Source organism: Salvelinus sp. IW2-2015, linkage group LG14 (genome assembly GCF_002910315.2).
Source record: "Salvelinus sp. IW2-2015 linkage group LG14, ASM291031v2, whole genome shotgun sequence".
NCBI lineage: Eukaryota > Metazoa > Chordata > Actinopteri > Salmoniformes > Salmonidae > Salvelinus > Salvelinus sp. IW2-2015.
This window is the reverse complement of record NC_036854.1, coordinates 30,312,223-30,378,166: the sequence shown is the minus strand read 5'-3', so window position 1 is coordinate 30,378,166 and position 65,944 is coordinate 30,312,223. Positions and strand designations below refer to the sequence as shown.

General features: G+C 43.5%; 3 protein-coding genes and 1 long non-coding RNA gene across 5 annotated transcripts in view; 2 read left to right on the top strand and 2 right to left on the bottom strand.

The window, feature by feature from the left end:
• Positions 1 to 28,157: 28,157 nt before the first annotated feature.
• Positions 28,158 to 40,497, top strand: LOC111972816 (armadillo repeat-containing protein 1). Of its 2 annotated transcripts, none has more exons than XM_023999913.2 (7): positions 28,158 to 28,618; positions 29,700 to 29,908; positions 31,227 to 31,318; positions 35,053 to 35,236; positions 35,858 to 35,974; positions 36,106 to 36,180; positions 37,226 to 40,497. In XM_023999913.2, the coding sequence occupies exons 2-7, from the start codon at positions 29,747 to 29,749 to the stop codon at positions 37,418 to 37,420; spliced, it is 825 nt and encodes a 274-aa protein (XP_023855681.1). In that variant the 5' UTR covers positions 28,158 to 28,618; positions 29,700 to 29,746; the 3' UTR covers positions 37,421 to 40,497. The 2 variants fall into 2 exon arrangements, with proteins under 2 accessions (XP_023855681.1, XP_023855682.1); XM_023999914.2 differs by having other exon boundaries at positions 28,164 to 28,269.
• Positions 40,498 to 44,138: 3,641 nt separating this feature from the next.
• LOC111973261 (uncharacterized) lies at positions 44,139 to 54,557 on the bottom strand. The gene is made up of 3 exons (XR_002878538.2): positions 54,470 to 54,557; positions 47,695 to 47,792; positions 44,139 to 46,519 (listed from the first exon to the last, which is right to left on the bottom strand). It is a non-coding gene; the product is annotated as an uncharacterized lncRNA (long non-coding RNA).
• Positions 54,558 to 58,650: 4,093 nt separating this feature from the next.
• LOC111973193 (mitochondrial fission regulator 1) lies at positions 58,651 to 60,649 on the bottom strand (the record flags this gene model as incomplete). The annotated part of the gene is made up of 6 exons (XM_024000470.2): positions 58,651 to 58,945; positions 59,055 to 59,117; positions 59,276 to 59,474; positions 59,591 to 59,837; positions 60,046 to 60,284; positions 60,495 to 60,649. Coding segments are annotated over 6 exons (951 nt in total), but the record flags the coding sequence as incomplete, so codon positions are not given.
• Positions 60,650 to 60,996: 347 nt separating this feature from the next.
• Positions 60,997 to 65,944, top strand: part of LOC111973519 (high affinity 3',5'-cyclic-AMP phosphodiesterase 7A) — a 7,216-nt gene continuing 2,268 nt past the window's right edge. Inside the window, exons 1-6 of the mRNA XM_070446796.1 lie at positions 60,997 to 61,120; positions 61,870 to 62,078; positions 62,187 to 62,250; positions 62,872 to 63,068; positions 64,838 to 64,969; positions 65,193 to 65,284. Coding sequence (XP_070302897.1) covers positions 60,997 to 61,120; positions 61,870 to 62,078; positions 62,187 to 62,250; positions 62,872 to 63,068; positions 64,838 to 64,969; positions 65,193 to 65,284 — 818 coding nt within the window. The remainder of the gene's footprint in view (positions 61,121 to 61,869; positions 62,079 to 62,186; positions 62,251 to 62,871; positions 63,069 to 64,837; positions 64,970 to 65,192; positions 65,285 to 65,944) is intronic.

Sequence of the window (65,944 nt, the reverse complement as noted above, 5' to 3'; positions counted from 1 at the left end):
ATTAGGGTCACTGCCACCCGGGTAAAGCAGCCGTCTCATTAGGGTCACTGCCACCCGGGTAAAGCAGCCGTCTCATTAGGGTCACTGCCACCTGGGTAAAGAAGCCGTCTCATTGGGGTCGCGACGCCCCTGTGCGATGTGAGTGGAAGGTAAATGGGCCTGAACATTGCCACAGTATCGCTGGCTGCATGGGTTCCATTAAACCAGCCAAGCCAGACCTGGGATGAATGTAGATTATTAAAGTGAGGACCAGCACCATTCATTCTGTCATAACATAACACCATAACACAGCCATGATTAAAGTAAGGCACAGGGAAGGGTTGCCCACATTGAAATAGACAAGATAGAATTGTCACGTGGGGATTTACACTGAACAAGAATATGGACGCAACATTCAACGATTTTACTAGTTAGAATTCATATAAAGAAAATCAGTCAATTGAAATAAATTCATTGGGCCCTAATCTATGGATTTCACATGACTGGGCAGGGGCACAGACAATCCCACTTGGGAGGCAGCCCCAGCCAGTCAGAATGAGTTTTTCCCCACAAAAGGGCTTTACTACAGACAGAAATACTCCTCAGTTTCATCAGCTGTCAGGGTGGCTGGTCTCAGACGATCCAGGTAAAGAAGCTGGAAGTGGAGGTCCTGGGCTGGCATCGTTACACGTGGTCTGCTGTTGTGAGGCCGGTTGGGCGTACTGCCAAATTCTCTAATACGACTTTGGAGGCAGCTTATGGTAGAGAACTTAACATTCAATTCTCTGGCAACAGCTCTGGTGGACATTCCTGCAGTCAGCATACCAATTGCACGCTCCCTCAAAACTTCAGACATCTGTGGCATTGTATTGTGTGACAAAACTGAACATTTTAGTGGCCTTGTATTGTACCCAGCACAAGGTACACCTGTCTATGATCACTCTGTTTAATCAGCTTTATGATATGCCACACCTGTCAAGTGGATGGATTATCTTGGCAAAGGAGAAATGTTCACTAAGAGCGATGTAAGCAAATTTGTGCACAACATTTAAGAGAAATAAGCTTTTTGTGCCTATGTAAAAATTCTGGGATCTTTTATTTCAGCTCATGAAACATGGGACCAACACTTTATATGTTGTGTTTATATTTTTGTTCAGTGTAGTAATCCAAACAATGAGGTGGATTCATATTCTGAAATTGAACATCCTGAAAAATGTCTGTCTGTCTGTCTGTCTGCTGTTCTGTCTGTCTGTCTGTCTGTCTGTCTGTCTGCTGTTCTGTCTCTTGTTCTATAGCTGCCCATGGCACAGCCAGTCTGGCATGGCAGGGTACCCTGCCGAGAGGAACTAGAGAAAACAGGCTGTGAGTCAGGAGGGGTCTCAGAACATGTGGCACCCCTCTCCACCCAACTGAGGGGGCCCTCACACTATAGAGGAACCTATCATGCACACCTGATTACATTACTGGCAAATGGTCTTCAGGAATGAGTGTAATTGTGTGTCATTACAGCCTGTGAAGTGTGACAGGAGGACCCTAAAACAGAGATTGGCTTTTGTAGCGAGGGGAAAGAGAGGGAGAAAGAGAAGAGGAAAAAGAGAGGAAGAGAGGGGAAAAGAGAGAGAAATACAGAGAGAGAGAGGGAGAAAGAGCAGAGAGGAAAAGAGAGGAAGAGAGGAGAGAAGAGAGAGAGAGAAGAGAGAGAGAGAGAGGAGAAAAGAGAGAGAGGAAGAGAGAGGAAGAGAGAGAAGAGAGAAGAAAAAAGAGAGAGGAAGAGAGGGAGAAAGAGAGAGGAAATACAGAGGAAGAGAGAGGAAAGAAGAGAAGAAGAGAGAGCCAGCCACTGAGCTGGCAGTAATTCCATCTTTCCAGATGATTGTCATTCTCTCTCCTGTTGAACCTGGAAATAGACCTGTCATTCCAAGCCCAATATTGCTTGTGTCAAATTTTCCTTAAAGCGGGCTGGAGCCCTGAGGTGTGAGCAAGGGGCACTAGTGACTGACTGGGTGTGTGTGTGTAAGATGTGGTGTGTGTCTGCTTCAGTGTTTGCAGTGTTTTTCCAGTTCTCTCCCATTTGGTGGAAGGGGGCCCCCTCGCTTCCTGCCTCTGGGACCAAGGGGGATAGCAGGGGGGGAGTAGAGGGGTCTGGGGGGCATCGCTCACTGCCATCCGGGTAAACAGCCGTCTCATTAGGGTCAGCTGCCACCCGGGTAAAGCAGCCGTCTCAAATAGGGTCACTGCCACCGGGTAAAGCAGCCGTCTCATTAGGGTCACTGCCACCCGGGTAAAGAGCCGTCTCATTAGGGTCACTGCCACCGGGTAAAGCAGCCGTCTCATTAGGGTCACTGCACCTGGGTAAGAAGCCGTCTCATTAGGTCACTGCCATCCGGGTAAAGCAGCCGTCTCATTAGGTGTCCGCCACCCGGGTAAAGCAGCCGTCTCATTAGGGTCACTGCACCCGGAAAGCAGCCGTCTCATTAGGGTCAACTGCCACCCGGGTAAAGCAGCCGTCTCATTAGGGTCACTGCACTGGTAAACGCAGCCGTTCTCATTAGGGTCATCTGCCACCCGGGTAAAGCAGCCGTCTCATTAGGGTCCACTGCCACCGGGCTAAGCACAGCCGTCTCATTAGGGTCACTGCCACCCGGGTAAAGCAGCCGTCTCAATTAGGGTCACTGCCATCCGGGTAAAGCAGCCGTCTCTTAGGGTCACTGCCACCCGGGTAAAAACAGCCGTCTCATTAGGGTCACTGCACCCGCGGTAAAGCAGCCGTCTCATTAGGGTCACTGCACCCGGGTAAAACAGCCGTCATCATTAGGGTCCACTGCCACCGGGTAAAGCAGCCCGTCTCATTAGGGTCACTGCCACCCGGGTAAAACAGCCGTCTCATTAGGTCACTGCACCTGGGTAAAGAAAGCCGTCTCAATTAGGGTCACTGCCACCCGGGAAAACAGCCGTCTCATTAGGGTCACTGCCACCTGGGTAACGAAGCCGTCTCATTAGGGTCACTGCACCCGGGTAAGCAAGCCGTCTCATTAGGGTCACTGCCACCCGGGTAAAGCAGCCGTCTCATTAGGGTCACTGCCACCCGGGTAAAGCAGCCGTCTCATTAGGGTACTGCCACCCGGGTAAAGCAGCCGTCTCATTAGGGTCACTGCCACCGGTAAAGCAGCCGTCTCATCACGCTGTAGTGTTGACCTGTAGCTGTCATCTCCCTGATTACCTCCCTGATTCACTCTCCTTGTTTAGTAATGTGCAATCAATCATAATCAATTAGCCAAAATGTTGAATCATTAAAACCATTATCATTAATTAAAATAATTATCACTTTCTGCCAATGCTTCATTACCAGTGTTGTGTAACGTGTCTGCCACACACCAGACTTTCTCCCCCTGTTCTTTATTTATTTCTTCTTCACTAAAGTGAAAGATTTTTTAACGGGGCGAAGAATTCCACCAACAGCTTTCTGAATGATATTTGGAGATATTTTTGAGATAGTCTTTATTTTGGAAATTGTATTTATGAATAAATTGAATAAATTAACCATTTAACAACCACAATAAATATCAAAGGATATTTTTATATAAATAAAAGTACTTAAAAAAAGTATACATATGTTGATGTACACAAAATCTTCTCCCAAATAGTTTAATGGAGTTTAAAAAAAGGAACACACAAATTACATTTTCCACGACCCAACGTAGTCTAATTTAAAGATCAAACATGCATCCTAGAACGTCAAGTCTAAAATGCCCCAGGGACATCTACCACCCCTCTGACATAAACTATCCTTTTGTCTCATTCCTCTGTAAAATAATCATCCAAAGCTACTGCACTGGCACCTCTCTTTCACGCTTGACCAGGAACTGTCTATTGGTATGCCTTAGATTCACATCCCTTCTTCTTAAAGCAGTAAAGAGAGGAGAGATGGAGGAGTGGAGAGATGATACACATCTGGGGGAAGGCCTGATTGGGTGCACTTGTTTGAGAAGCCTGGAGGGAGAAAGAGAGGAAGACAGAGAAAGAGAGAGGAAGAGAGAAAAAGAGAGAGGAAGAGAGAGGAAGAGAGAGGAAGAGAGAGAAAGAGAGAGAAAGAGAGAAAAAGAGAGAGGAAGAGAGGGAGAAAGAGAGAGAAATACAGAGGAAGAGAGGGAGAAAGAGAGAGGAAAAGAGAGGAAGAGAGAGAGGGAGAAAGAGAGAGGAAAAGAGAGGAAGAAAGAGAGAGAGGAAGAGAGAGGAAGAGAGGGAGAAAGAGAGGGAGATCTTCCATCCCTCTGTCTCTACATCTCTCCTCCCTTCCCTCCCTCCTCCCTCCCTCCCTCTCCCTCTCCTCCTCCCTCCCTCCCTCCCTCCCTCCCTCCCTCCCTCCAGACTGATTAGTATGTATACTGTATGTTTCCATACAATTTATTTCACCTTTATTTAACCAGGTAGACCAAGTGGACCAACAGGTAGACCAACAAGTTCTCATTTACAACTGCGACCTGGCCAAAATAAAGCAAAGCAGTCCGACACAAACAACACAGAGTTACACATGGGATAAACAAACGTACAGTCAATAACACAATAGAGAAATATATATACAGTGTGTGCAAATATAGTAAGATTAGGTAGGTAAGGCAATAAATAGGCCGTAGTGGCGAAATAAGCAAAAAAATAAATAACAATATGGGGATGAGGTAGTTGGGTGGGCTATTTACAGATGGGCTGTGTACAGGTGCATTGATTGGTAGGCTGCTCTGACAGCTGATGCTTAAAGCTAGTAAGGGACATATACGACTCCAGCTTCAGTGATTTTTGCAATTCGTTCCAGTCATTGGCAGCAGAGAACTGGAAGGAAAGGAGGCCAAAGGAGGAGTTGGCTTTGGGGATGACCAGTGAGATATACCTGCTGGAGCGCATGCTACGGATGAGTGCTGCTATGGTGACCAGTGAGCTGAGATAAGGCGGGGCTTTACCTAGCAAAGACTTACAGATGACCTGGAGCCAGTGGGTTTGGCGACGAATATGAAGCGAGGGACAGCCAACGAGAGCATTCAGGTAGCAGTGGTGGGTAGTGTATGCGGCTTTGGTGACAAAACGGATGGCACTGTGATAGACTGCATCCAATTTGCTGAGTAGAGTGTTGGAGGCTATTTTGTAAATGACATCACCCAATCACCCAAGTCAGTTTTAGTGAAGGGAGTGAAGGATGCTTTTTTGCGAAATAGGAAGCYRATTCTAGATTTCATTTTGGATTGGAGATACTTAATGTGAGTCTGGAAGGAGAGTTTACCAGACACCTAGGTATTTGTAGTTGTCCACATATTCTAAGTCAGAACCGTCTAAAGTAGTGATGCTAGATGGGTGGCGGGTTCGGGCAGTGATCGGTTGAAGAGCATGCATTTAGTTTTACTTGGATTTAAGAGCAGTTGGAGGCCACAGAAGGAGTGTTGTATGGCATTGAAGCTCGTCTGGAGGTTTGTTAACACAGTGTCCAACGAAGGGCCAGAAGTATACAGAATGGTGTCGTCTGCGTAGAGGTGGATCAGAGATTCACCAGCAGCAAGCGCGACATCATTGATGCATACAGAGAAAAGAGTCGGCCCGAGACTTGAACCCTGTGGCACCTCCATAGAGACTGCCAGAGGTCCGGACAACAGGCCTTCCGATTTGACACACTGAACTCAATATCAGAAGTAGTTGGTGAACCAGGCAAGACAGTCATTTGAGAAACCAAGGCTGTTGAGTGCCGATAAGAATGCGGTGATTGATGGAGTCGAAAGCCTTGGCCAGGTCGATGAAGACGTCTGCACAGTATTGTCTTTTATCGATGGTGGTTACGATATTGTTTAGGACCTTGAGTGTGGCTGAGGTGCACCCATGACCCGCTCGGAAACCAGATTGCACAGCGGAGAATGTACGATGGGATTCAAAATGGTCGGTGATCTGTTTGTTAACTTGGCTTTCGAAGACCTTAGAAAGGCAGGGTAGGATGGATATAGGTCTGTAACAGTTTGCGTCTAGAGTGTCTCCCCCTTTGAAGAGGGGGATGACCGTGGCAGCTTTCCAATCTTTAGGGATCTCAGATGATACGAAAGAGAGGTTGAACAGGCTAGTAATAGGGGTTGCAACAATTGCGGTGGATAATTTTAGAAAGAGAGGGTCCAGATTGTCTAGCCCATGCTGATTTATTTAAGGGGTTCAGATTTTGCAGCTCATTCAGAACATCAGCTATCTGGATTTGGGTGAACGAGAAATTTGTGACGCTTGGGCAAGTTGCTGTGGGGGGTTCAGAGCTGTTGACCGGGGTAGGGGTAGCCAGGTGGAAAGCATGACCAGCCGTAGAAAAATGCTTATTGAAATTCTCGATTATCGTAGATTTATCGGTGGTGACCGTGTTTCCTAGCCTCAGTGCAGTGGGCAGCTGGGAGGAGGTGCTATTTTTCTCCATGGACTTTACAGTGTTCCAGAACTTTTTGGAGTTAGTACTACAGGATGCAAATTTCTGTTTGAGAAAGCTAGCCTTTGCTTTCCTAACTGCCTGTGTATATTGGTTCCTGACTTCCCTGAAAAGTTGCATATTGCGGGGGGCTATTTGATGCTAATGCAGTACGCCACAGGATGTTTTTGTGTCAAGTTTGGAGTGAACCAAGGGCTATATCTGTTCTTAGTTAAAAATAATAATAATTGGAGCATGCTTATTTAAAATGGTGAGGAAAGCACTTTTAAAGAATAACCAGGCATCCTCTGCTGACGGAATGAGGTCAATATCCTTCCAGGATACCCGGGCCAGGTCGATTAGAAAGGCCTGCTTGCTGAAGTGTTTTAGGGAGCTTTTGACAGTGATGAGGAGTGGTCGTTTGACCGCGGACCCATTACAGGCAATGAGGCAGTGATCGCTGAGATCCTGGTTGAAGACAGCAGAGGTGTATTTAGAGGGCAGGTTGGTCAGGATGTTATCTATGAGGGTGCCCGTGTTTACGGATTTAGGGTTGTACCTGGTAGGTCACTTGATAATTTGTGTGAGATTGAGGGCATCTAGCTTAGATTGTAGGACGGCCGGGGTGTTAAGCATATCCCAGTTTAGGTCACCTAAAGGTACAAACTCTGAAGATAAATGGTTGGCAATTAATTCTCATATGGTGTCCAGGGCACAGCTGGGGGCTGAGAGGGGTCTATAACAAGCGGCAAAGTGAGAGACTTATTTCTGGAAAGGTGGATTTTTAAAAGTAGAAGCTTGAACTGTTTGGGAACAGACCTGGATAGCATGACAGAACTCTGCAGGCTATCTCTGATACATGATTTAGTTTTAATTGTATTGTTTTAGTCTTGCACTTTTCTTTTGTCTCTGTTACACTCACTCTCGTTTCTCTCTATCTTTCTCCCTCTGTTACTCACTTTCTCTCTCCATCACTCCATCTCTCCTCCTCTAATGTTTCAGATGGCCACTATAATACAACCACACACACACCACACACACACACACACACACACCACACACACACACACACACCACCACACACACACACCACCACACCACACACACACACACACACACACACACACACACAACACACACACACATACAATTGTAAAGGCTATTACATGCAAAACATTGATACTTTTAAATGTTTCAGCTCTCTCTCTCTCTGCCTCTATAGCCAGTACTGGACACAGAGGGGTCCTGGAACTCACACACTCATCAACCACCCACAGTCACCCAAGTTCTCATCTCCCTATGAAAGTCCTTTAAATATTATGGGCATTGATAGAGAAACGTGTGCAGTGTGCACGTGTGTGTGAGATAGTATTTGTTAGTACATCTGTGTTAGTAAACAGACCAATTTGGACTTTTTAATTTCTTCCTGATAAACTTTTTGTTGATTCATAAATTATTCATGAATAAAACTGAAGATCTCTCATTAACATAAAATAACAATTTGCAAATTTATGGAAACTACTAATTACTCGCTTATTTGCCATGACTATGATATTAAATATTCATAAATGTATGATTATTTCTTTGATTTGACTGCGGATTGGTTTAATCTACTATTATCATTAAACAATAGCAGTGTACTGGAGTGTGCTGTCTATGCCACCAAAACAAAAGAGGAAATTAGAAGAAAGAAACCATCGTAAKAAAACAAATACACCAACCCATTCTCTGAAATAAAACTATCTGCTTGACTAAAAAGACTGTTGGGACTTTAGCAGAATAATAGTATTGTATTTAGGGAACAATAGAATAGATAACTATGAATAAGAGGCAGTCCTGATGTTCTATTGATACAGTATATTCTCTTTCTGTTCTTAGATGCAAATGTGTTCTAGAATGTAACTCCCTCCCGCTCAATGTAGATTTTCTTTCTGCTCTAGAACAAACTGACTATAAAGTTGTGAAAAATCCTCCAGTGTAAAGGGGCTTTATCAGAGATATTTCTATATTCCTTTCTAATTCCTGTAAACCAGAGTTCTTCCTTTAAACTCCCAGCCAAGATCTCGGAGTCTCAGTATTGGGTCCCATCTGGGAACATCAGATGAGGTCTCTGCTTGTCAGCGCGTCTGTTGAGGACGACGTATTTAACCTCAAATTTATGACTTTGTTATATCAGAATTAATTACTGATATTTCCCCCCAAACTGAATGACGTTGATGAAAATGCTAAGTGCAGGCAATTTAGCTCTATTTGCAGATTAATTTGGGCCCACCTGTGATGCTGGGTACGCTAAGTAGGTACATCAGTTTTAATTACAGACCTCGCCGAGTGGGTTTAGTAAAATTACAGTATTAATTATCACATTTACCAGGTATCAGAGTGACGAACGGTTTTGTAGAAGCTCTTCCCTCAAACCTCCTGTTTCTCCATACGACAGGCTCACTCCCGTCCTTCACGCCACCTTCAAACAGTTGGACCTAGAGGAGAGCTGGAGGCAGTGAAGTAGCCTGAAACACACTGAGACACACATAAATTCTAAACACAGTAAAAACTTCAACCCCATTCCAGAGCTAGACTGTGAAACCCCTATATGAGGTGTACAAATACGGGTTTTTGTTGTTTAATGTGGCACGGTATTAAATGGTTGGGTCCACAACATTACCTTCAGCATCCAGGCAGCAGACACATCCATCACTTAGATGATAATGTGATTTATGCTTGACTGCCACTTGAGTTCCCAAAGAGACCAATAACAGCCTTTGACCTTAGGGTATAGATGTCTTCTATGTGAATCTATATTCTACCATAAATGACTGTACAGAATTTGATATATTACACACCAATTCACATCTGAAGTTCACACGAAGCTGTAACATGGTGTGGAAAATGACTAGAAGTTGGTCAGGTGCTGGTTCAGGAGTTGATGAAGGATTAAACACCACGCACAGCTATGAATGACATGGTTCATATACCTGAGTTTAGCCCCAGTCACCATTTGCGCTTCATCAGGCGCCGAGACGGGGTCTGAAAGGTATCCAGGGTTGGAACTGAGAGAGAGGAGGGCCTCGTTTAGCCCTTGGCCGCTGTGGCCACGTTCTAAAGTACTATATTAATCATCATCACACAACACCATTAAACTAAGTCATTCTATTAAAGGAATCACATACTGTATCATACATTTCATTAATGAAATCCTAACCCAGTCAATCTACTGCGAGGAGACTGCCCCATCAAGATGGTAAGAGGCAGGGGGGTTAGATGGCAGAGGGCAGTGGTACTTCACTCCACCACTCCACTCAATGTCTCTCCAAAGTGAAATAAAGGGGACAGATTTGCATGTCAGGGGTTTTGGGGGGGCTGGGTTAGACAATAGTTACTGATGAGGGGGCTGCGGAGGGCGGATGAGTGTGTGCGTGTGTGTGTGTCTGCATGGGCCCGCATCGGGTGGTGGTCTAAGAGGCAAAATTCTCCTGACAAGTGTCCTCTCTCTGGGGAGCAAACAACCATAAGAGAGGGGAAAGGGTTGGAGAAAAAGAGGAGAGGCTTGATGCCCAAAACATATCGAGAGCACAATTACCTCCTGGGTCAGGGCAGGGATGGGTTGATGTGGGGCGAGGATGTTCTCCCCCCCGCCACACAAACAAACATGGAGAGGTGGGGGCGAGACGTGGAGTGAGACGTGGTTGTCATGGACACCTCTGTTATAATGTCTCTGGTGAAGGGAGAGCACTTTATAATGTCTCTGTGGTGAAGGGAGAGAACTGTATAATGTCTCTGTGGTGAATGGAGAGCACTTTATAATGTCTCTGTGGTGAAGGGAGAGCACTTTATAATGTCTCTGTGGTGAATGGAGAGCACTTTATAATGTCTCTGTGGTGAAGGGAGAGCACTTTATAATGTCCCTGTGGTGAATGGAGAGCACTTTATAATGTCTCTGTGGTGAATGGAGAGCAATTTATAATGTCTCTGTGGTGAAGGGAGAGCACTTTATAATGTCTCTGTGGTGAATGGAGAGCAATTTATAATGTCTCTGTGGTGAATGGAGAGCACTTTATAATGTCTCTGTGGTGAATGGAGACCACTTTATAATGTCTCTGTGGTGAATGGAGAGCACTTTATAGCCTCTATAGCCAGTACTGGACACAGAGGGTCCTGGAACTCAGCTCTCCTTCTCTCTCTGCCTCTATAGCCAGTACTGGACACAGAGGGGTCCTGGAACTCAGCTCTCTCTCTCTCTGCCTCTATAGCCAGTACTGGACACAGAGGGGTCCTGGAAAGCCCGGTCCACCTCTCCCCCTGCCTGGCCCGGTCCACCTCTCCCCCTGCCTGGCCCGGTCCACCTCTCCCCCTGCCTGGCCCGATCCCCCCCTCCCCTGTTGGTTTTCATACAGATCAACATTGACTGGTGTCGCCTTAATTTCACCCAACTATATGAACTGAAGCAGAGCGCTGAACATTGCACGATCAGTAAAGGAAGGACCAAGAGTTCATGGAGGGCATGCATTGTTGTCAGTAAAACATATTACTACAATATAAAAAAAAAAATCCCTGTTATTTATTATTCGTACCGTCTCTTAGTGTCCTTTTAACCATGAACTTCCTGTTATTATGAACCCATCTATCAGAGCCCCACCTATGAACATTTTGAGGCACAGTGGGACTGACCTATTCTGAAAAAGCTACAATGAGCCTCACTTACCAAGCAGGGTAACCGAGACCATACGCATGTGGAGGGCAAGTGCATCAGACCACAGAAGACTTTCGGACCCTCTGGGGAAATATGATGTGCTTTCCGCTAGAGGGAGTCAGTTAGCTGGGAAATGTGTGGAAATGACAAATTGTGACCAACAAGAATGAAAACCAACTCAAAACTCGCCATTCATTGTTCAATCACATGTCAGCACCGAGGACAAGGAGAAACATACTGGCAACTGGTTTTCTACAATGATGCAATAGACCTCTAAAAATGTTCAGTTTCAGTTGGCTTTAAAGGCTAGCAAAAAGGTTAGGGTCAATTCCATTTCAAWTCCAGTCAATTCTTAAAGTAAACCAAATTCCAATGGCAAATGTTCCTCAATGGAATTTTCCGCATTGGCAGAAAATTGGAATTGACCCCAACCCTGATTAGCAACGGTTTATGCAATATAGAGTTCTAAAGCAGCTCACTGAAGTCAGGCCCAAGTAAGAAGATTTGAGATGTTTTGTTTCCCCCCCCAAAAGTAAAAGATAAATTGAGTTAAGCAGTAATTGAACAGGGTAGCTGAAGCATTGAACCTTGACTTAGTGCCTTCAGAAAGTATTTATACCCCGTGACTTATTCCACATTTTGTTATGGTACAGCCTGAATTTAAAATGTATAAAACAAATTCATCATCTACAAAATACGCCATAATGACAAAGTGATTTTATTTTTTTGTTGAAATTTTAGGAAATGTATTTAAAATTAAATACAGGGATATATAATTGAGTCAATACATGTTAGAATCACCTTTGGCAGTGATTACAGCTGTGAGTCTTCCTGGGTAAGTCTAAATGCTTTGCAAACCTGTATTATAAAGTATTTGCACATTATTCTTAACAAAAATTCTACAAGCTCTGTCAAGTTGGTTGTTGATCAATGCTAGACAGCCATTTTCAGGTCCTGCCATAAATGTTCAAGTCAGGAACATTCAATGTCCTGTCTTGGTAAGCAACCAGTGCAGATTTAGCCCTGAATTGTAGGTTATTGTCCTGYTGAAAGGTGCATTTGTCTCTCATTGTCTGTTGGAAACCAGGTTTTCCCCTACGATTGTGTCTGTGCTTAGGTCTATTCAGTTTATTTTTATCCTAAAAAAACCTCCTTATTCCTTGCCGATGACAAGCATATCCATAACATAATGCAGCCACCACCATGCTTGAAAATATGAAGAGTGATAGTCAGTGATGTGTTGTGTTGGATTTGCCTCAAACATAACACTTTGTATTCAGGACGGAAAGTTAATTTCTATGCCATATTTTTTTCAGTTTTACTTTAGTGCCTTATTGCAAACAACCTATGTTGTGGAATATTTTTATTCTGCACAGGCTTCCTTATTTTCACTCTGTCATTTAGATTAGTATTGTGGAGTAACTACGTTGTTAATTCATTCTCCAGTTTTCTATCACAGCCTTTAAACTGTAACTGTTTTAAATTCACCTTTGGTCTCCTGGTGAAATCCCTGAGTGGTTTCCATCCTCTCCGGCAACTGAGTTAGGAAGGACGCCTGTATCTTTGTAGTGACTAGRTCTATTGATACACCATCCAAAGTGTAATTTATAACTTCACCATGATAAAAGGGATATTAAATGTCTGCTTTTTTTYATGGACCCATCGACCAATTAGTGCCCTTTGTGAGGCATTTGAAAACCTCTAGTCTTTGAGGTTGAATCTGTGTTTGCAATTCACTGCTCGTCTGAGGGACCTTACCTCTGTACCCCACACATACAGATAATTGTAAGGTAGTCATTCAAAAATCATGCTAAACACTATTATTGAACACAGTGAGTCCATGCAATKTATGTGACTTGTTAAGCACATTTTTACTCCTGAACTTATTTAAGCTTGCCATAGAAAAGGGGTTGAATACTTGACTCAAGACATTTCAGCTTTTAATTTGTAATTAACTAGTACTTTATTTTTTTTACATCACTCCACTTTGACATTATGGGGTATTGTGTGTAGGTCATTGACACAATCTCAATTKAATCCATTTTGAATTCAGGCTGTAACACAACAAAATGTGGAAAAAGTCAAACGGTGTGAATACTTTCTGAAGGCATGGTTTCATAATGATTGTCTATAAATACCTGTCCTCTGGTTGTAGGCTATGCAGTATTCGAGGAACACCAAATATGAGATTTTCTTCCGCACTAAGGGTTTCTCTCTTGTGTCTCTTAGTCTTTTTATTAATTCTTCAACATTTCCTCATGAACTCCTACTGATACACCCACACATTCTCAAGGAAGCCAGCTACTCCATGGAAGCAACTACTTGCCATTGAGAATTAACAGAGTCAGCAACACCTCACTCCAGATCTAGAACTGTGTGTGTGTCTCTGGATTCTGGAACAGCAGAGAGCCTTCCTGCTTATCTTATTTTGAGAATGTTAATTCCACAAAGAGGTTTTCATTTCTTGGATATTTCAGATAAGCTATCTTCTCTCCCACTTCCACCCACATCTTGTCTGATCAAGCAGCACCAGTGCCCTTCTCCTAAACACTCCTTGTTCGTCTGCGATATCAGCCCACTTGCATATTTGTGTACGAATGTGTCATCCATATCACTAGCAGCAGCGCTATTTGCATTGTTAATCTATGCGCTCGGGGATGAGGGCCTGATCGTGAGGAGATAGGGGAGAAAGGTGTATCTGCAGAGCCGCCGGGCTGCTTTGACGATTTGATTCCAGGTTCAGCCTCCAGTCAATGGGATCAGCCATAAATCCCCCGGGGCCGTGCGGCGGGAAATGATGTGACTCCTGTAATTTATGTCAAATAACTTTTGAGGACGTGTGAGTGTAGCAATCAGCGTTACCGGGCGCCATAACTCTTGGGCGGAGGGCTCCGGTGGAGATTTAATTGAGACATTTTTCTTTATCTTGAGCGCTGAGCGAGTGGCGTGTTGTTGTGTAATGAGATGTAATGTCTCTCTTTAGAGGGGGGGGGTCAACAGGCTGGATGATGAGGGAAGGTCACTGGCTGACTGGGTTGGAGATCCAATTTGCTCATGTAGCGTTGAGACTCTATGGAGACTAAATAGTGGAAAGACAGGAGGAGCAGATCACTAAGAGGCTGTTTATGTCATTGCCATGCTAAACACTCAACGCTGATCTTTACAGTTACTCCAGGATAAATGGAGCCATACCACTTTTAGTTCAGCCAGGCTGCGCAACACTGAAGTACATAAAGACTAAAGAGATGTCCCTTTTTCTAGCTGACTAAAAAGACAAAGAGAATCACTATATGACTTTATGTGATTTAGAATACCCTCCATCTGTGTGTGTGTGGATATATTGTGTGTATTATTATTTTGATTGTGTATCTATCTACTGTCTGTATGTAAGTAGTCCTCCTCCCCTCCCTGTGGCATGGTCTTGATCTCACACACACACACACACACACACACACACACACACATACACACAGAGAGAGAGAGAGGCTGCAGCTCATAATTGTGGCTGTAGTTCATTATGGCCTTCAGATGATTTGGAGCCACTAGGGGAGGCTCGTCCTCTGACACCGCCACGTCCGCCCGGCGACAACCACTCCAGGCACTGATTGGTGGGGTGAAATATTGCCAGCGAAAATTGAAAGGTCCCAGTGTCAAAATAATTCATGATATGCATATCTTCCTGGCCTGATGAAATGGTTGATATCTGGATTAGGAGGATAATAAAAGCGATCAGGCTACAGTTAAAACTCTTTCGCAGGAGGGGTAGGGAGGGTGTCCGTTTTATCAGTGTCAAGAGTGCTGGAATATGTGGTCAAGATGCATTGTGTATGTACATTACATGGCCAAAAGTATGTGCACACCCCTTTCAAATGAGTGGATTTGGCTATTTCAGCCACACCTGTTGCTGACAGGTGTATAAAATCGAGCACACAGCCATGCAATCTTCATAGACAAACATTGGCCCGTACTGAAGAGCTCAGTGACTTTCAACACGGGACCGTCATAGGAAGCCATCTTTCTGCCCTTCTAGAGCTGCCCCATTCAACTGTAAGTGCTGTTATTGTGAAGTGGAAACAACTAAGAGCAACAATGGCTCATCCGCGAAGTGGTAGGCCACACATGCTCATAGAATGGGACTGCTGAGTGCTGAAGCGTGTAGCACGTAAAAATCGTCTGTCCTCGATTGCAACACTCACTACCGAGTTCCAAACTGCAACACTCACTACCGAGTTCCAAACWGCCTCTGGGAGCAACGTGAGCACAGTAACTGTTCGTAGGGAGCTTCATGAAATGGGTTTCCATGGAGTGGTGTAAAGCTCGCCGCCATTAGACTCTGGAGCAGTGGAAACTCGTTCTTTGGAGTAATTAATCACTCTTCACCATCTGGCAGTTGGACGGACAAATCTGGGTTTGGCAGATGCCAGGAAGACTCTACCTGCCCGAATGCTTAGTGCCAACTGTAAAGTTTGGTGTAGGAGGAATAATAGTCTGGAGCTGTTTTTCGTGGTTCGGGCCCCTTTGTTCCAGTGAAGAGAAATCTTCACTACAGCATACCTTCTAGAAGATTCTGTGCTTCCAACTTTGTGGCAACAGTTTGGGGAAGGCCTTTCCTTGTCCATACAGAAATGGTTTGTCTATATCGGTGTGGAAAAACTTGACCTCAACCCCATCGAACACCTTTGGGATGAATTAGAATGCCGACTGTGAGCCAGGCCTAATCGCCCAACATCAGTGCCCGATCTCACTAATGCTCTTGTGGCAGAGTGGAAGCAAGTCCCCACAGCAATGTTYCAACTTCTAGTGGAAAGCCTTCCCAGAAGAGTGGAGGCTGTTTTAGCGACAAAGGGGGGAGCAACTCCATATTAATGCCCAGGATTTTGGAATGAGATGTTCAACGAGCAGGTGTCCACATATATTTGGCCATGTAGTGTATATTCCCGTGTGGATGTGTTCTACTGCGTGTGTGTGTTTGTAGTGGGTCACTTCACACCCCACCTGTGATTTGAATATCTGCTGTAATTGTCCCAAAAAGGCTCATCAGTGGATCTGCCGTCCGCCATTAGRGCTCAACAATATGGTGTGACATTCAAATTCCCCCCAATGACAGGTTATTAGGAGCCCCGAGCAGCCGGCACATAATTAAGCACCATAACGTTGACCTGTAATGTGAAGTGATGGCAGAGCCCGAATGGCGGGGAATGAAATAGGCACTGTTTTAACACAGGAGAAGTGAGGGCGGGTAGTGGGACTGCCCTTGTTGGATCCCAGTAGGATCGTTTTTACATCCACTTTCCTCTTTCTCTCTCATCTATTGATCTTTGTAAAAGGGTGGGAATATGGAGAGGATTGAGGAGATGAGGGTTTGCTATGTTTTAGAGTTTATGTGATAAGAGAGTCTTCATTGCTGATCAGTTGTACTAAGGCCTCTTTTTCTCCAAAGATGAAGTTGATTGCAATGCAAACTGTAGTTTCAAGYACTTACAGTGCTTACTACTTACAGTGCTTACTACTTACAGTGCTTACTACTTACAGTGCTTACTACTTACAGTGCTTACTACTTACAGTGCTTACTACTTACAGTGCTTACTACTTACAGTGCTTACTACTTACAGTGCTTACTACTTACAGTGCTTACTACTTACAGTGCTTACTACTTACAGTGCTTACTACTTACAGTGCTTACTACTTACAGTGCTCTACATGTGTGACATGAACAATGCCAATCTTCCATAAACTCTTTTTTTAAACTTTTTTTTTCTTACCGTTGAACTTCAGATTGGGAATTGATCCATATCATTGAGCATAACAATGACGTAATATATTTGTATCTGCAGTGTACTGAGTGTACAAAACATTCCTAATATTGAGTTGCACCCCCTTTTGCCCTCAGAACAGCCTCAATTTGTCGGGGCATTGGCTTTACAAGGTGTCGAAAGGGATACTGGCCCATGTTGACTCCAATGCTCCCCACAGTTGTGTCAAGTTGGCTGGATGTCCTTTGGGTGGTGGACCATTCTTGATACACACGGGAAACTGTTGAGCCTGAAAAACCTGTCAGCGTTGCAGTTCTTGACACTCAAATCGATGTGCCTGGCACCTGCTAGCATACCCCGTTTTAAAGGCACTTAAATATTTTCTCTTGTCCATTCATGTCTTAATTGTACCAAGGCTTAAAAATCCTTCTTTAACCTAATTGAAGTGGATTTAACAGGTGACATCAATAGGGGATCATAGCTTTCACCTGGATTCACCTAGTCAGTCTATGCCATGGAAAGAGCAGGTGTTCCTAATATTTTATTCACCTAGTGTATAGCTGATATGGAACAGCAAAGAAAACGTGCACATTTCCCATGTGACACTAAAGCCTGTTACACAACTCCAGGCATGTTGGCTGCGGCCTCCGTCCGCCTTCTCCTCTCCAACAGCTAGTGGACGTCGCGATGAGCAATGGATCCATCTGGTGTGTCCTCTCCTCCAACTGGTGTGTGAACATGACGTATAGATGTCATTTTTACCAGCCCAGAGCCACTGCTACCTGGAAGATTTGGCAAATATACAGTATATATTTTCACATACAGTCCCTAGTGAAAGTCTACACAACCCTTGCACAGTCTTTACATTTTGCTTCCTTAAAAAAGGATTCAATTGTATATTTTTTCTACAGATCTACACAACCTACTCCACAAGTGAAATAACATTTTACACAAAAAATCCGATGTATGATTGCCTATGTCTTCACACACCAGAGTTAATACTTGGTGGAAGCACCTTTGGCAGCCATTACAGCTGTGAATCGTTTTGAATAAGATTCTACCAACTTTGCACAACTATTAGGGAAACATATATCCATTATTTTTGTCAAAATTGCTCCAGCTCAATACATTTGGCTGGAAATCATTCATGGACAGCAATAGTCAAACCTTCTCGGATTTTCAAGCACATTTAAGTCAGGACTGAGACTGGACCACTCAGGACCACTCAATCTTGGAAATGTATTCTGGTGTGTCATTGGCATTAAAATGTGTGTAATTGTCATGCTGAATTTTTTTTAATGATATCCCAGGATTGGGTTTTCAGAAGACTGAGGCAGGTTTTCCTCAAACTTTTTACTTGGGCTTTGCTCCTTTCATATTTATTTTGATCCTGAGAAACTCCCCAGTCACTGTTGGTGACAAGCATACCCATAACATGATGCTGCCACCAAAAATAAAAAAAATACAGAGGGTTTCACTCTGTGTTGTGTTAGATTTGACTCAAATCTTTAGTTTTTTATTCATGCCACAAAGTACATTTATTTGCTGTGTTGTCTTGCAGTATTACTTAACAGCCTTGTTGCAAACAGTTTTAACACAGGCTTAATTCTTTTCACTTTCACATGTTTTTCATGTGCTTGTCACTGACAGGGAGTTTGTCATGATCAAAAGAAAKATGAAGGAGCAAAGCCTAGGTAAAAAGTTTGAGGAAAACCTGCCGTGTGTTTCTGAATGGTCCAGTCCCAGTCCTGACTTAACTCTGCTTGAAAATCACAAACAAGGTTTGAATATTGCTGTCCATCAATGATTTCCCACCACATTTACTGAGCTTGAGCAATTTTGACAAAAACAATGGATATACACGGAGTATACCAAACATTAGGAATAACTTCCTAATATTAAGTTGCATCCCAGCCCCCCCTTTTCCCTCAGAACAGCCTCAATTTGTCAAGGAATGGACTCTACAAGGTGTTGAAAGCGTTCCACAGGGATGCTGGTCCATGTTGACTCCAATGTTTTCTCACAGTTGTTAAGTTGGCTGGATGTCCTTCGGGTGGTAGACCATTCTTGATACACAAGGGAAATTGTTGGGCGTGAAAACCCCAGCAGCATTGCAGTTCTTGACACAAACTGGTGCGCCTGGCACCTACTACCATACCATGTTCAAAGGCACTTAAAATCTTTTGTCTTGCCTTCTGAATGTCACACATGCACAATCCATGTCTCAAGGTTTAAAATTCCTTCTTTAATCTGTATCCTCCCATTCAKCTTCACTGATTTGAAGTGTATTTAACAAGTGACATCAATAAGGGATCATAGCTTTCACCTGGATTCACCTGGTCAGTCTATTTAGATAGAGTTTATTAGTCACATGTACCTGGACACAGATGTAATTGCAGGATACAGTGAAAATCTTATTCTCATGGAAAGAGCAGGTGTTCTTAATGTTTTGTAGACTCAGTGTATGTTGCTCTAATAATTGAGGAAGGTTGGTAGAATCTTTATTTTTACCCCCCTTTTTTGTGTTATCCAATTGGTAGTTACAGTCTTGTCTCATCGCTGCAACTCCCGTACGGACTCRGCCACACCGCTTCTTGTCACAATGCCCACTTAACCCAGGAGCCAGCCGCACCAATGTGTCGGAGGAAACACCGTACACCTGGCGACCATGTCAGCGTGCATTGCGCCCGGCCCACTACTAGCGCGCGATGGGACAGGAACATCCCTGCGGGCCAAACCCTCCCTTAACCCGGACGACGCTGGGCCAATTGTGCGCCACCCCATGGGTCTCCCAGTCACGGCCGGCTGCGACAGAGCCTGGACTCAAACCAGGATCTCTAGTGGCACAGCTAGCACTGCGAMGCAGTGCGTTCGACCACTGCGCCACTCGGAAGGCCGGGTTGGTAGAATAGTTTTCAACATGATTCCCAGCTGTAATGGCTGCCAAAAATGCTTCCACCAATTATTAACTCCAGTATTAACTCAATCAATACATCTTCATTTAGATTTTTTTATAAATGTTTCTTTCACTTTGAAAATGTGGAGTAGGTTGTGTACATCGATAGGGAAACAATCTAATTTGATCCCTTTTTAGATAGAATTTTAAGGCTGAAAAATGTGAAGACTGCAACGTGTGTAGACTTTCACTAGGCAATGAATATGAAAGGCATAGCATTGGATGTGGAAATCTGACCTTTGACCTCATGTGATTGTGTACACTCAAGGCCTTAATCAGGTAAAAGTAGTAACTAGGTTAATGAAGTCAAGAAAATGTTTTTCTATGTGCAGAAGAGCATAGTGTTTAAATGACAATCAATTCTTTATTTACACAGTAAATGTGGTTTTCTAGATGTTTTTTCACAGTTCTAGAAGTCTTAGCCAGCCACCTGGTTATCAGTGTTGATTGAATGGTACTCTCTCTCACCTAGATATAAAGTAGCATGTATGGTAACACAGTACGCTGAGGGCCTGTGTAATTGTGGGTTTGTGGCGGGGCTGTTGAACAGAAGGTCCCTCCCTCCCTCTCTTTCTCTCCATCCCTTCCTCTCTCCCTCTCTCCTGGTCTTTCCTCCCACATCCCTCACTCTCTCTGCTAGCCCTCACTCACCCCCCTTTCATAACGGTGGCAGATGGCTCCAGATGAGTCTCTCATAATCATGTCAGGACGGGTCTTCCGATCCCAATTCATCTCTTTAAACACATTTCATCAGAGGGAGAATTACACACAGATAAAGCCTGCTGCTAGACCAGACAACAGAGGCACACAAAGATGGGCCTGGCAAACAAGTGTTCCTGCTCTCCCTAACCCTTTAATCATGTGTGGCTCCTGTTACACCTCGTAACCCTCATAACACAACAGAATGAACCAACTCTTATCTGTCTGTCTGTCTTTCTCTCTGTGTATCTTTCTGTCGGTCTCGCTCTCTATCTCTGTCTCTCTCTACCTCTGTTTTCTCTGTTTCTGTCTGTTTCTCTCACTCACTGTGTCTCTCTCCCCTGCCTCTCTCTCTAATAAATGGATGTGTATAAATACTCGTTCTCCTCCCTTCACTGGGTCCCAGTTTCTCATGGTTGCCCTTTTTGGGGGGTGATAATTTGACACACAGAGAATTGTGATTTCTCCCTCCCCGACACCCCCTGTCTCTGCGTGACGCTGTTAATTGTGGATCAGGTGAAGTTTGTCTCACCTCATTTCAGGGCCATGCTCTGCTAGGGCCATTTTCCCCACTCAAAGGCCACGTAATTTCACAGCTTCCTACTCCTCATTTATCCCCCTTGAGTGGCTGGCTCCGGAAAGTTCCACATCACAGCTTTGTTTTGCTCTTGTTTTCTGACTCACTGCTTCCCCTGGTTCCCCCCTCCTCCGCCCTCACATGTACCCCTTCTCCCAGACCTCCTACCACTCCATCCGTGCCCCCACACTACAACATTGGCTCTTACTGTAATACAGTCCCCTACAGTAGGTGAGCTCCAATCTGGCCACTGTGGAGGTGAGACTGTATCAGACTAGAGTGGTGTCTCTCTTTATTGTGACTGACCTGTCTCTCTGCCCTGCCCTATCTCTATTTCTGACATGTGTAACTGTTCTACTTGGCTGGCTACTGTTTGTAATGATTTGTCTAGTGGGCTATGTTCTCAAATAATCGTAAGGTATGCTTTCGCCGTAAAGCATTTAAAAAATCTGACACCGTGGTTGGATTCACAAGAAGTTCATCTTTAAAACTATGTAAAATATGTTTTGTTTTCTGAATTTTTATAATGAGTATTTCTGTATTTGAATTTGGCGCCCAGCAGTTTCACTGGCTGTTGAAGAGGTGGGACGCTACCGTCTCACGTGCCCAAGAGAGGTTAACTGACTTGCTTAGTTAAAGGTAAAAAAAAGAAAAAAGAAAGCTCTCCGCACCCCCCAGCTCTGGGATAACCCGGGTGGCGAGTTACGTCACCTCCTGTTGGGCGCACACCGAGACGGCCCCTCCGATGGTTACGGTACGAATCAATGGCATCGACACCAGCGCTCTGCTGGACTCCGGCAGCATGGTGACCCTGGCCCACCCGCAGTGGCTCACATGAGAGGGGAAGGAGGAACCGTTAGTGAAGACTGCGAGGGGACACCAATACATCCTRGTAATCATGGATTACGCCACCCGGTATCCTGAGGTAATCCCGCTATGCACGGCGGCAGCAAAAGGTATCGCACGGGACCTCTTCCATTTATTTAGCCGGGTGGGTATTCCGTGGGAAATCCTGACGGACCAGGGCGTTCATGTCCACATTCATGTGTGATGAAGGATGTCTGCAATCTGTTACGAGTCAAACAGGTGAGGACCCGTGTGTACCATTCACAAACCGACAGGCTGGTGGAACGCTTCAATAAGACCATGAAACAGATGCTGAAGAAGGTCAGCATCTGAGAGAGACGGGAGGAACTGGGACCACCTAATGTTTTCAGTGCGCGAGGTACCCCAAGCATCCACGGGGTTCTCCCCCTTTGAGCTCCTGTATAGCCGTGGGCCCCGCGGGCTGCTGAACCTAGCCAAGGAGGTCTGGGAAGAGCAGCCAACCCTTCCCTTCACAGCGTAGTAGAACATGTGGAGGAGATGAGGGAGAGGATGACGGTGATTTGACCAGTGGCGAGAGAGCACATCGCCCAGGCGCAACGTGCCCAGGAGCGTGTCTACAACCACGACAGTTCCAACCCAGTGAGAAGGTCTTGGTGCTGAGCCCTACCACGGAGACTAAATTCCTGGCTACGTGGCATGGGCCCTACGACATTGTTGAGCGGGTAGGTGACGTCAACTATAAGGTCTGCCAACCGGGGCGGAGAAAACCCCTCCAGCTTTACCATGTGAATTTACTGAAGAAATGGCACTCACGCGAGACGCTGTGCGTAACGTGGACCCGGCCACAGCAGGGCCCGCTCTCAGTCGAAGTGGCAATGGGGGAAGATCTCAGCCCGACCCAACGACAGCAGCTCAGAGAGTTGGTCCAGCGGAATACGGCCATGTTCTCCGAGGTGCCGGGGCGCACGGACCTCGTGGAACATCAGATCCACACCCTTCTGGGAGAAAAAGTGCATAAACGGCCATACCGGATACCAGAAGCCCGAAGGGTGCCGGTCCAGCGGGAAGTGACAACAATGTTAGAAATGGGGGTACTGGAGGAGTCACACAGTGAGTGGTCTAGCCTCATAGTGCTGGTTCCGAAACCGGACGGAACCGTCCACTTCTGTAATGACTTCCGGGGCCTGAACGAGGTCAGTAAGTTTGATGCCTACCCCATGCCCCGGGTGGACAAACTGATCGACCGCTTAGGGATGGCAAGATGCGTCAGCACCTTGGACCTGACGAAGGGGTACTGGCAGGTGCAACTGGCAGCGGCCGCACAGTGAGTACGCAGCGGCTTATCTGGATGACATAATTGTGCACAGTGACAATTGGGAGTCACATCTGTGTAAGTTACAGGCCGTGGTTGATGCACTAAGGGATGCAGGTCTGACTGCGAACCCCAACAAGTGCAAGCTGGGCTACGCCGAAGTGGAGTACCTGGGATATCAGATCGGGAGGGGAAATGTGAAACCCCAAGAAGAAGAAAAAATCGCTGCCATTAGGGGATGGCCGGTCCCCCGAACCAAGAGGCAGGTAAAGTCATTCCTGGGGTTAGCCGGCTACTACAGTAGATTTGTACCTAACTTTGCCGCAATAGCTTCTCCCCTCACAGATTTAACAAAGGCACGACTACCCCAGACGGTGCGATGGAGGACACAGAGGCGGCATTCCAGGCCCTGAAGGACGCGCTATGTTCGCACCCGGTACTCGTCACCCCGGACTTCTCAAAAAACCTCCTGGTCCAGACAGACGCGTCTGACACCGGGGTAGGGGCCGTGTTGTACCAAGAGCAGGAAGGCGAGGAGYACCTCATCATGTATGTCAGCAGGAAGCTCCTCCCGATGGAGAAGAAATACTCAATTGTCGAGAAGGCCCTCGACACCCTCAAGTACCCCCTCAAGTATTACTTCCTCGGGAGGAAGTTCACCCTAATTACTGACCATGCCCCCCTCGTGTGGATGGCATGAGGTAAGGACATGAATGACCGTGTCACCCGCTGGTTCCTGTCCTTACAGCGATTCTCTGTCATCCACAGGTCGGGGGCCCAGCACGGCAATGTGGACACCCTATCCAGGAGGGATGCAAAGGCTAAGGGAGTGGGGGTGGTATCCCAGGAGGTCTACCCCGGGGGATGGTAATAGAGGGGAGGTACGTGAGGCGACGTTGGCTCCCTCGGCTGGGAATACGGGAGCTGGGCACCCCGACACGGACAGCTAAGTGGAGGTAATTAGAGSTGTGCCAACCAGCCATGGAGGCCAAATAAAAGGAGCACGATGGCACACCGCGGGAGAGAAGGGAGAGAGACGGACACCAGTTAAGAGAGAGAAGGAAGACTGAGCAAAACCTAAGTTATTTCTTTGATATWTTTATTTTCTGTCTTAGTAAAGTTGTTTTTTGGACTAAAACCTCCCTGTCTCTGTGTCAATCTCTGCACGCTGAACCCAACACCCCACGGTTTACCACACTGCGTTGAGACAATGAGTTATCAATGACCCAAGTCCAGCTCAGTTAATCCCTACCATTGTGTCGCTGAGTCATCACAATGCTTTAGCAAATGTACATTACACCAGGGGCATTGGTAGACACAATGTAAGTAACCTAATTTATGTCCCTCTAACTGCCCTGAATGCCTCTGCTGATCCTACAGCTATTGTATGCAGCAATCATGTGCCTATAAACCAGATGTATGCTGTTAGCACTAAGGCGGTGTGCCCTAGTAGGAAGTCCACTGTGTGCAGCTCACCCTGCACTGGCACTGCATCTCAGTGCTAGAGGCGTCACTACAGACCTTGGTTCGATTCCAGGCTGTATCACAATCAGCCTTGATTGGGTGTCCCATAGGGTGGCGCACAATTGGCCAAGCGTCGTTCGGGTTGGGGTTTGGCCGGGGTAGGCCGCCATTGTAAATAAGAATTCCTATTCTGTTAAATACTGTTGAAGTAATTTGGCTCCCGAGTGGCACAGCAGTCTAAGGCACTGCATCTCAGTGCTAGAGGCGTCACTACAGACCTTGGTTCGATTCCAGGCTGTATCACAATCAGCCTTGATTGGGTGTTCCATAGGGTGGAGCACAATTGGCCAAGCGTCGTTAGGGTTTGGCCGGGGTAGGCCCGTCATTGTAAATAAGAATTTGTTCTTAACTGACTTGCCTAGTTAAATAAAGCCTTTTGGACCTAGACTTGGCGCTCCGGTACCACTTTCCGTGCGGTAGCAGAGAGAACATATTCATTACATAAATAGGCCCATTGAATTTTGTCTATCTTGCCGCTCCAAATATAATTTTAACTTCGCTAAGTGTAGGCAAGACCATAAGCAAATATGTAAACTGGGATATGACTAAAGAGTTAATCATGGTGATTTTTCCACAAATAAACAGGTATTTTCCTTTCCATGGTAGCAAGATCGTATCTATTTTGCTAACTTTATATTAAAATGTATTTTAATGAGACAGATATTTCACCAGATGTGTAACTGTGAAGTATCTGGTTGACGGTTCCACTTACTACCAAATATGATGGTGAGAGGAAGCCCAGTGGCAGAACATGGAGTTAGATGGGTTTTGGCCGACATTCTGYAAATTTTCTMATCGATGACACATTTGATCTCAATACAGTTTTCTGTTTCCAAAACTAGAATCTGTTACGAACAGAGTGGACAACGTTTTTTTAGATTTTACCCTTTGCCAAAGTTTCCAAAACTTGCGTTGTTTAGAAGGAGTGCAATGGCGAATTGAGTTATTGCAAAAGCAAACGTCAAAGTGTAGGCGTTCCCTAATGGAAAATGCGCAACCTGGTCTCAGAGYATTTCGTATTATTCTATACGTAAATCCATATAGTACCCTACATTACTTTGGTGTGGTTACATAAGACAGATCGGGGTGGCTGGGTGGACGTATAACGTAGGTGGCCATAGAACGCGAACGTCTAGCAGCCCAAAGGTTGCGAGTTTGAATCTCATCACAGACAACTTTAGCATTTTATATAATTACCAACTTTTCAAATACTTGCTAATTTTTAGATAAATAAATATAAAAACAATGTGCAACAATTTCAAAGATTTTACTGAGTTACAGTTCACACTTCTCCAGCGTGCCAGTTGGCATCGAAGGTGAGCATTTGTCCACTGAAGTTGGTTACGATGCCAAACTGCTGTCAGGTCAAGACCCTGCTGAGGACAATGAGTACAAGTACGCAGATGGTCTTTCCTGAGACGGTTTCTGACAGTTTGTGCAGAAATTCGTCACTAATGCAATCACACAGTTTCATCAGTTGTTTGGGTGGCTGGTCTCAGACAATCCTGTATGTGAAGAAGCCAGATGTGGAGGTCCTGGGTTGCAGTTTTTAAATGTGGTGTGCGGTTGTGAGTCCGGTTGACGGACTGCCAAATTCTCTAAACAACGTTGGAGGACGCTTAGGATAGAGAAATTAACATTGGATTCTCTGGCAACAGCTCTGGTGGACATTCCTGCAGTCAGCATGCCAATTGCACGCTCCCTCAAAACTTGAAACATCTGTGTCATTGTGTTGTATGACAAAACTGCACATTTTAGAGTGGCCTTTTATTGTCCCCAGCACAAGGTGTAATGATCATGTTTAATCAACTTCTTGATATGCCACACCTGTCAGGTGGATTMTTTTGGAAAAGGAGAAATGCTCAYTAACAGGGATTTAAACAAATTTGTGCACACAATTTCAGGTAAATAATATTTCTGTGCATATGGAACATTTCTGGGCTCTTTTATTTCATCTTATGAAAACTGGGGCCAACACTTTACATGTTGAGTTTATATATTTTTTCAGTATACTTTGCAACTACTTAGCATGTTAGCTAACCATTCCCCTCACCCTAACCTTAACCGTTTTTGCTAACCCTTCACCTAACCTTAAACGTTTTAGCTAACCCTTCTTCTAATCCTAAACGTAACCCTTTAACCCAACTCCTAAATTTAACTTTAACCCTAACCCTTAACCTTAACCCTTAGCCTAGCTAACACGAGTGAGTTAGCTAACATTAGCCACCTAGCAAAAATGCGTAACATATATGTTCTGTAAAAATCCTAACATATTGTACTTTTTGCAAATTCATAACACAGTCGTGAAGAGGACACGACAAAACCTATGCCCCCCTCAGGAGACTGAAAAGATTTGGCATGGGTCCTCAGATCCTCAAAAGGTTCTACARCTGTACCATTGAGAGCATCCTGACTGGTTGCATCACTGCCTGGTATGGCAACTGCACGGCCTCCGACCGCAAGGTACTACAGAGGGTAGTGCGTACGGTCCAGTACATCACTGCGGCCAAACTTCCTGCCATCCAGGACCTCTATACCAGGCGGTGTCAGAGGAAGGCACTAAAAATGATCAAAGACTCCAGCCATCATAGTCATAGACTGTTCTCTTTGCTACCGCACGGCAAGCGCCAAGTCTAGGTCCAAGAGGCTTCAAAACAGCTTCTACCCCCAAGCCATAAGACTACTGAACATCTAATCAAATGCACACTGTTGCTACTCTGTGTTATTATCTATGCATAAGTCACTTTAATAACTTTACCTACTGTACATGTATATATTACCTCAATTACCTCGACTAACCCCGGTACCCCCTGTATATAGTCTCGCTATTGTTAATTTGCTTCTACACCTGCATTGCTTGCTGTTTGGGGTTTTAGGCTGGGTTTCTGTACAGCACTTCGAGATATTAGCTGATGTACGAAGGGCTATTTAAAATAAACTTGATTTTGATTTGATTTGAATTTACTGCTGCTCTTTAATTATTTGTTACTTTATTTCTTATTTTTCCTTTATGTATTTTTCTTAAAACTGCGTTGCTGGTAAGTAAGCAAGGTCTACACCTGTTGTAKTCGCAGCATATGATAAATACGATTTGATTTGATTTAATACAAATTGTAAATCATAACATATCACCCGAAATGGGTGATGGACAGCCATAAATGAATAGCTACTGTACCATACGAAACATAACATATCATACTAAATGTACATATAGGATAATACGAAATGCTCTGAGAACAGGTTGCAACACATGCTAGAACGCGTCAATAGGCTCTCGCTAGCTCGTGCTTGGCTCTGCCCATCTTCTTCCTTGTTCTGACCACTATGATTTTTGGCCTTTCTAGGGAGTTTTTCCTAGCCACCGTGCTTCTACACCTGCATTGCTTGCTGTTTGGGGTTTTAGGCTGGGTTTCTGTACAGCACNTTTTGGCCTTTCTAGGGAGTTTTTCCTAGCCACCGTGCTTCTACACCTGCATTGCTTGCTGTTTGGGGTTTTAGGCTGGGTTTCTGTACAGCACTTTGAGATATCAGCTGATGTAAGAAGGGCTATATAAATACATTTGGTTTGAAATTTGATTTGATGATTCACTTGCTAAACTTGGAAACGACAGGATTTGGTCGATCTTGGGTTAGTTATAAACATCTTCGGCCCTAGTGTCCTGGCTGACAGAAAAAACGCTCTGATTGGCTCTTCGTCTTGTCAGTCACAACGGAACCGTTCAATCAGCTGTCTTCACACAGAGGCCGTGATGAATCGTAAAATGTACCCGTTAGCTAGCTAACGTTAGCTATTTGAMGAAATTGTATGACCGAAACAGCTTTCTTTTTTTAACCTAATCGCTGTCATTGTATAATCAAAATAACGGGAGATCACTTGGAGAAAAGGTAATAATATGCTAATACTGACTAACGTTAGCTACTGTAGCCCAGAGAGTAATGTGTTTCTGGTTGTCCTGGGCGTGTTTTCAGAGGTTATGCGTGGACAACAATCAATGCTACAGCAAGGTGAAGGAACCAGCTAACGTTAGGAATTCTTACAGTTCTGATTATAAACATGGATGGCCATTCACCATCACCCATTCATTCAATTTGCATTCAAACGATTGTGAAAAAAAGGCAATGACAAACTAGCTAGCTACATTGGTTAGCTAGCCCGCTAACCAGTTTGCTAGCTAGTGGTTTTGGCTATTGATCTTGCTTGCGACTGGTTGTTCAGAATAAAACTAGGGTAATTCTTAGTAAAAAAAWCTCCATATTTGCTTTATTTTGGTCCGTTGGGCATTTTGTTGTAACTGTGGCCTCCATAATGAGCCTTATTTGCTAACCTGCACTATGTACTGGCCCATTTCAGAACAGCCTGCTAATGTGACGTTAACAGTACTATATCATTACATTGTTTAATTAAACCTGTGTCATCATGTGTCACAATTTTTATTTATTTTTTTCACCTTTATTTAACCAGGTAGGCAAGTTGAGAACAAGTTCTCATTTACAATTGTGACCTGGCCAAGATAAAGCAAAGCAGTTCGACACATACAACAACACAGAGTTACACATGGAGTAAAACAAACATACAGTCAATAATACAGTAGAAAAATAAGTCTATGTAATGGACTGCCACGTTTTATGTTTCAGCCAAGTGTCTGAATAAATAACTAGCACTTTAACATAGTTGTGTTAGTAGGCTTACAGACAAAAATAATAATGGTGTTGCTTTTTATGTGACCTGTCAAATTGATTTGTTTTTCACAAATCACAATCTGATGCTCATACTGATTGCAGTATTTGAACAGATCGATACATAATGTGTTATTGGCAGTGTCTTTTCAATTGGTTGGTTTGGTCTTGCAGTGAGTGTCCCACAAATAAAGGCATTAGAGACTGTTGCCACTGAAACAGATGCGATTGTAATGAATATGTTCGGTACTGTACAGCTAAATCTAACTTGATCCTATTATACCCACAGTGTAAAGAGGCTGGTTTGATGTGCACGGCACTGGGAGAGGAGGCACCATGAGTAGGGAGCTGGATGCGCTGACTGTGGTGAACCAGCTACGAGATCTTGCAGCTGACCCCCTCAACAGACGAGCCATAGTACAGGACAACGGCTGCTTACCGGGCCTCATCCTCTTTCTGGACCACCCCAACCCTCAGGTCGTCTACTCAGCATTATTGGTAAGGCTCATCCACCATCATTTGGTCATTTTGTTGGTTATGCAAGGTCAGGAGTTTTCTTTGCTCCAGGCCCTGTAATGCACAGTGGTTGAAAAAGTACCCAATTGTCATAATTTAGTAAAAGTAAAGATACCTTAAATGAAAATGACTCAAGTAAAAGTGAAAGTCGCCCAGTAAAATAATACTTGAGTAAAAGTATTTGGTTTTCCATTTTTTTAAGTATCAAAGGTAAAAGTGTAAATCATTTCTAATTATTATATTAGGCAAATCAGACGGCACGATATTCTTGTTTTTTAAATTTACGGATAGCCAGGGGCACACTCCACACTCAGACATAATTTAAAAACAAAGCATTTGTGTTTAGTCAGTCCGCCAGGTCAGATGCAGTCAAGATGACCAGGCATTTTTTCTCTAAGTGTGTAAATTAGACAATTTTCATGGCCTGCTAAGCATTCAAAATGTAACGACCACTTTCGGGTGTCATGGAAAATGTATGGAGTAGAAARTACATTATTTTCTTTAGGAATGTAGTGGAGTAAAAGTTGTAAAAAAAAATATAAATAGTAAAGTACAGATACCCCAAAACACGACTTAAGTAAAAATCCTGGAAAGTACTACTTAAGTATGGTTATGCAGAAATGTGACCTGATCCATTGATCAAAAGGAATTGGAACAGGGAAGAAAGATCTAGGCTAATCTTGAGTGTACCAGCAGTGTGCACATATTCTCGTACTGCTCATGATAACAAGTGTCAGTCTGTGGAGTTTATTTACACAAGTTATGTAGCTGTCCTCTCGAGGGGTTCTAAAAGTGAGGTGGTTTGTGTGTTCTTGTCATGTGCCCCCCCCCCCCTGCTGTCCAGTTGTGTCAGGACAGGTTAGAGTGATGGTGTGTTCTCAGGCATATCTCMAAGAATCCGCACACACATCTGAGTGGTTTATATAATAGTTCTTATTTAGTGGTGACCTGGACACTGTACTTGTTGCGTGTTTGCATTGGTTATGCAACACACACATACACAGTACTTGCTCTTGCTGCACGTAAGTGGCTGGTTGGCTGCTTAGCCATGTGTGGTGTGTGTTTGTGTATGTGTCTTTGCTTGTCTGATTTTTAACACACACTACAGTGTTTCCCCTATTTTCTACCCCCCCACCTCCTACCGCTACTACCAATGCAACCCACACCCCCTGCAGCAGCAGCCTCAACCCTTGCCACCACTACTGAAAACAATTCTGGGGGAAACACTGTGCCCTGACAGACATAAAACCAAAGATGGTGTTAGGTCAGTTTGAGGTAATGGTTTCTCTTGTCCTTCCAGGCAGTGCGCTACCTGGCAGAATGTCGGACCAACAGAGAGAAGATGAAGGGAGAGCTGGGCATGATGCTGAGTCTGCAGAATGTCATGCAGAAGTAAGTCCCCTCCCCATCACCGCCACTGCACTGCATCAGAATGAGCAGACAGACACACACACATGGAAGCATACTGTGCACTTTTCACTTAAACCTCATCCTAGTATTTCTCTTGCTTTCAGCAGGCAATATGTGCATGTTTGCAAATGTTCTGGACAGGAAGGTTGTCTAAGGTTGACATGTAAGGATGAATTTGATTAATTCTGAATTAAAGTGGGTCTGTAAACAATTAATTTGCTGTTTCCACACATTGAGGGATTTAATGCAACCTGCCACTTGTTTTTTTTAAATATCACAATTAATCTAGTCAGTGTTCTCACTGGCTTTTGTTAAATGCTGAACAATGTTAGGGTTGCCAGGTATTTCTCTCAAGGACTGTTATATTGGGCTGTGCAGCCAAGATCTACACTTTCATCACTGCGTCTGTCATGTTCATGTCCATTGAATGCCATTTAGCCAGGCATAAAACATTTACAATTTAATTTACCCTTACTATATACCCTTTAATATTTAGGAAGCCCTCCTGTTTTAATTTATTGACCCTTATTTTTATCAGTTGACTGAGAACATATTCTCTTTTACAGCAACGACCTGGGGAAGAGTTATAGGGGGGAGGAGAGGGTATAAATGAGCCACCTTTGGGTACCTTGCTAAATCAAAATGGCCGACACATTGTGGTCACCCAGAGGCGGCTCTCTAGTCTTTAGATGTGTGTGATGCTCCAGATCGGGTTGTTGGGTGAGAGTATCTGGAGGGTGTTTGGCGTTACGACTGCTGCTTATCACTGGCACTAAGATGGAGATATGCCAGCGGTTGGCAGGCCCATACCAGGCTGTATGATCTTCTCCTAGGGCCCAACTCTCTGTGAGACTGACCCTGGGCCTAGGGCTAACCAGCCAGTCACTTCAGCTAGTGACAGGCCCTGTCAAGAAGGGCCCTGTGGTCACACCGGCTCCCCCTGCTACCATTCTACACACCCTGACTTTGGGCAGAGGTCGTTCATGGCTGGAGAGAGTGTGAACACAAGACTTAAGGGAGGGACAGGCTAGCGAAGTTTCTCTATGTTGGTGTTAACACCAGTCCAGTCCCAAGGCTCTGCTGTTACACTCTGTGTGGGGATTCATTTTATTTTAAAGCTGTTTCGAGTCCTTTAATGAAAATTGGTAGTGATACCATGTAGCTTGTGGAAGGTGCGTTGTCTAGTCCATTCGTAAAGTATTCAGACTTTTTCCACATTTTGTTAGGTTACAGCCTTATTCTAAAATTGATTACATTATTTTTTCCACTCATCAATCTACACACACTACCCCATAATAACAAAGCAAAAACAGGTTTTTAGAAATTGTTGCTAATTTATAAAAAAACAAAAAACATCAGACCCTTTACTTTCTTTAAGCACATTTGGCAGCGATTACATCCTCAAGTCTTCTTGGGTATGACGCTACAAGCTTGGCACACCTGTATTTGGGGAGTTTCTCCAATTCTTCTCTGCAGATCCTCTCAAGCTCTGTCAGGTTGGATGGGGAGCGTTGCTGCACAGCTATTTTCAGGTCTCCAGAAATGTTCGATTGGGTTCAAGTCCGGTCTCTGGCTGGGCCACTCATGGACATTCAGAGACTTGTCCCGAAGCCACTCCTGCGTTGTCTTGGCTGTGTGCTTAGGGTCGATGTCCTGTTGGAAGGTGAACCTTCGCCCCTGTCTGAGGTCCTGAGCACTCTGGAGCAGGTTTTCATCAAGGATCTCTGTACTTTACTCTGTTCATATTTCCCTCTCCCCTGACTCGTCTCACAGTCCCTGCCGCTGAAAAACATCCCCACAGCATGATGTTGCCACCACTCTTCATCATAGGGATGGTGCCAGGTTTCCTCCTGACGTGATGCTTGTCATTCAGGCCAAAAAGTTCAATCTTGGTTTCATCAGACCAGAGAATCTTGTTTCTCATGCACCTTTCGGTGCCTTTTGGCAAACTCCAAGCGGGCTGTCATGTGCCTTTTACTGAGGAGTGGCTTCCGTCTGGCCACTCTATTGTAAAGACCTGATTGGTGGAGTAATGCAGAGATGGTTGTCTTTCTGGAAGGATCTCTCATCTCCACAGAGGGACTCAGAGTGACCATCAGGTTCTTGGTCACCTCCCTGACGAAGGCCCTTCTCCCCCAATTGCTCAGTTTGGCCGGGCGGCCAGCTCTTGAAAGAGTCTTGGTGGTTCCAAACTTCTTCCATTTAAGAATGATCGAGGACACTGTGTTCTTGGGGGATCTTCAATGCTGCAGACATTTTTTGGTACCCTTCCCCAGATCTATGGCTCGACACAATTTTGTCTAGGAACTCTATGGAAAATTCCTTACACCTCATGACTTGTTTATTTCTCTGACATACACTGTCAACTGTGGGAGCTTCTATAGACCGGTGTGTGCTTTTCCAAATCATGTCCAATCAATTRAATTTACCACAGGTGGACTCCAATCAAGTTGTAGAAACATCTCAAGGATGATGAATGGAAACAGGATGCACCTGAGCTCAATTTTGAGTCTCATAGCAAAGGGTCTGAATACTTATGTAAATAAGTTTTATTTTTAATACTTTTGCAAAAAAAATCTAAAATTCTGTTTTGGTTTGTCATTATGGGGTATTGTGTGTAGATTGATGAGGCTGTAATTGAACAAAATGTGGAAAAAGTAAAGGGGTATTATGAATGCACCATGTATATATGTGTGTATATATATATATGTGTGTGTGTGTGTATGTATGTATGTATGTATATATTTATATATATATGTGTGTGTATATGAGAGAGCGATATATGATCGTAAGTAAGGTTTGCTATTATTATGTGTTAGTCAAATATTATATCTGTTTGGGCTTCTTGCAGTCAATTTGCAGTCTACAAATGATTTGTAATTATGTTCCGGCACCCGGCCATTCGTTCAAGAAAAAATCCTCCTGCGGCTGAATCTAGCTGATGATCCCTGATCTAGAGCTTAGCCATGCTCTCCGCTAAGGAGGCATTGTACTTCTATTAGCCAAGCTAACGTATGCTTCAGAAATCATATTTACTGATCAATCTCGCTCTTTCAATTATGATCTGTCTGATGTTCTCTGTTGAATAAGAAGACTTTTAATACTTTCATTAACAGTATAGCCTAATTATTAGACATTTTAGAGACTGACAGAGACCTTTGTGAATGTTTGGCCGTTTTTATGATTGTAGTGTGGTAATTTCTCCTTCAACAGGGCTGTCTATTTATTCAGTGGAAAGGTTAGGTAGTGACAAGCCTGTCACAGTGGCTCTCTGTAAGCGTATGGGACCCCCCCTCCCCCTCATGCAGCTGGACAGCTCTCTTACCATGCAGTTTGTCTGGCAGAGCGACGACCTTTAGAAATATCAACCACTCTGAGAGAGACATGGACAGGCTTAGACCACAGAGGACAGGACACTGAACTGTAACGGAGACCGCCGTCGTCCTGTTGTACAAAGAGACAGCGTAGACATGGATACTTTTTACTGTGTATGTCCACTTTTCTTTTGACTTGGATTCATTGCTACCATCTTGCCCTTGTCTGGATTTGAGGAGAGTATGACGAAGAAGTCAAGGTTTTTAAAATTAATGTAAAAAAATAAATAAAAATCTCTAACAGCAAGTATGCATTTGTTTGCTGAGAGAACTGTCCACAAAATTATTTGAAAATTAAATGTTTTATACTTAACCTCTCTCGTTCTTTCTCCCCTCTCTCAGGAGCAGCTCCCCAGGGGAGACCAAGCTGCTGGCGTCTGAGATCTATGAGATTCTGCAGGCAGCTGGTAATGAGGCAGAGCAGGCTGAGGCTGCCTCCTGCAGACGCAAGGCCCACTTCTTCCTGGGCTCCACCAACAAGAGGGCCAAGACCGTGGTGCTGCACATCGACGGCCTGGATGACTCGGTGAGTGGATAGTGGTGTCTCCACCTTGTACAAACACTATGACACCTGAGGAGATCAGTTTGCCAAACCAAAAATCCAGGCTTGATTCCAAACTGTTCTTTTGCTTCATGACTTCTGGCCTTAATGTGTCTCACTGGAATCAAAACGGGTGAGGAATCAAATCTGTCTTTATAGTGATAGGCTAACACATTTCGAGAAGTCACCACCACTAGAACCCCTGAGACAGGCATAATGTTGCTCTGTTGTCACGGTGACCACAGTGTTAACAGAGGTTGTCAGGGAGTGTAGGTCAGTGTTGTAAATGTCAACCATTGAACAGCAGGGTGTTGAGATCAGACCTGAATACCACACCACAGGAGAGCTGCACCTGTCCCTGATCACATTACACCAGACAGACTCAGTGACACACCACTCATATCTCCACACACACTGGACAATGAGAGATGAGCTCTTTTGAAATGTCATGTTGATTGTTATGTTGCTGCTGTAAATGTAATGTAACAGGAAACCCCTTCATCCGAATAGAACGTAGATGGTTACATTTGTATCCGGCGCTGCTTTCACGTCAATATTGTATTTTCTCGTCCTCATTTTGTTTATTTTCCCCCTGCTGTCTCTCAGACTCGGAGAAGTCTGTGTGAGGAGGCCCTGTTGAAGATCCGGGGGGTGATCAGCTTCACCTTCCAGATGGCTGTGAAGAGGTGTGTGGTCAGGATCCGCTCTGACATCAAGGCTGAGGTGAGTCCGACCACAAAAGCGCGCTCCATCCATTAAACACTGCACTCTGGCCAGAAAAGAAGAGTTTAAAACATCAGTTATTTTGGTTACAAATCTGTTATACAAAGACCGCCCATCTTTGTGTTCCTCAGGCACTGGGCACGGCGATCAACTCCACCAAGGTGATGAAGGCTGCACAGGTGGTGAAGGGAGAGGATGGAGGAGAGGTGAGTAGAAGGAGGGGGAGGGATAGTACTCAAATCAAACTCAACTTTATTTAAAGTGCATTTGAAATCGCAACATTTTATAGTAAAATGAACGTGGGGGAAAAAAAACTGAAGGTAATAAAATAGATTAATAAAAGAACATCAAGCAAAAAACCTTCTCTAAAATAATAGTGAAGCCATTGTTTTAAAGGCCAAGCTAAATAACTGTAAAATAATTTATTAAAGACCAGGCTGAAAAAGGTGAATTTTCAAACGTGATTCAAAAATCTCAACTGTGACCGGTTGCCCTGTTACCTGACAGGGCAAGTCTTTGTGGTGGGTTATATTAGGGTGCTGTGGTTCATTGTCTAACTCAAACGGTCCACACCCAGTGGGAGTAGGCATGGTAGAGCTGGAGATGCTTCTGTGTCTCTGTGTGCTGGGGATGGGGATGGTAGTTATTTGGAGTGACTGTTAGCTTGTCATATCTCTCTGTCCTGAGGGCGTTACTCACCGCCTAGTCACATGACCAATCCCAGCATGCCCTCGAAGCAGTGTGTCACGACACCCTGTATCTATAGGAAACCTAACCCCATGAACCCCCTACACCCATCAAATGTTATGTCACAGTCTACACCTGTTGTTTACGAAGCAGAACAGTGAAATGCTTACTTAAGGGCCCTTCCCAAACATGCAGAATACCATAAAAAATACATGAGGATGATAGGATAAAAACATTAGTAACACAAGGAACTCCCCCTCCCTGCTGAAGTAGACTAGACTAGACCACTGCTCCCCTCCCCCTGGTCACTGTGATGGTAGGCTGGGGGGAGTTTTATCAACAGGAGCCACTGYGCCTCACTGACCTGCTGCTGTTCCCCTGCTGTCCAGCAGGGGGAAGAGCTGGTTCACTTATGTTTCAGACATGGCACTAGAGGTCGAGAATAGTTTGAGGTTGCCTGATCTTGGTTTTGTTTTGTTGTCTTCACTATATATTTTTTATGTCAAACCAGTTTGCCACTAGGTAGGGATTCTGAACTATTCCCTGTTGTCTTCCCCCCCCCAGCTGATGCTTCCATTCCAGGAGGGTGCAGAGGAGGCGGTGGTGGAGCACAACGAGGACATCCCAGACTACCTCCCTGAGGAGGAAAGCCCGTCTCAGGAGCAGGACAAGGCCGTGACACGCGTTGGCTCCATCACAGATGGCGTGGGCTGGCTCAGCACAGCCGCCAACTTCCTGTCCCGCTCCTTCTACTGGTGACCACTTCCTGTGTCAGTCCCAATCGTCACAACCCCAAGCCCACTAACCACCACCCGACGGTCACCTTAGCCCCGCCTATTTCATCCATCCCTTTTACACTGCTCTCTAGTCCCTCTCAGCAGCCACACAGAGTACCACTCTGCTCAGTGTACAAGGAGCGCTGGACTGCCAAGTGCAACCTGCAATAACCTTTACTTGTTTATAAAACAAAATTAGTTAAGATAATGCTAGCTACTGTACCACAGGCTGAACTCGCTGCACACTAAATACAYTCAAGTCAATCTACTCGTTATGCGTCTCATAAGCCATAGACAGAGGACTTCAGAATCAGCTTACATCTCTTTTCCTTTAGAGAAGTAGTTTTCTCTGACGCCCGATGGGTCCATCATCTCTTTGAAACCAAATTGCATTGTGGGAATGCGTTGTGCTGCATCGTCTTCTGAGTTTGAGCGATTGCATTGAATGGTGCTACGCTTGTGGAAATTGGAGTGGTTTTTGTGCTCTCTGTTGCTTCTTTTCCTCATCTTTGTTTTGATAAGGTTTTTTCACCCTTTTTCTGTTTGCCAATTTGATAATCCCTAATTCACTTTTCGTTCCCCTGCGGTGGGGGGCTTTTGTTTGTGCCAATCTTGCTCGCTGCCTTGTTTTCATCATGTCTCTATCCTTTGTTGTGTGCCTTTTGGACTCTTCACTGCCATGTATTGCTATGTATTTGTCCAGTTTAACTTCACTGGAAACCTCTGAAGCCTTGTGAATAATGCAAACTGTCTTCTGCGTTGGGAGCTATTTCCCCTAGCAGCTCATGTCTCTCATAGAGAGATGTCATATTTTTAGCGAGACAAAGAGACCCCGGTGAAGGACGGCTGATGACACTAGCTGCTCCATAGAGGACTGATGCAGAAAGAAAAGGGAAATGATGCTTACTGTTATACTGTAGAAAGTCGACTTTAGCACACATTACTTCTCGTTAAATCCTCCTAGGACTTGGGAGTCTTTTGGTTGTACAGTAGAGGTGAGTGTTCAGACGGATCATTGTTTATGTTGAAGTTGTGATGCGTTGACTCGCATCAAATTGACTTCTTTAGCCTTTTCCCCTTCATCAGTGTTTTCATATAGGATTATCATATGGTCATCTGTCATCTGAAAGGTCTGATTTAGAGTAGACAACTGGTCCTAAATCGGTGTGGTAGAGACAACCACCTCAGGGCTTGATAGCCACCTGCTAAATGTGTGTCCCTCACCCATAAGCCCATCAACATGTTCACTATTGTGGCCCAGCCACTATAAATGTTTGTGTTTTACCCCCTTTAGCCAGCAGTGTCCTTAAAATGACATACACATACGGACACACCATTGCTGCTGTCAGAAGGACACTAGAGGTGTAAGCAGTATCACTGGTCTGGATATGTACATTTCAAATCAAATTTTGGTCACGGTAACACATATTTAGCAGATGTTATTGCGGGTGTAGCGAAATGCTTGTGTTCCTTGCTCCAAAAGTGCAGTAGTATCTAACAATTCACAATAATGCACACTAATCTAAAAGTAAAAGAATGGAATTAAGAAATATGTAAATATTCGGACGAGCAATGTCGGAGTGGCATTGACTAAAACACAGTAAGAGTAGAATACAGTATACACATATGAAATTAGTAAAACAGTATTTAAACATATATTAAAGTGACTAGTGTTCCATTATTAAAGTGACCAGTCTCTAAGGTGCAGGGTTGAGTAACCGGGTGGTAGCCGGCTAGTGATGGCTATTTAACAGTCTGATGGCCTTGAGATACAAGCTGTTTTTCAGTCTCTGTGGCCCAGCTTTGATTCACTTGTACTGACCTCGCATTCTGGATGGTAGTGGGGTGAACAGGCCGTGGCTCGGGTGGTTGATGTCCTTGATGATCTTTTAGGCCTTCCTGTGACATCGGGTGCTGTAGGTGTCCTGGAGGGCAGGCAGTGTGCCCCCATTGATGCGTTGGGCAGACTGCACCACCCTCTGGTAATGGTGCTTGGTTTCCTAGCAACATTAATCATAATGTTAATCTCAGTCCTTATTTCAGGAAGAAATCATGTTTTTTTCTGTTCAACAGTTATTCTCTGTCTCCATTTTACTTTGTTGTTGAAAGATGCAACACATTTAAAATGTAGATATTGCCCTTTGTGAAGAGGTTTTGACTGAAACATTGAAGTTCGATATTAGGTTCTTGCATAGCATTGCATAGCATTGGATTGACTTTTTATTCATTTTGAGGAACCCTTTCATACCTGTAATCCTTTTCCAGCTGAATTCTGATCTCATTGTGTAAAGAAAGTGCTGACCAGACAATAGTTATCCTTCTGGAGGCCAAACCCACAGCTCACACAGCTAGTAGAATGGTGTGATTTAACCTTTTACTGCAGTGGGCTAAATCAGGGTCACACAGTGTTTCTTGGTAGTCKTAAACAGATCTACTTTGAAACAAAAGTATACACCTCACACACATGGTTATGGGCTTAAAAAAAGAAGACGCCTGTACCATGTTAGATATAGAGTTGAAATGTATTACATTTTGAGTTTGCATGCTAATATTACACTTTTATATACACCACAGAAGACTGAAATAATGTTTATTAATTATGAAAAATATTAATAACATTCCACCCATAAGGCCACTTGGGGGCGATTTGGTTGTTTGACTGCAAGAAAGGCCTACAATAACCTCAGAGAATTGACCTAATAATGTATATCCACTACAGTGAGTTTATTCTCTATCTGCATCCCTCAGAAGCAGTGCTTACGAACAAGTCGTAGGATGAAGTCATCACTTCTATTGTTTAACATGAACAGCATCAGTCATGACTTAAGTTGCAACATGTAAAGTACATTTTATTATAAGTTGCACTACTTGTACTGTATATCAGATACTTGAACAAGTTATTTTTGTCTCGATTTAAATCTCTTATGTCAAATCAAATGTTAATTTGTGCCGAATACAACATGTGTAGACTTTACCGTGAAATGCTTACTTACGAGCCCTTAACCAACAATGCAGAGTTAAATAAGGAAATAAACACATGAAATAAAATGGATGAGTGAAGCTGTGTGAGATATGCAGTTTGTTTTTAAGCTCACCCTATCGTTTAATAGTCAYTCCATCAGGATGGCTGACAGAATCATGTAGCAAGTCCTCAGAATAGCAGAAGCTTCTCATGTACAGTGTGTATCTGCTGTCTAATGTAATATAATGTATTTCAGATCTGAAAACAGTTAATTTACGATTAAGGCAAAGAATATTAAAAATAACTTAATGTAAATGATTTGCGTCTGTGTTAGCTGGGGATGGGGGGACTTTCATTTCATGAGTATTCCAGAAAAGGGCCACACTTGGCATGTTGTGTGTGTGCATTGAGTTGAATTCCATTGTCATAGGATTTCTGAAACCTGACAATCCCCATAGGAAGAGCAAGACTTTGTCCTAGGCACGCAGTCATCTACCATGGCCATAGTACAGCAGCTATAAACCTGCTTGTGTTGCCAGATCAAAATGCTGAGGGCAGCAGCTGTACTTGTAGAGTGGGATAGAACAAGATATGATTAAATCAGTTTTCCTTGCGGGTGCAGAAGTGAACTGCCCCAGGTCAACCCCCTGCCTGGCCTGGTCCCCCTCTCCCCCTGCCTGGCCTGGTCCCCCTCTCCCCCTGCCTGGCCTGGTCCCCCTCTCCCCCTGCCTGGCCCGGTCCACCTCTCCCCCTGCCTGGCCCGGTCCACCTCTCCTGCTGCTCGATAGCAGATTTTTAAAGTTGTTGAGGGAGATAAAAGTCTCCAACTTCAGAGATTTTTGCAATTCGTTCCAGTCGCAGGCAGCAAGAGAACTGGAAGGAAAGGCGTCCAAATGAGGTTTTGGCTTTAGGGATGATCAGTGAGATACACCTGCTGGAGCGCGTGTTGCGGGTGGGTGTAGCCATCGTGACCAGTGAACTGAGTAAGGCGGCACTTTACCTAGCATAGCCTTGTAGATGACCTGGAGCCAGTGGGTCTGACGACGAACATGTGCGAGGGCCAGCCGACTAGGGCATACAGGTCGCAGTGGTGGGTCGTATAAGGTGCTTTAGTAACAAACGAATGGCACTGTGATAAACTGCATCCAGTTTGCTGAGTAGAGTATTGGAAGCTATTTTGTAGATGAAATCGCGAGTCGAGGATCGGTAGGATAGTCAGTTTTACTAGGGTAAGTTTGGCGGCGTGAGTGAAGGAGGCTTTGTTGCGGAATAGAAAGCCGATTCTTGCTTTGATTTTGGATTGGAGATGTTTGATATGAGTCTGGAAGGAGAGTTTGCAGTCTAGCCAGCACCTAGGTACTTATAGATGTCCACATATTCTAGGTCGGAACCGTCCAGGGTGGTGATGCTAGTCGAGCGTGCGGGTGCAGGCAGCGAACGGTTGAAAAGCATGCATTTGGTTTTACTAGCGTTTAAGAGCAGTTGGAGCCACGGAGGAGTGTTGTATGGCATTGAGCTCTTGGAGGTTAGATAGCACAGTGTCCAAGGAAGGGCCGGAAGTATATGAATGGTGTCGTCTGCGTAGAGGTGGATCAGGGAATCGCCCGCAGCAGAGCACATCATTGAGTATACAGAGAAAGAGTCGGCCCGAGAATTGAACCTGTGGTACCCCCATAGAGACTGCCAGAGGACCGGCAACATGCCTCCGATTTGACACACTGAACTCTGTCTGCAAAGTAGTTGGTGAACCAGGCAAGGCAGTCATTAGAAAACCGAGGCTACTGCTGCCGATAAGAATATGGTGATTGACAGAGTCGAAAGCCTTGGCCAGGTCGATGAAGACGGCTGCACAGTAATGTCTTTTATCGATGGGTTATGATATCGTTTAGTACCTTGAGCGTGGCTGAGGTGCACCCATGACCGGCTCGGAAACCGGATTGCACAGCGGAGAAGGTACGGTGGGATTCGAGATGGTCAGTGTCTGTTTGTTGACTTGGCTTTCGAAGACCTTAGATAGGCAGGGCAGGTGGATATAGGTCTGTAACAGTTTGGGTCCAGGGTGTCTCCCCTTTGAAGAGGGGGATGACCGCGGCAGCTTTCCAATCCTTGGGGATCTCAGATGATACGAAGGAGAGGTTGAACAGGCTGGTGATAGGGGGTGCGACAATGGCGGCGGACAGTTTCAGAAATGGGGGTCCAGATTGTCAAGCCCAGCTGATTTGTATGGGTCCAGGTTTTCCAGTCTTTCAGAACATCTGCTATCTGGATTTGGGTAAAGGAGAAGCTGGGGAGGCTTGGGCGAGTAGCAGCGGGGGGGGCGGGCTGTTGGCCAAGGTTGGAGTCGCCAGGAGGAAGGCATGGCCAGCCATTGGAGATGCTTGTTGAAGTCTTCGATTATCACGGATTTATCGGTGGTGACCGTGTTACCTAGCCTCAGTGCAGTGGGCAGCTGGGAGGAGGTGCTCTTGTTCTCCATGGACTTTACAGTATCCCAGAACTTTTTGGAGTTAGAGCTACAGGATGCAAATTTCTGCTTGAAAAAGCTGGCCTTTGCTTTCCTGACTGACTGCGTGTATTGGTTCCTGACTTCCCTGAACAGTTGCATATCGCGGGGGCTCTTCGATGCTATTGCAGTTCGCCACAGGATGGTTTTGTGCTGGTCGAGGGCAGTCAGGTCTGGAGTGAACCAAGGGCTATATCTGTTCTTGGTTCTGCATTTTTTGAACGGAGCATGCTTGTCTAATATGGTGAGGAAGTAACATTTAAAGAATGACCAGGCATCCTCAACTGACGGGATGAGGTCAATATCCTTCCAGGGTACCCGGGCCAGGTCGTTAGAAAGGCCTGCTCGCAGAAGTGTTTTAGGAGCGTTTGACAGTGATGAGGGGTGGTCGTTTGACCGCGGACCCGTGGCGGATCAGGCATGAGGCAGTGATCGCTGAGATCTTGATTGAAGACAGCAGAGGTGTATTTGGAGGGCAGGTTGGTCAGGATAATGTCTATTAGGGTGCCCATGTTTACGGATTTGGGTTGTACCTGGTGGGTTCCTTGATGATTTGTGTGAATATATATATATTATTATATATTTGCAAAATCGGCAGTGTATCAAATACTTGTTCTCCCACTGTATATATACATACATCACTACATACACGCCTACACTGAACAAAAATATAACGCAACATGCAACAATTTTACTGGGTTACAGTTCATATAAGGAAATCAGTCAATTTAAATGATAAATTAGGCCCTAATCTAAGGATTTCACATGACTAGGAATACAGATATGCATCGGTTGATGTAAACAGTCGTTAGAAATTGTTTCAGGCTTGTATTCTGAAAAATTAAGAAGTAAGAGCAGTCTGAATGAGTGGACGCTAGTGTCACAGAGCTTTTTCATGCGCATGACCGAGAGAGTGCGTTTCTTGTTTACCTTTTAAATTGACAACGTTATTGTCCGGTTGAAATATTATCGATTATTTAGGCTAAAAACAACCTGAGGTTTGAATATAAACATCGTTTGACATGTTTCTATGAACTTTACGGATACAATTTGGATTTTTTGTCTTCCTGTTTTGACTGCGTTTGAGCCGTGTGATTACTGAAGAAAACGTGCGAACAAAACTGAGGTTTTGGATATAAGAGACTTTATCGAACAAAAGGAACATTTATTGAGTAAATGAATGTCTGCTGAGTGCAAACATTTGAAGATCATCAAGGTAGTTATATTTTAAGTCTGTCAACAACCCGTCGAGGTCCATTCTTAATTACGCAGTCTGTCAACAACCCGTCGAGGTCCATTCTTAATTACGCAGTCTGTCAACAACCTGTCGAGGTCCATTCTTATGCTGTCTGTCAACCCGTCGAGGTCTATTCGTATGCTGTCTGTCAACATGAGCGTAAAGTCATAGAAAAAGATAAGAAAGACAGTAGATACCTTTCAGGGGACAGTCCAAGGGGACCAGTGTTTCACCTATATTTATTTAGCAGCGGTGATCTAACTATACCTACACACACTGAGTATACAAAACATTAAGAACACCTCTTTCCACGATAGCTTTCACCTGGTCAGTCTACGACCCCCTACTGACATCACCTGTTAAACCCACTTCATTCAGTGTAGATGAAGGACATGTTAAAGAAGGATTTTTAGGCCAATCCATTTTTAAGACAATCGAGGCATGGATTGTGTTTGTGTGCCATTCAGAGGGTGAATGTGGAAGACAAAAGATTTAAGTGACTTTGAACGGGGTATGGTAGATGTCAGGCGCATCGGTTTGAGTGTGTCAAGAACTGCAACGCTGCTGGGAATTGAGGCAAAATGTTTTGTACAGTAATGCATCTACCTCAAGTTATTTCAGCCACACCCATTGCTGACAGGTGTATAAAATAAAGCACACAGCCATGCAATCGCCATAGACAAACATTGGTAGTGGAATGGACTTACTGAAGAGCTCAGGGACTTTCAACAGGGCACCTCATAGGGTGCCACCTTTCCAACAAGTCAGTTCATTACATTTCTGCCCTGGTCAAGTGCTGTCAATGTGAAGTGCAACCATCTAGGATAAACAACGGCTTAGCCGCAAAGTGGTAGGCCACACAAGCTCACAGAACGGGATCACCAAGTACTGAAGCGTGTAAAAATCATCTGTCCTCTGTTGCAAAACTCACTACAGAGTTCCAAACTGCCCCAGGAAGCAACGTCAACACAATAACAGTTCGTAGGGAGCTTCATGAAATGGGTGTGCATGGCCGAGCAGCCGCACACCAGCCTAAGATCACCATGTGCAATGCCAAGTGCTGGACTTTGAAGCAGGGAAACACATTCTCTGGAATGATGAATCCTGCTTCACAATCTGGAAGTCCGACAGACAAATCTGGGTTTGGCGGATGCCAGGAGAACGCTACCTGCACCAATACATCGTGCCAACTGTAACGTTTGGTGGAGGAGGAATAATGGTCTGGGGCTGTTTTTCACAGTTCGGGCTCCTTAGTTCCATTGAAGGGAAATCTTAAAGCTACAGCATACAATGACATTCTAGACAATTCTGTGCTTCCAACTTTATGGAAACAGTTTGTGGAAGGCCCTTTCCTGTTTCAGCATGACAATTCCCCCGTGCACAAAGCGGGGTCCATACAGAAATGGTTTGTCGAGATTGSTGTGGAAGAACTTGACTGGTCTGCACAGAGCTCTGACCTCAAGCCCATCAAACAACTTTGGGATGAATTGGAACACTGACTGCGAGCCAGGCCCARCCTCACTAATGCTCTTGTGGCTGAATGGAAGCAAGTCTCTGCAGCAATGTTCCAACATCTAGTGGAAAACCTTCCCAGAAGAGTGGAGGCTGTTATAGCAGCAAATGGGGGGGACATTAGTCAACAGTACAAAGTTACTGTTGTAGGTTGTCTGATGAACTGACCTAAAACAGACATACTGCATTCCTCACAGAAAGGAAGGACAGCTAAAGGGAGGGAGAGAGGAAAAAAAGAGAAAACAGTAATGACAGGAAAGACGAATGTAAAGACTGAGCAGGGCAATGATAACATGGCTATCTAAATTAACTGTTGTGTTCTGTGTAACTGGAACTTTCTAATGCAAAAAAATACTAATTGGAYCAGACTTCAAATCGAAACATTAAAAAGGCACCTCGATATTTTATTACCAATGAGGAGCAACATAGCCTAACTTCCCTAAACATTAAATCAGCACCTAGGTCCATGTTATCAGTCTCATGACGTTTTCTATTCTGTTTAGTGTTGAAGCATCAAAACAAATGAACAAGCTGGCAAACACTCTTGATGAGGGTGACTTGACCATTAGATCAGAATACATCAGGACATGAGCACACCAAGATAACGTGACACTTGAGCACAAGGTAAAGAGCAGTGACACAGAAACAGTGACAGACACGGAAACAAAGTCACATGGAAACAATGTCCCACACAGATCATACTCTGTCAAAGTATGGGGGCAGACATGTTGTATGCCTGCCACCTCTGTCGCAGAAACAGTTTTACCTGAAAATGGACCCTGGGGCATGGTTTAAGGGGAAGATTGGTGGCTATTCTTCTCACAATACTCCTTGAGGAGCCATACGCCTTGCCTGAAAAGCCAAAAGCCTGTCAAAATAAACACACAGGTCTATGGTTAAGTACTAGAATCAAGATAATCGGTACATAACAATTAAATCATGCCTTATAAAAGACAGTATAGTAGAAGTGCAGTATACTGGAAATGCCATGAGGACATGGATTGGATACTATTGTGATCTCAAGACGCTCTCAGTTCTCCTCTACTTCTGGGTATACTGTAGTTGCTACACCGTCTGATAAGTGACAGTTGAGATGAMAGATATCTGGTTACCCTAAAGGCCGGCACATTGCGATATGGAGTGGTTTCATCTTACCGTCCAAATGCATTGCATGCAGCCGGCAATACATTTGGACTGGTGAGGTAACCTAAAACATTATCCATTCAGGCTGCATTGGCTTCGATTTCCTCCTTAACTTTATTTAATGGCGAGAAGCCGTAATTTTATTTGTATATAATTTTTTTAAATAGAAAAATACGCATACCTTTATGAAAACACCATTTYGCACCACCATGCTAAATTGGCTAAATGCTAATCCCGGATGTTGTGTATTGCGTTCAGCCAGTCAGTTTGAAACTATTAGCGGCATCGCATTAGCGAAAACCAAAACTGTACTCAGGGCAGACCTGGCTGTAGCGAAATATGTTTGAGTCGCTTCGGGAACAATTTTAGCAAACGAAGCCTTTTCCTAATCTTAACATAAATCTCCTAACCTGCCACATGAATTATCCTAACCTGCTACATAATTTATTCTAATCTGCTAAGAAAAGTMACTTCTGCTAGTCAAAACCGGCAGACCCCCCCCCCCCCCCTGAGAAATCTTGGTTTTCACTAATGCGATACAGCACTGCCTTAGGTTAGGGGTGAAAAAACAGACTGATGCAACCTGATTGGCTGAACGTGATACACAACATCCAGGATTAGCATTTAGCCACTACCATGCTGGTGGTACACATTTGTCCTGTTTTTCTCCACTTTCACCATTAAAGTTCAGGAGGAAATCAAAGCCTATGCAGCCTGAATGAAGAATGATTTTAGTCCGAAACGGTTCACAAGGGATATGAATGTATTGCCGGTGCATACAATGCGTTTGGATGGTAAAATTAAAACGACTCAATATCGCCATCTGCCGGCCTTTAGGCAAATAATATCTGGTCTGATCATGACTGTACTCCATGGTATGGGAAAAATGAAAGTACTTACCAGGTCCATTTCTATCCTTGGACTTTCTTTACTCATTCTATCGATGTGTTTTCAAAGCAGCAGTTGTACACAAGAAAGCATCTTCTTTGTGAGGTAGTCTGGGGGAAACAACAGGAAGACAAACAGGGGTAGAAATACTTGTAGTTAGCATTGTGATATTTTGGCCTTGCTCCTGATATTCTGAATGTGTTCGTTTTTATCCTAGCCATCACTTTGGACTTCTCTTTGTATTCATACTATACGGAACAAAAACAAACTCAACATGTAAAGTGTTGGTCCCATGTTTCATGAGCTGAAATAAAAGATCCCAGAAATGTTCGATATGCAAAAAAAGYTTATTTCTCTAAAATTGAGCACAATTTCRTTTACATCCCTGTTAGTGAGCATTTCTCCTTTGCCAAGATAATCCATCCAACTGACARTTGTGGCATATCAAGAAGCTTATTAAACAGCATGATCATTACACAGGTGCACCTTGTTCTGGGGACAAGAAAAGGCCACTAAAATCTGAAAACTTTTTTCACACAACGCCACAGATGTCTCAAGTTGAGGGAGCATGCAATTGGTATGCAGACTGCAGGAATGTCCACCAGAGCTGTTGCCTGAGAATTAAATGTTCATTTCTACCATAAGTTGCCTCAGTTGTTTTAGAGAATTTGGCAGTACATCCAACTGGCCACACAACCACACCAGCCCAGGACCTCCACAYCCGGCTTCTTCACCTGCGGGATTGTCTGAGACCAGCCACCAGACAGCTGATGAAAATGTGAGTTTGCGCAACTGAAAAATTTCTGCACAAACTGTCATGAACCGTCTCAGGGAAGTTTATCTGCGTGCTCGTCGTCCTCACTAGGGTCTTGACCTGACTGGAGTTTGGCGTCATTACTGAATTCAGTGGACGAGCGGTTCGCTTATGTCAAATGCCCCATGGTGGTAGTGGGGTTAAGGTATGGGCAGGCATAAGCTACAGACAACAAACACAATTRCATCTTAAATCRATGGCAATTTGAACGTACAGCGATATCGTGATGAGATCCTGAGGCCCATTGTCGTGCAATTCATCCGCCACCATCACCTCATGTTTCAGYATGATAAWGCACGGCCCCATGCCACAAGAATCTGTACACAATTCCTGGAAGCTGAAAAAGTCCCAGTTATTCCATGGCCTGCAAACTCACCARACATGTCACCCATAGAGAATGTTTGGGATGCTCTGGATTGACGTGTACGACAGCGTGTTCCAGTTCCCCCCAATATCCAGCACCTTCACACAGCCATTGAAGAGGAGTCGGACAACATTCCACAATCAACAACCTAATCAACTCTATGCCAAGAAGATTTGTCTCGCATGAGGCAAATGGTGGTCACACCAGATACTGGTTTTCTAAGCCACACCCCTAATTAAAAAGAAGAATCCCTAGAATATTTATTTCAATTGACTGATTTCCTCATATGAACTGTAATTCAGTAACATCTTTGAAATTGTTGCATGTTGTGTTTATACTTTTGTTCAGTGTATACAGTGATCCCTCGCCACTTCGCGGTTCACTTATCGCGGATTCGCTATTTCGCGGATTTTCATAATGCATTTTCTTTTTTTTTTTTGGTGCATTGTGCTCTGCATTCTGATTCGCTAAAAACTCACTCCCGCTTCTTGTATCAAAACATGCTACGAATTGTGCTATCATTTTGTCGTCTCGTGCAGTTATGTGTACGTACATAAAACAGCTTGGCAAATTTACATTAAGTTGGCCAAATTATCTTGTAATTTCGAACATCTCCTAAACCCATAATGTCGACGAAACGGCCTACACGTGAGTCACTGTATTTGTATACATGTAATAGTTGCTAATTGTAAAAAAAAAAAAAGTTTTCTATTTCGCGGATTTCACTTATCGCGGGTCATTTTCGGAACGTAACCCCCGCGATAAACGAGGGATTACTGTATATGGTAAAGTTGAGTTCTCAGCCTTTTTAGGGACCCCGTCTGAAAGCTCTCAAGGACCCCCCTATGGTCCCAAGCACCCTGGTTGAGAATCAATGAGCAATTTGATTTGAGAGTTCAGGTTCTTGTGTCATGTTCGCTCTCAAATTTTTGGCATCATTCTGCCTTCTCCCTACAGTTTTCAGCCATTAGCGTCGCCCATGACTACCTCATGTTAACTACAACCCTGACACTGTGTTTTAACGTTTAGAAACGTCAGTTGTGAAAAGTACCTAAGTAGAAATGATTTAAAGTACAACTTAAGTTGTAAAAAACTAGTAAAAACTAGTACTACACTAAAAACGAGTAAAAACTTCAAATTTTACTACACTACTTTCCTACAGAAAATAATGTTTTAACTCCATACATTTCGCCTGACACCCAAAAGTACATTTTTAATGATTAGCAGGACAGGAAAAAAGACAAATTCACACTCATTAAGCGAGCATTCCTGGTCATCCCTACACAGTGAAATCAATGGTGTACATTTAAACTCTGACAGTTTTAAAAGTACACTATTTTCAGTGAACCTATGAATCCCACTGAACTGGCATTAAAATAACACTTTTTAAAGTGTTAAAGATTTAACTCTGTTGCAGKGTTCCCCATTCAACTCTTAGTATTCAAATGAACTTCTTCAAATGAACTCTATTGTAGAGTAATGCGCAACCCCTACAGTGTAAAACAGAACATTTAATTTAGAGTAAACTCGACTCACTCTGCTTAGTGCTGACGCTGTTACACTTTCTCAGTGTAAGAAACGAACACCTGAGGGGTTACAGTAAATACTCTTTGGGTGTTGACTGTATGAGTGTTCACTGTGTGGTGCAAAGCATCATTTGCAGATATCCCAGGGTTCCTTTGAGTTAATTTTTATTACCACCCATGACTATATTTGTTAGTGACAGAGACATGGTTAAAGGCCTGTGGCTTTCACCAAGTGAGTACCTAGGTGAATGCTATCATTAAAATTAAACTCTGACAATACACACATCATAAGGCTTTCATCTGATGGCCTAGTTTTACCCTAACACAGTGGTGTTAGGAAACTCCTGGTTTACAGACCACATCATGCCTACAAGTCACAATATCCTGGCTTGCAAAGTTATATGTATTTCCTTTAAGAATCATGCCAGCGTTAGGATATCCAACAGTTGGAATTTTTATTCACTCATAACCTGCATTCAGAATGACGGTCAGAGTTAGGAAAGTTGATAAGAAGACTACCTAAAYCATTTAAACTGGAACCACCATTTCAGTAAGGGGTGCAATAAATCTAACTGATTGGATTAGTTTAAAACAATTTATGTTATGTTTGTGTAGCATAAGTTTAATAAATTAATCAATGTACATGCAAAAGCATTAAAACAATCTTTTAAAAAATAAACCTACTTGCATTTGGGAAATATGATAATGATGGGTGTGATTGATGGGACTGTTTTACTATCCAATGTGTAAAACCGCTTCTACCCCCAAGCCATAAGACTGCTGGACAATTAATCAAATGGCCACCCAAACTATTTGCATTGACACCCCCTTTGTTTTTACACTGCTGCTACTCACTGTTTATTATCTATGCATAGTCACTTTACCTCCACCTACATGTACAAATTACCTCAATTAAGCTTTACCCCCGCACAATGACTCGGTACCGGTACACCCTGTAAATAGCCTCATTGTTATTTTATTGTGCTACTTTTTCTTTAGTAAATATTTTAACTATATTTTCTTAAAACCTCATTGTTGGTTAATGGGCTTGTAAGTAAGCCTTAAAAACGGTAAGGTCTATTACACCTGTTGTATTCAGCGCATGTGACAAATAATATTTTATAACTCTGGTTATTAACACCAACACTGAGGGTTCTAATACACCATTGAGTGTAAATTTCACTCTTAGAGTGAATTGGATCCTGAATTAACACTAGAAATGTTACACTGAAAAATCAACACTTGCCAATTTGCTGTGTACTGAAAAATCAACACTTGCCAATTTGCTGTGTACTGCCACTGATCTGGCAGACTTAAACATAATTTACAAACAAAGCATTTGTGTTCGAGTGTTGGAGTGTGCCCCTGGCTATCCGTAAATACAATTAAATAGATGTCTTTAATATAGGCCAATTTAAATGATTTTAGGACTGACCCCAATTAGTTGACTGTTCGATTGTTCGGTCAATAGGCGGTTGGTCAACCAAGATTAATTTTTTTGAGCAGTAGCAAAGAAATAAATATAAATATATTTTGGGCTCACATATAGGACTATGCATTATCCCTAATATTCATATGGGAGTTTTGAATGAATCATCACCTTTGAAATCGCTGTCCATTTCGTTGTGTTAGGCTTTGAAACAGCCACAATGACCATGTTTCCACTCAGTTTCAACCTACTGATTAACTTCTTTCTTCAAACTAATCCATCACAGTGATGTGAGTTTTAAAAGAACATACTGTTTTGACGATAAGTGTTTGATGTGATTTTTGATTGCATTTGCATTGAATCCAGAGTGGTTAGAGGGACAATAGAGCCCTGAGTACCAGGCCATTAGTGACCTGATGATAGTTTATGAGTTGGGTACCACTAACATGTCCAGAGTGCATGAGGAGATTACCTTGAGTCAACAGTCATAGAATTTTACTGTGGTCATGAAGCATGACTGCCGGAGCGGYAGAATAGTTGATTTTATTAAAGCACATAGGGTGTTGATGTGAGATGTCAAAACCATGACTAGAGAGAGACTCAACGAATACAGCAAAGAGCTGCTGTTTTTATGAGTAAGTCCATGTTTAAGTTGTTATTCAGCACTGTAAATACTTTCTTCAGCAGTTGTCTAAGCCATTAAATGCACGTTCTCCCTACTTCCAAATATTAGCCAAACAGCATTGAGCTGAGCTCAACTGTGGTTTGTCCTGGCGCAGCAAACCAGCCCCCAAGGGATGCCAGTTTGGATTTGGCTTCACACCAATCAAATCACATTCTAAAGCTGGGTGGACACTGCACGACTTTCAAAATCCTATCATCACTGAGCGTCTCCCATTAAACATCCATCTTTCATTTAGTGTGTTGCCAACGTAGTGGGTGTGCACATTAAACGATGTGACAGACGGTGGTCACAAACTACAAGATACTTCACTTGGCTGTGAAGATTTTCGATACCATGCTGTCTCACAAAATCTATCATGTGATTTGATTTAACGTAGCTCTACGAGCTGTGGCTACCAAACCTGTTTGAAAATATAGGGATGTCTGGGACTGCTCAAAGACGAGATCCATAGCCCTCAGATTGCATCTTTGACCCGCTCACATTAAAAGAGCGTCGGTGACGGCCACATGACCTGAATAGGCAAAGACGTGGGGATTTTGTCTCCAATCTCAAAAACTTGTCTGAGACAGCTAAATCATAGCCAAAATTGTATAGTGTATACCCGGCTTTCGCAAAATGTCATCATTGTCAGACAAACGTGTCTGTTTCTGGTCTGCTTCTGTTGATGTCCTGCAGTAGCTAGCATGCTAAAACTGCACTTTCCTAAACCATGGATGGAGATATGGATTTGGATCGTGGTTTTGACTTAATTCTCTGTACAGGCCAATGATTCTGAACTAACCATAAATGCATATATTGTGCCTAGAAGTAACCTAGTAGGCTCACGTTAACTAGCTAGCGAATTTATCTGGTTCATTTTTGCACATGAGGGGAAGTTAGCTAAAATGCTTACTAGTCTAGGTAGCCTATAAAAACAAAAAGCATACTGTATGACAGAGCCATAGACCGTTTGCCAACATGAAAGAGAAGAGTTTGGTATTGGCGTTCAACTAGTCTACAAGTTGGGTCAAGTAAAAAAATATGTTTAATTGCGCATGCAACACACGATTTTTAGCAACTGATTGGACTAAATCGTTTTTTTGTATATTTAAGTTTGTTTCTATTGTATTAAACTAAGCATATATAGCCTTGTTGATGTTTAAGTTGAAATTGTGCTGGAATAGTGGAGGCAGTGCTCCTGTTGTCTTTTGCTGACTTGCAGTAACTCTGTGGGTTCTAAATCAGTAGTTGGTTAGTAAACTGTTGAAAACATTTAACTTGCTTGACCATGCTGCAGGTTTGTTGCATGCAATATTTGCTTTGTGGATGTCACTGGACAGATCATGCTCTCCGGTTTTGTGACGAAACAAACATATGTGTAGTTGAATTTATTCGGCCAGTGTGTGGCTTGTCTTGTTGTTGTCACGGGCTTATTGTATTATATTATGGTGGCGTAGGTCCTTATGATTCCAAAACCATAAAGCGACGCCTGTAAATAATGTTCAGATTGAGCGTCGGGGCTCTTACCAAAACTCTCCCTTACAGAAGACGCCTTCATCCAACGACATGTGTAATGTACTGGAACAGATTCATGATCGGGCTAGTGTTACGTTAGACAACTCACCGGCCTCTCTGACTTGCAAACTACTGCTAGCAAGTTGCTGTGTGTAACTAAGCCTGGCCTGGCTTAAGTTTGGGACGAAAGCCATACATTTCTGGAAATATCCACTACGTGACAAAAAACTTAACAAGGTTTTGAACCATTGAATCTCCTGACATATCCCTCTATGAGTCTTTTGTAACTAAGCAAGCATAGTTATGTTAGTTGGTTGGCTAACGTTAACTAAACTAACAAGTTACTGTAACGTTAGATAGTTWTCGAAACTTCTTGTTAACCAAGGCGTTTTGAACGTAGACAGTTAACGAGTCTAGCGAAAGGTAAGTCATAGCAAAGTTTGTGGAGTGAATTTGATTAATAAAAAATACTTACGAGACTGACTTTGTCGACGTCCAGGGAAAATGTGTGTTTCCCAAATCTCCACTCTAGTCTTGAGTAACCGCGTTCCTGGCGGAGTGAGTGGGCGGGATAAAATATTTATTTCTTGACGTATGGGTTGGTGGATAATTTTAATGAACCAATGGGCATTGAGACATTGTTTCGACTGGGCTTGTACTATAACTTTATGATACTATTATTGGTTGATTATAATAAATAACAGGCCAACTGACCAACTGGAGTTCTTGTCATAAAGGACGCGGACCCAAGGTCTTGGTTTACAGACAGCAAGTAACAAAATGTCAAGTAACATCAATTCCTTGTCTGTAGTTTACTGTCACTGTCTTTTTTTGTGTGAACAATTTGGTAAATACAATACATTCATTAGTAAATTAACCACAACAGTAATCAAGGTCGTGACAATTTGTTCCAGTAATGTATTTGTATTTATTATTTATTTAATCAGGGAAAACCCATTGAGACAAGGGTCTCATTCTCAAGGGTGCCCAGATCACAGTAATGCAACAATCAAATACAATGTGAAACAAAACAGCAATGTAATATAATATGAAAGAAAAACTGTTACATTCCTCAGATACTAGGTCCTCAATCAACACTTTAAATTTCCCGAGCAGCACCAGAACATCCAATTGTAAGGAGTTTTGTAAATTGTTCCAGCAGTGAGGTGCATTAAAACCAGGGCCATAGGCATGGGTGGACCTGGGTGCACACACTGGGGAGCCAGGCCCATCCAATCAGATTGAGCAAAAAGTAATAATATATATATATCACTTGCTTTGGCAGTGTTAGCATATGTTTCCCATGCCAATAAAGGCCCTTGAATTGAATTTTTCTTTTTTTTTTTCTTTTTTCTTTCACCTTTATTTAACCAGGTAGGCTAGTTGAGAACAAGTTCTCATTTGCAACTGCGACCTGGCCAAGATAAAGCATAGCAGTGTGAACAGACAACACAGAGTTACACATGGAGTAAACAATAAACAAGTCAATAACATGGTAGAAAAAAAAGAGAATCTATATACAATGTGTGCAAAAGGCATGAGGTAGGCAATAAATCGAATAATTACAATTTAGCAGATTAACACTGGAGTGATAAATCATCAGATTTGCAAGAAGAGATACTGGTGTGCAAAAGAGCAGAAAAGTAAATAAATAAAAGCAGTATGGGGGGTGAGGTAGGTAAATTGGGTGGGTAGTTTACAGATGGACTATGTACAGCTGCAGCGATCGGTTGTCTTAATTAGACGCAGTCTGTCACAACCCGTCGAGGTCCATTCTTAATTACGCAGTCTGTCAACAACCCGTCGAGGTCCATTCTTAATTACGCAGTCTGTCACTCCTAAGACTGCACAGAGATGCTCTCCTAAGACTGCACAGAGATGCTCTCCTAAGACTGCACAGAGATGCTCTCCTAAGACTGCACAGAGATGCCGTGATGTGTGTTGATGCATTTGTAAGGAATCTTCTTCCTGAAGATAATGTGACAAGCCCAGTCCTTTTGCTGCCTCTATGAAGACTGTTTACAGATGTCTTGTTTGTCCTTGTTGTCCATTCGAAATGAATCATTATGGTTCCGTGATATGCCTTCTAAGCACAGATGCGAAGAACCACTAGTGTTTGAATTGTTGACCCACTGCTTAAGTTGACTGATAGAAACACCCCTGTGCTCCATTGTATTCACCTCTTCCTTGCACTGCCAAAAGACTGAAATATTGGACACACAACTTCTGTTCTGAGAGAACTTGGGTCAGACAGAATGGTATTCTAGAATGCAACTGCTTTCTACTGTATTCTAGAATGTAACTAATATGAAGCATTGTGGTCAGTGACTGTAGAGTATGCGTGACCTCTAACCCTGGACCAGTCACTGAGGCATAGTACACACACCCCATCTGAAAACTCCCATCACCACTCACGCAGGGTGGAAGTTTACTGTGGTTTAGCTACCTGTTAAACATCTGTTTACTTCTACTGAATGGGACTCTCCCTCATTATCATCATAGCCACATGCAACCTAGGACTGCTGTACCGATGCCTTATAACTATGCACACTGCGCTAAGTGACCAAACCAGCTCCTACTACTAGTTCTAGTAATCTCATGAAGTACATCGTGTGCTTGTCCTCTTAATGCACTGTCTGATTTTCTTTAGCCTTTGAGGAAAAACTGAACTCAAACACATTCTGTATATAAATGGTTATTTTTTTTTACATTCCATCTCCATTTATATATTTTTTTGATTCTGTAGACTGCACAAAGATTTTAATAACAGGTGCTTTTTCCTATTTTAGCATTTTCGCTGTAAGACTGTTGCGACAGCCATTTTGGGAAGATTTGTCAAGCCATTTTGTAAAGGATTTGCCGTATTGACCTTTTGATACATGCTTGTTGCTGTTACATTTTGATAAATAAAACAAGTTGACATGAATGACTCAAGTGAACTTTGACCGTGGTAGGAGTCATATAGGGATGTATTGAGGTGAAATCTTMATTGTAGCTAGAAATGTAAGGAATAGAGCTTACATGACATTACCTGTTCATCATACACCACTTGGTCCTTTTGTAGCTCAGTTGGGTGTCGCTTGTAACGCCAGGGAAGTGGGTTTAATTCCCGGGACTACCCATACGTAAAATGTATGCACAGATGAGTAAGTCGCTTTGGTTAACAGCATCTGCTAAATGGCATATTACCCTCCTGGTGACAAACTATAGTCATTCACTGTTCAACCTTGATGGTTGGGATTACTGTGCTCGGGCAATGTGGAAACAGTTCACTTTAGTTACCCAAGACGTGACATTGAGGATTGGACAAACATTCCATGCACACAAGTTTCATTTTGGTTTTATTCATGAATTTGAATTTTCTTTCAAGTATGGAAGACATYTCACAAAACAGATCGTGTTTTACATCAAGTATCACTGACAGTTGAGTTGTCCATGTTCTCTTATTCTCCCACCATGCAGTTCAAGTTCAAAGCTTAAACACACTGAGCAGGAAATAGATATCGGTACAGCACATACAGTATGTCAATGATAAACACACTGGTCATTGATTGTCTTAGTGTTAGATTTATCTGAAATACTGTTTTTCCCCTAAATAGTCATATCGGTCATGCCATATGTGTCAAGGTGTGCAGAGAACACCTTTGTTATTCCACAAAAAATATGAAGTATGAAATTCTTAACCATCAACAGAATATATCCAAGAGGAACAGTGGTTATGGTATGAAATATTCTTAGTATCAAGGCATCTGGATATAAACAGAGGGATACTCAGCTTGTCATCAAGAGGCACTACCTCCCAGGATACCATTTGGCTTCTAACCATATAACAACAACAAAAAATACAACTGAATGATAATGCCAGATCAGGAACACACAATGGAACAATAAAAAAAATAATAATCATGCCCAGCATTGGTAAGTTATAGTTAAAATGACTGGTAGACTACCCCTGTGTTAAGCTTTAGTTCAACACTGACTGCATTAAGACAACACTGTCAGCATAGATTCATTTGGTCCAGTCTTCATACTGAGGTACTGTATGGTAACAGTGGTCCCAGTTCAACTCAATAAAGCTAAGAGAGAGACAGTCTAAAACTAAACATAAATACAATTACATCTCAAMCATACATGCTTTGATAGCATTGATAACAGCTACAACTTCGTTATTTGTATCAAGTATTAACTAAATTCAGTTCAAACCAAAACATAAATAAGAGATCTAGAAATCATAAATAAGACTTTTTGTAAATTGCATTCTAGTCAATGGCCCAATACTCTACAAGAGGGACCAAATGACAGTGTTCCCTCTCCTCTGCATACATTTCTCTCTACCCACAGCAAGCAGTAGACAGCAAATACCCAGTGAGGCAAAGAGAAATACAACTGCCTTGAAAAGGGCATGCAAAAATGATACGCCTTTCCATCTGTGATTTAGAGAAGGTTCATTCCCATAAATAAATGTAGTTATTAACGGTTGTCAGCTGAGAGGAATGTTAGGAGTCTGTAGTGTTACAGTGTGTATCCAGAACATAAAAACACTGGTGTGCCTCATATTGGAATTTAGTTATGATACAAAAAAATAAAAGATGTACAGCAAAATTTGACCTTCTAGATCAAAGACTTTGAAACTGGCGTCAATTAAGAAACAAAAATAGACATTTGATTAAAACAAGTTAAAATCTAAGTGGTACACACAAAAACGGATCCTGTATGTTATCAAAGTGCAAGAACTAAAGAAGACTAAGAGGCAATGCAACACTGTTGGTGAGCAGATGAACTGAATATCTAGTCAGAAACCATGTGTCCATCCACAGAGACAGCTGACAAACCGCTTCATAAGGCACTGAAAGTGTCCATGACTGTCTGAAGGTCCAGAATTCTATCCCAGCTCTGTGGGTGCTCAGAGGAGATTTCTCTTGCCAGTAGATTTCAACATGTGCTGCCCAAACTACAGGATGGGAAAAGAGACAGGAGCAAATGAGTTTCCAAACGTATCAAATATTAGATCAGATACCTTTATAAACCAAAAAGGTTTGTCATGCTTGCACTTCTCTTACCAGGGGGGTCTCTGGGCGTGGTTTCACTACAGGGGCTGGGGTTTTCAACCGGGGCTGCCTTACCTAGAGGACAGAAAAAAGTAAGCAACTGACAACCCAGACACACAATAGCCATACACACATCTTTGTTGTTGCACTATCATACAGTGTAGATGGAAAATGATAAGGCCCAAAATGAGGATTCCTAACAGAGAGTAATGTAGTATCCGTGTTGCTCTTACCAGGGGAATCTCTACTTTCTTGTTGGTCTTGTGGAATTCAGAACAGAAAGGTTTCAGTTCAGAGGCTGGGAAGTCAAACTCCTTGTCCTCACTGCTGTTGTGGCGATAGCGATGTGCGAACTTGCGCTTCAGGGCATTAGCGATGAGAGACGCAGCGTCTGTGGGCTCTCTTGGTTTGGCTTGGCTCTCCTCTGGCCGGCTGGACAGGAACACACAGGGAGTAAGGGAAAATCAGTACAGGTTTCAGTTAGTAAAACAAGAGAGTTGTGTCCRTCTTCTGTAATGTACAAGTCAGACAATGAACATGGTGCCTACCTCTTGGCGGGGCGCAGCTTGACTTTGCCGATGTCTTTGAGCACGTCCAGCATATTGGGAACCTCTGCCTGCTTGGGCCCCTGGTGCAGCAGTGTCTGGCCCTCAGTCTTCTTCCCACGGCGCTCCTGGATGAGGTCAATGACTGAGAAGCTCTGTTGGAGCCCCATGAGTGGGGGTGGAGGAGGGGGAGGCGGGGGAGGCGGAGGGACGCAGGGTGGAGGAGGGCCGCCTGGGGCGGGAGGACCTCCTGGGGATAAGAAATGTACAGATTAGTCTGACAATTATTCCATGAAAAGCTGCCATCTTCAGGCAGATATAGGTCATTACAGTGGAAAAAATAGAACTCTTACCCAACAAATGAAGGGGCTAAATTACAGTTCTCTGTTTTGAGGATTCTTCTTTACATTTTAGTGTGTGTGTGTGTGTGTGTGTGTTCTGAGGTCTCTCTCTCGTACCTGGTGTCAGTGTGTTCTGCTCCTGGGTCAGTACTATCTGTGCGATCTGGGCTCTGAGTTTAGCCAGCTCGGTCTCTAGAGCACTGATCTTTTGGATGGCCTCATTGTTGCTGCAGGTCTGAACCTGGGGCTCCGGCTCAGCCTTGTGCAGCCTGGGTAATGACCTCCGTCTGTGCAAAGATTGTTGTTTGGGCTGAGGCTGGTGAGAACGAAACATGAGCCCTGACGGTGCCTCTGACCTGAACGGGACCGATGGTATACAAGCGCCATATTAGAAAGCAGGAAAGAGATTCATGGAGTAATACACACATGGAAAGTTAACAAACGCAAAGGAACTCCCTAATAAGCACAGTGTGGGTCAAACAGGGGCAGCATCACAGCGTCACGGCATTTAAGAGCAGCATCACGGCTTAAGAAAGGGTGCCTGTGCTAACGCCCTCTTTTCTTACCTCAGTCTCCCAAATCCAAACCAGTCATTTTTCTCCTCCTCGTCGATCCAGCAGACATCAGCGAGAGAGGCCAGCAGTCCATTCTGTCTCCCAGCGCTATTCAGGACACTACTGTCCTCAGTGTAAGGATCGAGCTGAGACACAGGGCAGCCATGTTAATTAATACACCTAAACATTCTGTCCTATTTAACCACGTGAGGTATTCTCTTTTCATGACTCAAACTTCATTCACACTACTTGGAAACCTACCCTGACAGACATTTGATTGGCTATGGTTGACTTTTAGAAATAGAGCACATGACAGCAATTGAAGAAAGCCATTTTGATGCCGTCCGTCGAGGTCCATTCTTAATTACGCAGTCTGTCAACAACCCGTCGAGGTCCATTCTTAATTACGCAGTCTGTCAACAACCCGTCGAGGTCCATGCGAGATGCTCTCCTAAACTGCACAGAGATGCTCTCCTAAGACTGCACAGAGATGCTCTCCTAAGACTGCACAGAGATGCTCTCCAACGACTGCACACAGAGATGCTCTCCTAAGACTGAGCAGCGAGATGCTCTCCTAAGACTGAGCAGAGATCTTAATGAGTGGAGAACAGGAGGGCTTCTTAAAGAAAAACTAACAGGTCTGTGAGAGACGGAATTCTTACTGGTTGGTAGGTGATCAAATACTTATGTCATGCAATAAAATGCAAATTAATTACTTAAAAATCATTCAATGTGATTTTCTGGATTTTTGTTTTAGATTCCGTCTCTCACAGTTGAAGTGTACCTATGATAAAAATTACAGACCTCTACATGCTTTGTAAGTAGGAGAACCTTCAAAATCAGCAGTGTATCAAATACTTGTTCTCCCCACTGTATGTGTCCCTCTTTGTCCCTTTCTGTAGAGCAGGAAACTAAAGTAACTGTCCASTGAAACTCTCCCTTTTAAATGTTCATATTCTGATATCCACATAATGTTGTTGACTTGTCCTGTACTCTTATTTGTGGCCAAAGCATCAATTGGAGAAAAAACGACTAACTCCCCACCTCAAACTTGTATCTCAAACAGACTGTTTAAAAAAATTCTGGCCATTTCCTCATACTCCTGGGGAGGAGTATATATTGCATGAATATTGTTAATGACTGGTATACGCCCACACCATTCTGTTCTTGGGGTATGCCCACAACATTCCAACACAGAAAAGCTGCTTTTTAACACACATAGTTTTCCTTTAAAAAAATGTGAATTATTTCACTCATATTGTAAGTAATTATAAGTCATATTTCATAGAAATCTGGAAACACTGAACAGTTACTTTAAATCTATGTATTATATTTCTATCTACCATGTTGTAAACCCTTTACTTCTAAATAACTTAGATGTTCTAAGCCTTTGTCTCTGTGCCTTCAGCCTGCTCAGACTCAGACTCTAGTCTTATCCCTGGTCCTGGCTTCAGTTCGGCTGGGCCTGTGTCTGGCAGGAGGCTCCGCAGACTGCTCAGCTTCCAGAGGTACCTGCACTCCTCCCGTCTGCTCCGGGGAACACCCCACCTCAACCCCCTCCACATCCTGGATGAGGACTACACCGGACAGGCCAAGGTCCGATGCTCACACTCTCTTAGCCAATCATACACTCGTATGCATGCGTACACAATTCATATTTTAGTCTTAACACAGACCTACATTTGCATGTTTTTCCTCTTGCAGTGTATGCTGGAAAGGGTCACGACCTGGAATTTTGACATTTTCCTCTACGACAGATTAACCAATGGTATGTTTCTGACAGAGGTCCATCTTTCTCCCAAAAGCCTTAGCTACATATTTGTATTCAATCAAATGTATTTATAAATCAATCAAATGTATTTATGAAGCCCTTCTTACATCAGCTAATATCTCAAAGTGCTGTACAGAAACCCAGCCTAAAACCCCAAACGGCAAGCAATGCAGATGTAGAAGCACGGTGACTAGGAAAAACTCCCTACAAAGGCAGAAATCTAGGAAGAAACCTAGAGAGGAACCAGGCTCCGACGGGTGGCCAGTCCTCTATTGGCTGTGCCGGGTGGAGGTTATAAGAGTACATGGCCATTTAAGGCCAGATTGTTCTTCAAGATGTTCATCATCCTCAGAGAATAAGCGAAACAGTGTAACATTACTGCATAGGCCTCCTTTCAACTCAGGCATTTGTAGACAAGGGCGCCCTCTGGTGTTTGTTTTGATAAATGCTGTGTAGAAGTGGAATGGTCGTTTTTTCCATAGATTTTCTTTGCAATGCTGATGCTATTGCAACGTTAAACTCCACCACAAACACAAAAATACATAACTACCTACCCCCAAACAATATTCCTGACCAGATCTTTAAACTACATCTACCATGTCTCCCCTCTCCATGCAGGAAACAGCCTGGTGACGCTGACCTTTCACCTCCTTAACCAGTATGGTCTGTTGGAGCTGTTTCAGCTGGACATGGTAAAGCTGTGGCGCTTCCTGGTCATGGTGCAGGAAGACTACCACAGCCTCAACCCCTACCACAACGCTGTGCACGCTGCTGACGTCACGCAGGCCATGTACTGTTACCTGCGAGAACCCAAGGTATCAGACAGAGCTGTTATTCCATTGTACAGAATGTATTCAGAAGTAATTTACTGGGCTATTGACCACCTTATCCCACTGAGCTAAAGCCTAGGCATTAGCTCATGAGTCTTCAGGCCAGAGGCAAGGTTACCTATCATGTACAGCGCATTCCGAAAGTATTCAGACCCCTTCACTTTTTACACATTTTGTTACATAACAGCCTTATTCTAAAATGTATGTTTTTTTCCCCTCATTAATCTACACACATACCCCATAATGACAAAGCAAAAACAGGTTTTTAGAAATTCTTGAAAATGTGTTACAAATAAAAAAACGGAAATATCACATTTACATACACTACCGTTCAAAAGTTTGGGGTCACTTAGAAATGTCATTGTTTTTGAAAGAAAAGCACATTTTCTTTTCCATTTTAAAATAACATCAAATTGATCAGAAATACAGAGTAGACATTATTAGGATCCCCATTCGCTGTTGCAAAAGCAGCAGCTTCTCTTCCTGGGGTCCACACAAAACATGAAACATAATACAGAATGACATAATACAGAACATCATTAGACAAGAACAGCTCAAGGACAGAACTACATACATTTTTAAAAACACGTAGCCTACATATCAATGCATACACACAAAGTATCTAGGTCAAATAGGGGAGAGGCGTTGTTAATGTTGTAAATTACTATTTTAGCTGGAAACGGCAGATAAAAAAAAAATGAATATCTACATAGGCGTACAGAGACCCATTATCATCAACCATCACTCCTGTGTTCCAATGGCACGTTGTGTTAGCTAATCCAAGTCTATCATTTTATAAGGCTAATTGATCATTAGAAAACCCTTTTGTAATTGTTAGCACAGCTGAAAACTGTTGTCTTGATTAAAGAAGCAACAAAACTGGCCTTCTTTAGACTAGTTGAGTATCTGGAGCATCAGCATTTGTGGGTTCAATTACAGGCTTAAAATGGCCAGAAACAAATAATTTTTTTCTGAAATTCATCAGTCTATTCTTGTTCTGAGAAATGAAGGTGCTTCCATGCGAGAAATTGCCAAGAAACTGAAGATCTCGTAAAACGCTATGTTCTACTCCCTTCACAGAACAGCGCAAACAGACTCTAACGAGAATAGAAAGAGGAGTGGGAGGCCCCGGTAGTGTCTAGTTTAGTGTCTAGTTTGAGAAACATGCGCCTCACAAGTCCTCAACGGGCAGCTTCTTTAAATAGTACCCGCAAAACACCAGTCTCAACGTCAACAGTGAAGAGGCGACTCCAGGATGCTGGYCTTCTAGGTGTAACAGTATAGCTTCCGTCCCTCTCCTCGCCCCAACCAGGGACCCTCTGCACACATCAACCACAGTCACTCACGAAGCATCGTTACCCATCGCGCCACGGCCCTTGCAGAGCAAGGGGAACAACTACTTCTAGGTCTCAGAGCGAGTGACGTCACCGATTGAAACACTATTAGCGCGCACCACCGCTAACTAGCTAGCCATTTCACATCGGCCACATAGGCAGAGTTCCTCTGTCCAGTGTCTGTGTTCTTTTGCCCATCTTAATCTTTTATTTTTATTGGCCAGTCTGAGATATGGCTTTTTCTTTGTAACTCTGCCTAGAAGGCCAGCATCCGGGAGTCTCCTCTTCACTGTTGTTGTTGAGACTGGTGTTTTGTGGGTACTATTTAATGAAGTTGACAGAATAAGGCTGAAACGTAACAATGTGGAAAAAGGGGGATGAGCAGAGAAAAGTACGCCTACATTCCCTGTCTCTCCGTAGCTGGCCAAGTCCCTGACGTCCTGTGACATCCTCCTGGGCCTGTTGGCAGCCGCCACTCATGACCTGGACCACCCGGGAGTCAACCAGCCCTTCCTCATCAAGACCAACCACTACCTGGCCAAGCTCTACAGGGTGAGAGCACATCGCTGGTGCATTCCACAGCTCCTGTAGCTTTCATATTAGACATGGCTGGAGGACACTAGATGGCCATGTTCGACAGGACAGAAGTGTTGATAACTTGACCTAGTTCATGGGTTATTTGTTATTTTAAGATAACGTTGAGGTCTATGATTGAATGCACTTAGTAGAGCAGGATTACAGCGTTCTAAAAATGCTAATGTTTATGGGTCTGTAGAACTCCTCTGTTCTGGAGAACCACCACTGGAGGTCTGCAGTAGGTCTGCTCAGAGAGACCGGCCTGTTCTCCCACCTGCCTGCTGAGGACGGGTCAGTCTGTTCATTGCTTTTCCCAGTGCCAAGTGATTTAATGACTGTTTTTAATTAAATGTAATGGCAAAATGTAGATTTCCGCCTAAATAGACATACCCAAAGGTAACTGATATTAATGTATAATTACATGATTCTGACATGCAAAAACTTGGTATATATTTGGAAAGGAGACTTTGATTTTGAGGAGTGATCAGAAGATAGAGAGCAGTTACATAGTTCACTGTACACAAGTCATCTTTCATTGACAAGCTATAAGTGAATTATTGATGACCAGAGCTGGAAACACGTTGGATGGTTTCCACAACATGTGAACAATATCAGAAGAAAATGATTGATAGACCTAACAGCTAGAAATGGGCAGATGTTTTAGTAAGTAGTGTCAGGTGTGGTCACTGGACGTTTCCAAGTGTCCCTAAACCTCTCCAAAGTGGCATATGTCTGTAAATTAGATAATTCCAGTGCTATTACATATTTTCAGTCCCTAAATGCTATTTGTTCAGTATATAAACACAATTTCTACCATATCAACCTCACTCAAACATTGTGGTGGTGTTATGGAGCATCCAGGATACATTCAAGGTTTACATTCAAAGTGTCCAAATGTGGTAATTGCACTGTTTTTGCACACTGGAAAGTTATTATTCACTATTGTTTAGC

Bases quoted from the DNA above. Each gene is read 5' to 3' on its own strand.
- LOC111972816 (XM_023999913.2), top strand. From the start codon at position 29,747: ATGAGTAGGGAGCTGGATGCGCTGACTGTGGTGAACCAGCTACGAGAT. The intron at 35,237-35,857 runs GTGAGTGGATAG...GCTGTCTCTCAG, and splicing joins TCGACGGCCTGGATGACTCG to ACTCGGAGAAGTCTGTGTGA. The intron at 35,975-36,105 runs GTGAGTCCGACC...TGTGTTCCTCAG, and splicing joins GCTCTGACATCAAGGCTGAG to GCACTGGGCACGGCGATCAA.